Below are 72,089 nucleotides of genomic sequence, written 5' to 3'. Positions count from 1 at the left end.
ACGACTAGTTGGGACAAAAACATCAGACCGAAGACTTTTAACATCCAGTTTTTGGTAGAAAGAAAAAGGGAAAAGAGAAAAAAATTGAAATCTTGAGCTCATTTTGATTCAACATGCAATTAACTGATTTATTGCTCACTGCAACAGACCTACAACATGCTGTTTAAAGGAGAAATGTTAAAAGATTTTTAAGTAAAAGCATAATATGCAGTAGTATTTGATTCAGAGTCTCATCACAAAACCTTTTATTAGGAAGTTATTTGAGCAAGTGCAGATGAACATAAGAAAGAGAGACGTTGCATGGTGCAAATATACTGAGTCAATACAATAAGTAGTTTTCCAAAAGTTTCCTTCATTTCTTAAGAGATAATCCACGAACCAAACATAAGTGATTGTCTGAACACAGCTGTGGTTGATTAAGTAATATGTACCCGTGCTGTATTGATGATCTGTTCGTTGGTGTGTGGGTCACCATTTTATGTTAATTGAACCAAGAAAGACGCACTGAATTTTGCAGCATGACTGCTTGTTAAGGTTGTCAAAGTCAAGTCAGCATAACCAACCTACTTCCCTCCGCCTTTCTTATTTTGAGAAAACTTTTTACTGACCTTGTTTTCTAGTTGTAGAGTTGTGGCGCTGACAATCAGCAGCAAAGCACTGCGCCCCTTTTTCTTTTGAACAACACATTTAATATTTAGTGCGTTAGTTTGCAAACCTGACAGCTAAAGCCAATGGAAGTCACTGCAGTTTTTTGCCCTCCAGCTCCTCCTGAAGGGCAGGATCCTGCATGTCTGGCAAGCTAAAACTTTTCTTTTGTCTATTGAAACTTTCCGTGCTGTTTTATTAATCTTTCCTCACTCTAAGTCGCGCTTTCTTTATTTTCAGACCAAAGGTATTGTTATAAGGGTCACTCAAAATGTTCTCTGGCTGTCAGTAGTTTTAATGGTTCATACTCAGGATGACCCATTAAAAGCTCAACGAGGCAGCAGGGCCTTCCTAGCTCACATTGGTTTTAATGTAGTGTTAATAGGAGTAAAATGAGATGTGTTTAATTGATCTTTACGGAATCAACCTGATTGATTCGGACCAGTTCGGCTTGTAAAGTGACCATCCCGATCTCTATAAATAAGCTGAAATGAAGTGTGTTGCTCCCTTTGTTGGCCCCTTGATGATGATTGCCATCTTGCCCAGATTTACAGCACTTCCTACTCAGTGACTGCCAGGAAAGCCTACATCTCCCATCCATCCACCTGCCCACAGGTCGAAGCAACGATGGAAACTGGCTGAGTGAGAAAGGAGGTCTGCTGGTGAGATTTTGTGACATAAATGAAAGCCCAGTACCTGCAGCTGAGATTGTTTCGTCAGTTCTTGTTTAAGGTCAAGAAAGATCGTTCACGCCTAATATAATGTCAGATTGATTTAATGACTCGTGGCTTGACATTTTTAGCTCGTCACCTCTTACAGCGTAATCCTATTATACTGATTTGGACCTAAAGCAGAAAAATAACTTAAAGTAGAATATCTTCCAACAATTCCATCTAACCCGAGACTGAAAGACCGTTCTGCCATTGCGTCCTAGTTAAAGTCCTCCTTATTTTCTTCTTCACCAGAAAAGCCATTTCGAAATGTAATTTTGGTAGCATTTTCCCGTTTCCCCGCTTCACAGGGTGCAACTCTGCCTGTTCAAGCTCTGCAACGACAGAAACAGTTCAGAGCAGTTGACAGCGCCGCTTGTTTGTCGTTACCCATGATTCTGCAGGTTGTCATGGTAATGTAAGTCTGTGGGAGACCTAGGGGGGATAGAGAAATAAGGATAGGAGCTCATCTAACACGGTGCAAGTGTGATACGTTTAGAGACTGTTGGTCTCATCTTTGCCTTTCTTTGAAGCTTTTTATCTGCCCTTGCTGTCAGAGGATACAGATTGATATGTGAAATGTGGAAAAACAGCTTGGAGTGATTTTTTTTTTTCTTTCTAAATGAGACAAATCCAATCTGATGTTAGTATCCCAGCGCAGGCCCTGCGAGGATTTCCCTGCAGCTCTAAACAATATCAGAAATCCGCCTAATTTATAATGTTTGTTCAATTAAATGTCATTACAATAATCTTGTCTCGTTTTTTGTAATGTTTTTCTTGGATGTTTCTCATACATGCCTGTGTGGATCTTTGGTGTTTTGTTCAGTCAGGTTTCAGTCTGTATGTGTTGCCAGGGGCAGCCTAATCTGCCCAGGGCCTTCAGAATCCACAGAGCAGGCCTTTATTAACTAATCGATAGAGCAGGGGAACGGTTTTCAAATTCTACTCGCAGAACATGCTAGAAGGCCCACGATGTTTTGTCAGAAGTTTCCCGCCCACTGACTGGATGGTTAGAACGACCGTTTCGGCCCTAACGTTGGCTAGCGGAGCACGTCCCCAGCATGCTGTGCTGCTTACATGAGACTTTTATGAGTTTCCAGGCCCACATTAGCTGACAGAAGGAGAAATTTGAGAGCATTCTTGGACTCAAGAATGATTAAAAGTCAGGTTCAAGACGGACTTTTTCCGAAGAGCTGGACATCATAAAGCGAGGCCGGTCTCAGCCGTTGTGTCTGGAGAAGTGTTTAAATTATGAATGGTACCACTGGCTCACCACCTCTGAGTAGCATTGTAAATTATATTGCTGGGAATGTCTGCGATTTGCTTGGGATCAATTTGATGTTTGGAGTCACCGAGGGTAAGTTTTCTGACCAAGACAACGGGGGAAACATCAAGCCCCGGTGGAGATCATGTGGTGCTTTTAAGAACATTGGGAAAAGCCAGTGTTGATGGGTGGGTTTTTTTCTACTTTTGTTTTTTGGTTTTAAAAGTTGTGAATGATTGTCCTGAAGACTAGTAGATATTCTTAAACCAACCAAGCAATCTGGAACAATACGCTAATACTACAGACAAATAAAAGCCCAAAACATTTTTTTATTCCAATATGCAACCTCTCAGCTTTTTCATGACAGCTAAATAGCAATATCTATCTACCAGGAGGAAGCAGGGTGTTCAGTGGAGATGAGACCAAAAACGAACTTTGGGAAACTATAGTGAAAGATTATTTGCACTTATTTTATTAGCATACCACAGCGGGGACAAGAACAAAAAGCTGTATTTTAGGAGGAACAACAGTTAAAAACATAAGTATATTAGCCTACAGTAGCTGTGTTTTGATACAAAATGGGATAAAAATTTTGTGAATATTCCTTTAATTTTGAAAAAACACAATCTCACAATCACTTGAATAAGTTTGTTCACACAACAAGGCTTTAAAAAACATGCCGCTCCACAATCCTCAGACTACTTCTTGTCGTCTTCTTCTTTGACTTTCAAATAAACCAACTTGAATATGCTTTAAAAAAACACCTCATCCTAGTGCCAAAACTTTTTGTCAAAAAACTTGCGTTTTTTTCAAAATTGCAGCATTTCCATTAAACAAATTTATTACAGAAATTTCAAAATGTGAAATTATACGGTCAATGGAAACACATCCAGTGATGCTGACAGGGCTGGTGGCTCTACAAACAGAGACAGTACTACAGGTTAGTATCAACTGAAGTGAGAACAGCTCTTTCGCTTTGTGGAAAATTAAGACGCTGCCTAGTGTAAAACTCTGAAAGCAGAATATATGACTGATTTCTACAATCCATATTTATATCAGCTTTTGAAAGGTATTGATGGCTACAGATACACACAAGCAGTGTACAAAGACAACAAGAAAACAATAGCTTTAACTAAAAAAAAAAGCCCTGCAAGATGACAGAAGTGCAAACATGTGGAAATTAAATATCATTTTGTATTGTGAGTCTTGACTACTGAGAATATATGGTTGCAGAAATTAAGACCAGGCCTGTGTGTAAACTAAAACTTGGAAAGTTTGCAGACATTATGTTTGGTGTTTTAACTTGTGTACTCAAGTTGTAAAAATGCATTGATTGCATTATTGATGTTAGCTGAGAAGCAGTACTTTGGTTATCACCACTAGGGAGCAGAAGCCTGCTGTTCAGGGTCAGATGGTGCGTCATCACATTTGTCGTTCATCTAAATAAAGATGCAGGAAGAAACGGAAAGGATACTTTTGACTGCGTCCCATTCTTCCTTCAAGTTCAGCACGGCTGATGCTGCCATTACTTAGCAATCGTCCATCCATGCAGTGGCCATACTCGCTTTTCAGTGTAGAGGCGCTGTGGGGGTTAGGGGACTGGTGCCTATTTCCAGCAGCCATTAGATGAGAAGCATCATACGCCCTGTACCCTGGAAAGGTCACGAGTTCATCACGACGCAACACAGGGACACGTAACCATGCTCACACACACTCCCCCCTAAGGGCAACTTAGAGAGACCAGTCAGCCATGTTTTTGAACACTGAGACATACCTGAAGAAAACCCACACATGCACAGGAAGAAAATGGAAACTTTACTCAGAAGAACCCAGTGCTGGAATTCAAACCTGGTTTTCTTTAATTAAAACAATAAAATAAAATTTTTACTAATAAATCAAACAATTAAAAATAAATATTTCTCGTGAGAAACATCAGTCTGCACACTGTTGAGGCTCATAGCAAGGTGATTTAAACATTGCAGGTAGCTGATCAAAACAAGACAATATTTTTGAAACTTTAAAAACATGTTTTCGCACTAATCTTGTTGTGCCAAAATTCAAATTGCCAATTCTTCATATATATATTATATATATATATATATATATATATATATATATATATATATATATATATATATATATATATATATATATATATATATATATGTTTAATATCATTAGAAAGCTCCGAATCCACTTATTCAGAAACTGTAAGAAAAACTCAAATGCCCCCAGGAAAATTTGTTCACGATTTATTTTTTTTTTCACATACAACAACCTCTCCATCTATCAAGCACAAGGCTTTAAATTCCCTGATGAAATTACTAATTAGTTTGAGCATTAGACTCAGACTGACTGAAATGTGGAAAGTCTTTTAGACAACATGTCACATCACAAAGTGATGCTGGAGAAACCGAAGTGACAGCAGCAAAATAAGAAAAATGGTAGCCTGAATCAAAACAACCATTATAAAATCACATACACCTTACATCGCTTCCGCCCACACATTTAACACCCAGCGTACGCACTTCCAACACCGCAGGCGTTCAGCAGCTGTCACATGTGAACGCTGTAGTCATGCATTCGGATGCGAGCGAACGCACTCGATTCTTCACACAGTTTCAGATTCTTCACGTCGTTCGCTTCAATGTCTGGAGGTTGCCTACACAAACTCTGGGAAATGAAAGGCTTACATACTAAAGAAGGAGGTTTCATTTCTATTGACAAAGTTGTAGAAACAGACATACTTTCCTACTTCATTGCAGGCCCATAAAACTGAGAAAACTAGTGCCTGACCTTGACTTTCTTCTTCCCCTGTCAATCATTTGAGTTGAACTGCTATCACCTCGTTTGTGCATTAAATTGCTCTCTATCTTTTTAAGTCTGTCTTCATTTTTATCATAAACCCATTTGACGGCATATTTCATAAATATTGACAAGCCATAGTGTAACTCCAAAGTGACACACTGGCACGACTTTCTTCTGACCGGCTCTTTTATTAAACAGCGTGAAAACTACAGAAATAAAAAACAACGCTTTAGACATAGGCACTTTCAAAAAACAGGTGACGCGTGTTTTGACAAACTACCTCATGGCCACCTGCCACTTCAGAGGGCTTTCACAAATCAATTATCACAACTCAATCGTCCACTCTAAATTAAAATAGCAAGTAATTAAAACACTATAATTGATAAATTAAAAAATTACAAACATAATCGGAAAATACCTTATAACCACGAGGCTGCTACCTGTAGCTTTATTCAGGCTTCTGCTCCTTTTTTCTTTTTTTTTCTTTCTTTCCTTTAAGTCTCGCAGTCTCACATACATAAAATCTCGCGCCAACTCCAGGCAAACAGTTCGACACGACATAAAATACAATTATCCCTCACAACTCTCGAACTTGAACCAAACTTAAAATACATCATCCTAATTATCAGAAATAAACAAATCTTTTCAAAACATAAATTATTTCACTGACACACGTAGAATCAAATTTATTATGCGCCCTTTTTTATTTCACCTAAGTTCACTTTTTTTCTTTTTTTGAAACGTTTAAATTGGGGGTAAAATAAATTAATAAAAATAAATTAAGTAGGAAAAATTTAATCAAATTTCCCCATAGATTCATAGGAATTGAGATGTTTTTCAAATCATTTTTTTATCTCAGGAAAAAATGGCACATCCAATTCCATCAAAACACATGTAATTTATTATTTTAACGTGATAGCATGTGGAAAGATTAAATGGGTATATATCACTTTGCAATGCCACGTTAATTTATTCCCTTAAGTTTGACCGTGTTCTATTTCTACACAATTAAAAACTCAGCATATTACAACAACAATCTGTGCTGGCTCCAAAACTCTCTGCCCCTGTAGGTGTGAGTAACTTCATATTAAGCCACAGTTCCTGGGGCAAGAGAACAATCCACATAAAGATGATGAGTTTCTGGAAAATAAAATGTCACTGCTCTCTTTTTAATAATGGTGCAGAGAGGAGGGCAGGCGTTTATGATTGCTCTCTGGATGCCTTAAGATTTAAAGAAGCTCCCAGACACAGTGCATCCCAGTGTGTCTCATTTGTGTGCGTGTTTGTGTGTGTGTGTGCACAGAAAGCATCACCCATTAAAGCAAGATACACATAGTGGCTTCATAGCATAGCTTCACACTTATCTGGGTCATAATGCATGGCTGCTATGTGATAAATTATTTTATTAATAGTTGTCAGAGATGATTGGATGCAATTCTTTTTGGCCTTTAACTATCAGCCTTCTAATTTAGACATCAGTAGATGCGTTTCCATTCCAAATGTGAGCAAAACTTTTTTGATATTCCACTAATGTTGGAAAAGACACCATTTCCATTAAATAAAAAATGGAATTAAAATCAGACTTGAAAAAGTTTGTTCAGGCAATATGTCTTCTTTAAAAACATGCTGTGCCATAATCCACCTACCGCTTCCTGTCATCGTTTCCGCTGGTAGTAACATCCGGATCGCCTAATTTTGGCAAATAAACCGATTTTGATAAATTGGAAAAAGTGTTTTCATTGCAGTTTTGCTAAATAAAGCAGCTTTCATTCAGCTGGAAAACCACCTCATCCTAATGGAAAAAAAACTTTTTTGATCAAAAAACGTGTTGCTGTTGTTTTTTTTTTTGTTTGTTTGTTTTTCAAAGTTGGCATGGTTATGTTCAGTAAAAAACATTAAAAACTGGATGTCAACATTTCCAACTTCCTATCATCTTCTTTGTTTTTTAACCCAGTAGTAACATCCAGTGTTGATCATATGACTACAAAAAAAGTGGATCCATTGCAGTTTTGCGAAATACACAAATTTCAATATGGCCAAAAAAGAAACAGCTCATTCTAGCGCAAAAAAAAAACAACAACTTCCAAATTGGCATATTTCCATTAAACAAATGTATTTTCTTTATCTCAGCTGATTGGCTGGGCAAACGCAGAGAGCTTCGTCTACGTTCTTCCTTCTTGCCTTCCATTCTGTTGAAGCTGCTCTCCAAGCTTCTCAGGCACCAGGAGTGGTATATATATGATACACACATCTCCCAGAAATCTGTCACCAGAGAATGGAGGAAAACAACGAAGGTGCCTGGATGATGAAAGAGAAGACTACTACTACAAAAAAAAAAAAAAAAAAAAATTACAATCTGCCAGCTTCGTCTCATGCTGCCAGGGCTCGAACCGCAGATCTTTGTCTGGAAATGGAAAAACAGACAATGAGCCACTTGCTCTGGAGAGCTAATACGATTTCAATAGTTCCAGTCTCTGATAGGTAATGGGACAGCCAGAGAAATTTCTCCTCTCAGCCCTGAAGAGCATCTCAGAGCAGAGAACAGGAGAGATTGTTAGGTATGTGCAAGGCCGTGTTTTTCGCCACAAAGGTTGTGCTGTCTAAGAAACAGAGGGTAGAGGTAGCAAAACAGGTTAGAGGGGAGAAAAGCATGTAATGAAGGATTTATCCACCTATAATGCCCTCTTATATTTTCCCCCTCATATCAGTGTAGCATCTCAATCCCGCTCTCAAGTTTCTCTCAGAATCCTTCTGCCTTCTCACCTCCCATCCCTTTTTTGCGAGTTTGTCTACTCCTACTTTCAGCACCGCACTGAATTTTTTCCTTGATTTCCAGAGAGGGGTAGTGTAGCAGTAGCTGGAATACAAACTAGCTGACTCAAAACACACCCTCTTGCTCATTCACCCCCAGCCTGCAGGAAGTGGGTGTGCGCAGCCAGGAGATAGCGAGGAACGAGAATAACAAGAAGGAGGGGAAGAATAAATGTTCAGGGGAGGGGAAATGGAGAGGCTGCAAGGCCTCTTCCACAGAGTTTAGGTCGGGATTAGCCCTCTAAACTGCCACGGTGGCAACGTGCAAGTTATGCGTCATCAAACATTAAGCAGCTCATTCATCTTTCACGCGATGAGCGCGAGGTATGAGGTCATATTTGGGAGCCGTCTCATCATTTGGCAATGCAACGTTCCGGCTAATATAGCTGCCTCTCCAAATTCTCGATGCTAAGAACCCAAAACGATTCCCGTATTTGGGATAAGATGCGGCTTACAGTGCAGTCTTAAGGCGTGTTCACACAAATTACCAAAGAACAGAGGAATATTCTGTCATGTCCCTCAAGAGTGTTTACTGTTACAAGTTTAATACCTTATTCAATCTGCTCGATGAACCTAAATAACCTAACCTAACCTTAAGTTGTATATATTGATTTATCCATTGAGGATGTGGAATTTGGGATAAATGTTGTTTGAGAGTAGTAGTGGGAAAGCCTAACAACCAGAATCACTATGTATAAGTATGTACACTAGGTGTAGTTCAATTGGAAGTGAAAGGGGAGGAAAAAAGATTATATGTGTAAAAGTTATAAATTAGAGCACTTTTATTCTGAGGGATCTGTGCTTCATTTGGGAGGAGATTGGATGTTTTTGTCCTAAAGTTTTGAACTCAGATGAATATAATTTCAAGTTCCGACCAGCGTTGCGACTTTGATGCCCTCATCATCTTGCCTGAGTAAATGTGTCACCACAAAACTTTATAGATACCATATAGATGCACAAACTGGACTCACAAAAATCTGCTTAACAGAAACGCGGCAATTTAAAAGAAATAAGTCGTCTTTTTTCCAATAAAAAGTTTTCTGCACTAGGATCAAAATTAGTGCACAACCGGCTGTTTCTTCTAAAAAAAACGAAGAAGACGACAGGAAGTAGGAGGACGTGGTGCGGCATGTTTTTTTTTTTTTTTTAATGACTTTGCGTGGACAAGCTTACTCACAATAGTGTTATTTATTAGAAGCGCAGCAACTGTGAAATTGTGTTTAGCGGAATATCAAGAAAAGTTTTGCGTACATCTGGAATGGAAACGCAGTGATAGCTGATCAAACACGTTATTGTTTGGATTTTGTTAAATACATTATTTTCTTATAACACAAAACACCTTATATTGGCTCCCTCTGTTTATTGCGGCCCTTCAGCTGGCTGTAACAGGCAGAGACTCCTCTATTAGTGTTCTGTCTGGTTTGATGATAAAATTAAGAATGGGCGCCTCTGTTAGCTTTCTGAATGTAATGCGTCTGCGGTTTTGTTTTATTTTTTGTTTGTTTCTTCCGTTAATTCCAGGTTAGGAAGGATACTTTTGGGAATAATGGCAACGGTTGAGTTTTTGAAGGCACCAACTGTGTATTATTGGGTCACTGTTCAAGGAGCAGTCGGTGAAAATTGTTCATTTTCACCTGGATGTTGGCGATAAGAGGCTGAAGGAGGATGTGAGGCAAATTCAAGGAGAATTTTCCTGAATCAGGGGTTCTTAAAACTGAGTAAACTTCAGCAAAAAAAAAAAAAAAAAAAAGTTGCTCAATGAAACCCAGAGTTAACATTTGAGCCATGTGAAAGATTATTGATTCTGGAAATGGAACTGAGGAATCTTGAACATGAGGAGCACAGATTAAGTGTAAGTAGTGCAGTACAGACTTTGCATTCTTGATTTGTGCCTTTGAGAGTTTGTGATGTGTCCACTAACCTTTGTTTGGTTCCTCAGTTTAATAAATTTGATCCCGATACACTTTTTGAGAAGAAAAGTGAGAAGAATGTATCTTGTACCTTTCACAGGTAAAAAGCTCAGGAAGCATATCTTCTCTTTAGTATGTCTCAGTCAACATTTATACGTCTGTTAAATAATGCTCTGCTCAAAGCATTTGAGCAGGTTAAGTATACTGACAGATTTAGAACCTGGGAGAAGTCTAGTAGGTGGATGCATATTTTGTCAGAGACCGGGTGTTTTTCATTAGAGGTTAAAACATTTGAATCTCTGCGTGACCTGATTGTTTTGGAGCAGTCTGAAACTCCCAGTCCCATTGCCACTTACAGTATGTGACTCATTATAATGAAAGAACAGCTGCTGAGGCTGCTCCTCTATGAGATGAATATGTGTTGGTCAAGAAGCGAATAGAAGTTTCTGCTTTGGGAGCCTCTGTCATGGAGTCGTCTTTGAGCCATGAACTTTAGTGAAATCAAACCATGCCTAAATACAACATGATAGACAATGTATTTTTCAGCCCAAAAGAAAGTTATTTTCTTTTCTTTATTATAGCTACTAGATGCAGTTAGTCAGTCAACTATTGCTAACCCGCTTTGTCACAAGATGCGTTTCCGTAACTAATGTATGCAAAACTTTGTCAATATTCTGCTAAAGTTGAAGAAACACAATTTCACAATTGCGGTGTTTCCTTTGTATAAGAAACACAATTAAAACCACGCATGAAGAAGTTTGCTCAAGTCGATTAAAAAACATGTCACGCCATGATCCTTCAACTGATTCCTGTCACCTTCTTCATGGTTTGCACCTCTGGAAACATCTGGTTGTTGATCATGTGACTCGTGTGATGAAAACTGAGTCTCTGGTTGAAGAGTAACTTCACAAACCTTCATGTTAAACCTGTTGCCAGATCTATTTCTACTAAGCCCGACCGTCCATTCTCTCCATGTACTTTCTCCCCTAGCAGATGTGAAGAGTGAAGCTTTCTGTATATCAGTTCCAGATTTGCTGCTTTCCATTTCCACAAGAGATCTGGCAGCTGAGCAGCGAGCTGCTCTGTCACTGAGTAAGCTGTATACCTGCGCATTGTCAGATCATGATGGTAAAAGTGTGGCAAAGGGATATTTGTTGAAAAATGAGTTGGTGAGAAAATGGCTCTCATATGGTGAGCACTGCCTGCAGAACCTTCCTGACTTTGAAAATGGATTTTGACACAAGGTATTCATGGTGAAAGGCCTCAAGAAAATGTTGCTTCCTCTCAACAAAAAAAAAGGAAGAGACTATATGACCATAAGGTTGAAAGCTATCATTTCGCTCTTTTAGAAGAGGTTCTTGTTTGGTCACACAGGAGTGTGTTCACAAATGTGAATGCACTCATGTGAATCCTGGCGAGGACCAAACAACCAGACCCAGACCTACTTTTTGAGGCAACTTCCAAATGAATTCTGGTACGGTTTGCTTCTGTTGTGAACACAGACCAGCCTTGATCTGAAGCAACAACAGAAAATGTGGACTTCACAAGCCACCGTTGCTGGCTGTTACAGTAAAAATTAGCCCTTCGGTCTTGCTCATATTGTTAATGTATGTGCTGAACTTGTGACATAGCAAAACATGTGTTGTATGAGCTGCTCTTTATATTCAAAATGGTGTTGAAGATGTAATAACAACACAAAATGTGCAGATCAAAAATGCAGCAAGCAGGACTTCTAAGGGTTTTTTTTCTCAGTCTGTGATCTGTGCCGTCCCCGACATTTCTGCCGAACGGGAGCATCATTTGTCAACCGATCACCTGCCTTTCCACAATTTGAAAGCAAAAAACACCAAACAAAAAAGACATAAAGTCCACTGTTTGTCCAGACCAAAGGAATTTCCTGGCGAGATTACGCACCAACAAACAGAGAGCACTCTTCTTGGACCTGGTGGGCTACTACCGCAGTCACAAGAATGATGTGTCAAAAATGATGACACACCTTAGCAGCATTGATGTGTCATCATTGCTGTTAAGGTGTGTCATCATTTTTGCCTTTTGATCAAAGCTCTCCTTCACAATTTGAAGACCTAAAAGTGCTTGTTGGCCTGCAGGTTAGGCCCAGAGAGTTGGATCAGAGTATGAAAGTTGGTGGGGATGGCATTGACCGACTCTGAACATATCCATTTTAAAATGCTCAAAGTTTTTTGTATCAATTGGGTTCTCAGTGTAATTAACGCCTTGATCGTCTGCGGCTTAATCTACTAGAGCTAACGGCCACTCTAGTTGAGTTGCAGCATCCTCTTTGAAGGCAAGATTCACATTATTTTACAATCCGGAGGCACAAAAGTGTTTCAAATGATGAGATTATTTAAGAATCTTACTCATGTTTTCTGGAACATCAGGGAAAGTAAGAGTGTCCACTCCATTTAGTCTGTGTTGCCATTTACATATCCAAGGTCTTTTTTGTAATGGAAATAAAATCTGTTTTTTTTGTTTACATAACGCTGTACCAGTCGACTTACAAAAGCCCTTTCTGCAAAAGAACAATGCATTTTGGAACAAGTTTTGGGCCTTGAAAAACAATGACGAAGTTGAGTATCATATGAAACTTTCATACAAGCTTTCCTGGACCCAACATATCATATCCCTCCTTTAATGGAACCGTTTCACTTCAGCACGCTTTTTGGTGGTCCTGTGATTCAGGATTTATCTTTTTCTCTGACTTATGCAAGGAAATTACATGTCAGCCGCTGACATGTTATTGCTGCCTTTCTCAGGCCTGACAAACATCAGCATGAAGACTGTGGCAAATGACTGATAGGTAAGTACCGATAATAACTAGCGCCCTCTTTTCTCCATTTGCATTCTCTGCATGGGCATGTGTGTATGTGCCTTCAACTGTGTTTGTGTGGGTGAGTTGCAACTTGTAACAATAACTTCCTAATTACAGTTCCCCAGTGTTTGTGCAATCTTCCTGAAATGCTAACTAGCCCCCTGCAGGGACGGTGGTACATCATTAATCCGTGTGCTCGCCTGGGCGTGTGCACTCTAGGCTGGAAGGTGTGCATCGGCAGCGCGTGCACGTTTAGGGCGCGTCTCTCTACTCTTGGAAGTGCGTCATTTACATAAATGTCGCTGATGTGTTTTTGTATTTAAGTCGAAGAAATTTCTGGTTTTAAGCTTCTCTGTTGAATCATGTGGTAAAACTTTCCCACATCTTCAAGACACACAAGTTTTATTTTCAAATTTCGCACATGGATCTAAAAACAGTCAGTTCCATTTATTTCTACAGCGCCAATTCACAAAGATTGTCGTCTCGAGGTGTTTACAGAAACTCATTTCAATCCAGACATTCATATACACTACCTGATCCCAGTTATCAAACATATGATCAATTAATTAGTCAAAGAAGTTGAGAAAGTTTCTATCAAGAGTTGTTTTGAAATTGCCGTGTTTTCATTAAGGAAATTTATTTTCGAAATAAACATTTGCACAATTATTCAGTTTATTAAAGATAAAAAGGATCAAATCATCAAACGGGTTTTGTTCAATTAAATACCTGAAATTAAATACCAAAATCGAACACTAACTTATTAGAAAGTATTTGTCAAAAATAAAAATTTACCAACTTAATTTATTTAGTTGGATAAACATAATTTGATTACTTGTGACAAATTAACAAATTTTTTTAAAGGTTGGATCCCATTTTCTTTCTTTTTTTTTTCAGTGTAACAAGTACCAAATCTGACACTTTATTTTTTCAGAATATAGCATTTATATGATACCAAGTTGCTTTTTTTAAATAACCCAAACCTGAGTTAAATATCTTGGACAGTTTCTCAGCAGATGCACTGAATGCTTAAAATATGTCTCCAGATCCAGCCAGCGGAGAGGTGTCACGTTTACTTTGCATGCAGGTTTGCTTCCACAGTTTGGGGCATTCGCTCTCAACAGACATCAACATTATGACATAAGACGCTGTGAATATTCTGCGCTCCAACATGCCTACGAAGAGCAGTTTTCTGTTGAATTAGGGACGTCTACGGCACATAACAACTAATGTGATCTGATGGTGAAATTTAGCAGCTCCGAGCTTCATATTTATGGAAACTGTACTAAGGAGAGATGCAGGGTTTCCACCAATTCAAATTTAAGACTTTTCGAACCATTTTGAATGAAATTTAAGACCTATACAGCATCAGAGCTGTAAAAAAGAAGCAGTCTTAATTCCTTTGGAGTAACAAATTTTCACTTAAACCTTGACAGGGGCAAAAAAGTGAGCTTTTTCTCCGTCCTCCATTTCCATTCCAGGAACCAAAGCCAATGGTTCCTGCTAACGTGACTGCTAATGTACATTTTCTGGCTAGCAAGGTTAACAGATATCAGTAGCCTCAACTGCCTGGAGTCACAGAACGCAATGAAGAAACGACTCAAATGTTAGCATGACAGAAAAGCCTAATGAGAAAAAGAGACTATGTAGAATATACTAGATTAAATAGTCATCCCACCACAAAATTTAATATCTGTGATATTAAATTATTAAAAGCCAATTTTAAATTATTAAAGCCAATATTAAATTATTAAAAGCCAATTTACAACTAAATACAGACATTTTAAGGCTTTGTCTTTAGATAATTAAATTTAAGACTCTACATGGATGTGCGGACACCCTGAGATAGGAACCGATGCACTTCTACTTCAAGCACAACCCCAGGCACAAAGACTGCGCCTCGGGTAAAAGTTAAGATAAGCGAGAAAAAAAAAGTCCTTCAAAACTTCAGGTGAAGGTTAGAGCAGAACTGGAGATTCACATTGATGTGACAGCACCGACGTTAAACCCATCACTGTTCATCCATTTTGTACTTCCAGACATGCCGGCAATTGCTCTCCACTAAAGATGTCACTTTTCATTACAGCTGATTTTTAATGTTTCCTCCTGCCTTATTACCGACGTAACCATCAGAGTTCCACTGCCGTTGACACTTTTGCTGCCAAAGCAGGAATAGAACGGATTTTGTTGTGTAGCTGCATACTGTCCGTGTGTCGGAGTTCTTTATTGAGCAGGATTTGTTAAGGTTTAAGAAGTTGTTGGGTTTTTTTTTCCTTCTTTGCACTATCTGAAGTGCCCCTTTACAACTCGTGTGTCTGCTGCAGCAAGCACTGCAGTACTAATGCAGGATGAAAGCAAGATGAGCAAACCTCAAAGATGGTTATCAATGAATTCCCAGAAATAGTGACTGCTTCCCAGTGACAGGGGATGTCTGGCCCCAAAACGAGCCAGTCAATCATTTCTCAATCCCCAAAACCATAATATGCGAAAAACGAGTGAATGAAGCCGTTATACTGGAGCCACATCATGTCTATTTATAATGATCAGAGTTCCCTTGCCCTTTTCATTTAATCTTTTTGCCTTCATTTTTTTCTTTTTTCTCTTCTTCTCTTTCTTTCTCTCTCTATCTGTGGCACTCAGCCAACAATTGGAGTCAGTCAGTGGGAAAACTCTGTTAGTAGTCCATGCCCTGTGGGACGAAGTGGCAACAACATCCGTTACAAAAGATAGTGGGGCAGCCAACGTTTAACTGGTTGAGTGACTTTGCTCCTCACGGATCATCCAGTGAGCGTCTGTGTTTTGAACTGCTCAAACACAGGCGTGGAGGTAGGTGCTTGCACATCTCTGTCTGAGTCGGGGCGTGCATGCTCGGTTGGAGCTTCTGAACTTCTGAAGCTCTTATGAGAGCTTTGCTGCTCTTTGTCATGTTCAGTGTGAATTCCTACTGGATGGATAAATGCCACTCTTCCGTTAAATGTTTGCTTTCTTGACGCTTTCGTCATGGCAGTAAGCAATGCCTACATGCTTTGGTGCCGCACTCAAAACACTGAATGTTCTTAAGCACCCACGTTGAAGTGAATAAATTAGCAACATGCTACATTGTTGTTGGAACATGTTGATAATTGATATGACTTTCAACAATACTGCAGAATTCAGGTAAGATGACTGAACAATAAGAGTCAACGCAAAAGGGGCAGTATTATATAAAATTGGCCTTTCAAGGTTTACATTGTGCTACAATGTTATTCACATACCACGACTGTGGCTTTGATTCTTTCATGGATATTTGAGAAATCCTTTAATCCCCAGGGCAACCATTCAGCTATCTAAAACGCCTGGGTGGATCCAGCCCCCCCTTTGAGACGCAGCTCCTCCTTGGAACTGCAGTTTCCAAACCTCTCCCCTCCCCCACTCAACTCCTTCAGACTAGCCAGCAGCAATTAGCAAATACCTGGTGGATCCGAACATCTGCTGAGCTCATTTTACGAGCTACTTTTCAGCGCAAAGCTGGAATAACGTTGAGAAAGGGTTAATGTTCTGACGGTGCCATGTTCTGACGACTTCCCAAAGGCAGACTTTCAAAAAGAGCAGGAGTTTTTTAAAGAGACAGAGACCCAATTTCAAGGCAATAAATTATAAACTCAATGTTCGTGAAAGCCATATTTGATTATATATAGCATTCTTATAACATAGATACCTGATAGAGCTATAAAACTTTAGCTTTAATAACATAAATATACATAATTTTTAAAGATTAACCAGTAATAGTTTTTATAACTAATTTATGTGAGATCATGTTTTCTTGGTTAATGTCAAATTGTCATAACAAAGAGATTTTGAATCATGTCAAATTTGTATTAAAAGTGTCTTGATTTACCGAATGACACTTTATGACAACAGTAATAAATACTCATGAATACTTACTCATGTTTATGACGGCGTTATGACAGTCTTATTCACAACCCGTCAAAAAAAGTGTTACACTTTATTCACACAATGTTGTAATGTTTTTTTTTTCTGTTGTGAGTTCACCATGACTTTATTTGTTTTAATTAAACTCACACTTCACAGAAATACAGTTTGCTGTGACAATTTGAAAAACAGCAATATTGGCGCACATAAGGTTTTCATGACAATGGTTTAGACACAGATGTTTCACATTAGATCAAGTAAAACAGGTTGAAAAATGTTACGCATTGGCATTTGTGTGGGAAATGTAAAGAAAATATGTAAAGACTACAAAAAAACAAAGATTACAAAACTTTCACTATATTGAAGCTTTCATAGAAACTCTAAAACATCTGAATATGTATGCAATAACGCAGTAACTCATTTAATCCTTTCTTCATATGTAAGGTTTCTGCAATAATAATGTGTAATAAAATGTAATAAAACAACAACCAAGGAATCTTTTCTTTCTTTGGGAGATAAAAATGTTTAAAAGTAAGCGATCAGTGGTAAAATTGACATGTTTCTGCTTTTAATCTAAATTGTTGTTGAACGTTCATCTGCAGAGACAATGCACTGAAAATAAGAGATTCGTTTGACATCAGAGATGAAGATCTGTTGTTATCACACAAGATACATGTCTGCTAGTCAGCAAAATTCACAATTTAACCTTAACTACTGCACTCTCCTACAGAGAGAGGACCTCATGGCGGCACCTCTGCCATGAGGTCCTGCAATAAAATTCTAAATATTGCAATAAAATTCTAAATCCACATCGCCAACCCGTACCGGCAGTGCACAGCAACAGGTGGGGGACGATACAGTCAACATTATTTTATGTATCCATAAGCTGAAAAATAAACATCTGTCACTCTAACTGATATTTCAATAAAGTAACTTAACCTCTATGGGACAGCATAACCAAACATCTAAATGGGTTACAACTGCACTTGTTTAGAACCAGGTTTTAGTGAAACCAGGAGGCACGAGTCCATTGGGACCTAATAGGTTGCTGCTTCATGACATCTTGCGTCCTGTGAGCACTGACTGAGGTGCACTGAAGTTTAGAATCCCAAAATGCTTCAAAATCTGTCAATTGAGAGCCATAGTTCAGCATGCCTCATGTTGGACAGGGACTGCCTCGACTCCCGTCCCGGACTGCAGCACGGATTCCAGGACTCCGGCACTGCAGCCCGTCCTGGGACGTGATTAATGCCAAGCGACCGGCTAATTAGTGCCAGGCTCATCAATAAATACCCATGATAAGACTCTGGCCGAATTTGCACAATTCAGACTGAATCCACTGTACACGTTCAGACAGAGAGATGGTCATTTAAATCTGGATCAGCGCCCGCCTCACCCACCTTCTCTCCGGCTCCCCTCACCAATCCCCATTATCAGCGCGCACAAGGGCTTGGAGATAAGATGATCGGGCCAATCATTGAATTCCTTCCATTCGTCACCAACATGCGCGCACACACACACACGCGCTCGCGCACGCACACTCCAACAGAGAGGTAGCAATGGGCTGATTTCAGAACCGCAGGAACGCCATATAGATGTTGACATATTTCAAAGTTGCCCATGAGCCGTTCGGTTCCGGTCCTCCTCAGAAAGCAGACAGCGTCCAGGAACCGAAACACTCTATACATTGGATGCTGGCGGTTAATGGGGTCTGCTTTAAAAAAAAATTTTTTTTAAAGGAAGAAGAAGAAGACGCGAGTCTAACCTGATCTGGATCCAGATGTGGCAGCACGCGGGCAGACGGCGCTCCTCCAGCACGGCGGGTCCGCGCGCGCTGGCTGCCTCTGGCGGTGTTGTGTACGTGCCGTGTTGTTGTTTTCTGTTATCGGGCTGTTTCACCCTCCGGCTCGCGTCCTGTGTGACTTCGCGCGGTCTCCGAGAGCAGCTGTGACCGGGAAGAGGGCTCCGCCGGCTCCTGACGGGGTGATTGAGATTTTTTCGGATGCAAAGCAGCGGCTGATATAATGCCGCTCTGCCTCCCTCTCTCTCTCTCTCTCTCTCTCTCTCTCTCTCTCTCTCTCTTTCTCTCTCCACCCCAGCGCTTCTTCGTCTCTCTCCTCTGTTTCTGCTTCTCACACTGCGTCAGGCGCCACTTCCCCTCCTCCTCCTCCTCTTCCTCCTCCTTTCCTTTCCATCTCTCTCTCTTCTCTCCTCTGTTTGACTGCTTTGACTCTATCTCCCTCTCGCACAGGAACAGACGGTGATTAATTCGCTGGAATTCAGTTTCTCTCTCTCTTTCTCTCCGCCTCTTTTCTTCCTATAGCGCTCGCGCTTCAATCACCTCCATCCCGCCGCTTTTTCCTCTGAACTGAAGCGAACAACAGCCAGCTGTTTCGGCGCAGGAGAGGAGTCTTCGCGCCGCACTTGATGCAGTGAGATGGTGCTTGTTCTCCGCGTGGAGAGCAAGATAGAGCCCCCCACCCCCACGCCTCCCTCCTCCCTTCAAAGTCAATCCGGGGAAACTTTTTGATGAAATCATATGAAATCCAGGCGAGTGGGAGTTCCTTGGGAGAGTGAAATAGGCACGCAGATGGGAAATGGTCTTGCTGTAATTTTCCAAGAGTTATTGGTCTGTTTTATTATTATTTTTTCCCCCTCCTCCTGTATTAAGTCAGAAACCCTTCCAGATTGAGCATTCGGTGCTATTTGAAGCTGGCTGCTTGCCTAAATGCACTATAGGGCGATGTAATGTCCTGCCAGCATTCATGTGGTCAGATTAACTTTTGCAGGCAAACAGGCACATCAGATACAGACACTGCTGGCACTCTGGTAGGGATGTGCAAAAAGCCATAAAATACATTATTACTGTGTCATAATCTAACTCTGAAAATGATTAGAAATAAAACAACTTTGCCGTTAGAACCCCTGCTGTTAAATCTGGACTGTAAATTTAGTTGAAAGAATTATTGTAATTATTCAAAAAAAATGCTTCTACCGGAAACAAACAGCTCCCGGTCAAAAACAACCAATTAGAGCCAGGAGGAATGTCTTAGCGCTGTCAATCACATCATGTATTTGCTACTACATGTGCTAATGGCAGATAAACAATTTACCATTTCAGGGAAGCTGTAATGGTAAATGGTGGCCATGCTAACTAAACTTATGCATCTTTGAAAAGCAGAAGTGGGACCTCCTGCACAATTAAAAGAATACAGCACGCGATTTCTGTATGGTAAGTCGACAACGGAACACTTTTCTAGCAGTCATTGCACAGAGCATACAGTGGTAAAACCAAATGCGTGCTGGAGCTCCACTTGCTAGGTCACAGCACAGTGAGGTTTTTGAAATGGCTCAGACACCAAAAGTTTAAGCACTAAAGACTTAAACTGAAGTATAAAATCTTTCAAAAAGTGAATTTGCGAGTGTGTAAGCAGTGAGCTGGGGGGCATGGCCAGGAGCGGCTTATTTGGATTTAAAGTGACAAGAGGCCCGAAAACGAAACTGAAAATAGGCAGAAATGAGAAGACTTCAAACTGATTTAAGAAAGATGTAAAAAATTAACAAACATGTTTTGTGTAGCCCATAAACCTATCCTAACCTGCACAATGAAGCATAATAAGCCACCTTTAAATGACAAACACAATAATAATAGTAATAATTTCAAACATTAGCTTATTCTCGTCTTTGATTTAATTGTCTCACATAGACATGAGGTTGATTTCTGATACTGTTTCAGTTCTGATTATGGTTTGTTCAGTAGATGTTGACAGCAACATCCAACTTCCACAGCACAAAAAATTTAACAAAAAAAGGGGAGAAAATGTGTCATAACTATGAGCCAATGTGACTATTACAGCCTGTTAGCGATGTTTGTGTTCCCCCTGGAGAATCACATTGAGCTGAGCAGTGCGGTCTGTAAACACAAATCATCTGGACCAATCACAGCTGTTGAAGTATGTCGTGCTGGTTATTCATGTGACGCAGCATCTCTATTCGAAATCTCAGGCCATAAAAAGCTACCATCTGGTCACCTAACTTGAACATTCAGTCTGTTCAACTGTTCAAGTTCCTCACAGCTGCACTCATTTCCTGATGAGTGCAGGAAATGTCTTATATTCTGAAGAAAGTTTTAAATAAACCTGTAGTACTGAAATTAAGTCGACACATTTGCATTAAGGGAAGATAAATCAACAATAAAGAGGCAGTATTATGGAAAATAGAATTCTGTGAGCTTTACTTCATGTTATAATGTCATTCCCTCATCAATAACATACTTGGAGAGTTGACTCGAGAATTTTATGTTTGAGAAATCCTTTAATCTCCCGTGGCAACCATTCAGCTGTACAAAAACGCCTGGGTGGACGTAGCTTCGCCTTCGATGAGAAAACTCCTCCTCAGAGCTGCAGCTTCCAAGCTTCCACTCACAGAACACTGTTCCACTAAGCTCCTTCAAACTAGCCAGCAGCAATTAGCAAACACCTAGTAAAACTGCACATCTGCTGAGTTCATATGAGCTATTTCTCAGAGCAAGCCGACTGAAGCAACTCACACCGGGGTTTCAGTGGTACGTTTGGTAAACTCTTTGGAGACATGCGGTTCTTGCATAATGAGCAGCAAGAACTGAAGTTGAGAGATTGATTGTCGATTGAATGTTTGGCAGCAGGGGCTGATGCTCGTCTTCAACGGGGTCTTTATTTTTCAGGCATTTAAGGAGCTTAAACACTAGATCACTTAGAGAGGTTTTGCTCTGTGAAGATAATGCTCTTCAACGGTACTCATAGTGAAAATTTCTGACATATAGGCTCAATTTTATCAGATAAAGTTTAAGGTTTTTGCTCTTTTCACCAACAGAATGAAGGTAAATAGTGCAACTAAGGTAAATAAAAAAAGATTTAAGCAGGAAGTCATTAAACTGACACACCGAATGATTTTTTACACAAACTGCCTGGGAAGGCTTCCAGAAGAAACAGCTGGACACATACTTAGTGAGAATGGATGAAGCACCTGGATCCCCATCTATCACAGGCAAGCTAGTCAGATTAGCAAAGCTACACGACAGAGGTTAGTGAGGAACTATTATTGCTGCCAGCTTTGAAACATCCATTCATTTCGAAATATAAACCGCATGATTCTGAGAAGCTCAATTGGAAGTCTGAGAATTTATCACCATCTTACAAAATCACATTACAAAAATTTCAGACGCAAACATTTTCCCACGAGAATGCGGTTGAACAAGTCAGAAACATATTTGTTTTCACTTTGAAAAATCAGGCCTGATGTAAAAGCCCAAAAGCCACATGTGATATTTGCCAGCTAAGTTCATCACAGTGAAATGAGTCATTTTGTTAATTTTGTGAGTCTGTGATACACCATCTCAACCTGATACCTAGTTTTGGTGAAACAGCCACCAGTCAACATTCTTCTTTTTCAACAGTAATCAAAAAACTGATTAATCCAATATAATTCCTGTTTCGTAAAAAGTCTCATTATAAATTCTGATTGTAAAACTATGCCCTGTGAGGTAAAAGAATAAACAGTTGTGGAAAAATCTTACATTCAGTTCTTCTGTTTTTTTGGGTTTTTTTTACTGTATTTATTGCCACTTTGACATAATGCTTCCCTTAAAATGGCAATTTTTTCCACTTACAAAGTATGGAGATGTCTTTAATTTCCATGTGAAGTACACCTCATCTTTGAGAAACAGAATCAAACATAAAAAAAATAATAATAATATAAAAATACCCCACTAATTTAAAGTTTACAGTTTGTTTGTTTGTTATATATTGAGACCCAAAGTATGTTAAGCATGTTTTGGCTTTTTGAAATATGGGGGGAAACGAGTACATGAACATAGTCTCCATGAAAGTGAAGATTAAGTACAAGACAGGCGAGAATCAATCCAAAAGTAGAGCCAAGTGTCTTTGGTAGCTGGATAATAATTAAGTTAAAAACCCTGAAAATAACGAAACCCTTCAGAAGAGTCAACGTTTGTTATCCCATGTTTTCTACCGACTGAGTGAGACAATCATATGCAGTTACAGCTGAGTGATGCGATACCAGGCTGGTGATTATATGCGCTTTCCCTATTTTTGCCTTTCTGAGTGCAACATGCGGGCAAACATTTGCCAACATTCACAATCCTGCAGTCAGAACTGTCATGCCAGAGGAGACCAGCAGAAACAGACTGACGCGTTGACAAAGCTGGCAGACAGACACACAGACAGCCAGGCAGAGGGGAACGGCGACAGATGGAGAGTTGCAGATGAATGACACCGGGAGAGCAGAGGAGGATGGAGCGGAAATGGAAGTCAATCACGAATTGTCGGTTTTTCCTTTTCACCCATGTCACCGCACAGCTGCTGGGAATGTCAAACCCACGTCTGCAGAAAATCTGGCAAACTGTTTTTGATCGCGAAAGTAATTACGGTCTCAAAAAAATAATTGCTAACATAAACACTTAAACTGAGAGTTCAACAGATTTCAACTCCAGAAATCCGTTTTTCATAGGTTTGACAACAGGTGTCCCATTGTAGACGTCAGTAGGATTGTAGCGACAGAGCTACATACTCTGAAACACTAACAGCTGCACCATATTCTGCTGTACACAGGGAATATTTACATCTATTATCAGATGACATGTCTTGCTCTTACTAGGGGAACATCATGTCCCCTTTGGCTCTGGATTTTGTTTCCACTGTCAGCCCTGCAAATATGATTTTCTTCTGTATCAGAAATCTAAACTAAAAAGTAGATTCACTCTTTTTGTGTAAACAGGAATCCTGACTGTCTCCCTGATAAATATTAAAACAAGATAATACATTTTCCAACAGAAAATAGGTTTATTTTAAAGGGTCAGTATTATGGTTTTTCTAGCCACATAAGTTTCATTTCATAACACAGTCAAGTTATTATAAAAATCCTGTATATATCAAACAATTTGACTGAAAACAATTTGACTTAGTAATCTAATGCCTTGAAATTGGATCTCTATCTCTGTAAGAAACTCCTGCTCTTTCTGAAACTCCACCTTAATCACAACATGGCTCCTCTATTAACCCTTTAGCAACGTTTATACCAGCGTTGTACTGAGAAGCAGCTCACATAATGAGCTCAGCAGACCCACCAGGTGCTTGCTTATTGCTGCTGGCTAGTCTGAAGGAGCAGAGCCGAGGAGTCGCAGGCAGAGGGCTGTTCTGTGAGGCTGAAGCTCAGAAACTTCAGTCTCTCCAGGTGTTTTGTACAGCTGCATGGTTGCCACAGGAGATTAAAGGATTTCTCAAACATGCATGAAAGAATCCAGGCAACACTCCAGGTGTGTTTTTGATGAGAAGATAACATTGCAACATGATGTAAAGCTACAAAAAATAGTTTATATAATACTATCCCTTTAATTACAAATGTCCATGTGAACATAGAGAGAAGATGTGATTTCAAAATAACCTTCCTGATACCTAATGAAAGCCCAATGTTGGACTAACTAGCTTAGACGAGAAAGAAAACATGAAAGCAGCAGCTTTAATTATTGTTAATACTCAGGCCTGAGGAGAGATCTGGTGATGCACCGTCTCTCTGCTGTTACAAAAGAGAATAAGAATTTCAATTTACCTTGGCATCTTTACATAAAGAAAAAAAAACACTGAACAAATACATCAAATGCACATGTGCAGTCTGATAGAAGAGAGAAGGAAGTAGTTTTTCAGAAAAAAAAATGTTTTGCTTGAAATGTTCTAAAGGCAGTATTTATAATTACTCTGTAATTAAGTCCAATACTTTAGGGTGGGATTGGACATCCAGCATCTCACCACCTCCGTAACACACACACACGCACACACACACACGCAGTCATGTATGTGAACTCATTAATCTCAGTGTAGTAACAAGACTAATGATATCCCATGGGTGCCTCAAAGTACAAAGTGGGTCTGAAGAAGGACAGTGGGAAAACGAAAGAGTGGGATAGTTAGCCTCTTTGTAGCCTGCCTGGTCTCATCTCTGTTGGCAGGAATGCCATTTGCGAGTCTGTATGATGTTTAAATAGACTCCAACAACATGTGCTTGGGAAGGCTCGCGCACAGACTCAAAGATGAGTGCGTGTGTCAGTGTGTGTGTGCTGACTGGAAGACGGACGGACGGAGAAGAAAAGAGGATTTAAGCGACACTCGCAGCTTTCACCAGTGTTTTTAGGTCAATGACAAGAAGCCTATTCAACAGTCGCATGCAGATTCACGAACTGAAAAGTGCGCCGACGCTTGTAGTGCTCTGCACACGGACGCAACTCCTCCACACATGCAAGTTTGAGTAAAATGTGTACTTGGCTCCATTTACCATCACCCTTCTACAAAGGCTCCCAGTGGGAGAAACTTGCTTCTTATTGTTTTAACTTCTGTCTCTGTCTTCTCTGTGCTTGTACAAATCTCACCAGGAGGAAGTTGATCCAGTTTTCTGAGTGGACTTGCTCCATCTTATTTCCAGTTTGGACGCTCTGAAGCCACAGACTTGGCCGTGGTTCAAAGGGATAATGCGTGAGTGCGTGTGCGTGCGCGGGTGTGTTTATGATGATGGGAGATTGAGGGAGCAGCAATTCAGATCAAAGATGGTTGAGAACAGTCTGTCATCCCCCAGGAAGGATCAAACCCCATACATAATAACAGTAGTATTTGTGCGAGGCCATGTTCATGTGTCTGAACACGACGTATGGAATATTCAGCTAGCCAATAAAAGCTAGCAATACCAACCTATAGGTCTGAATAAGGCTGTGTTCACACCCTAAGCTGCAGTATCTAACTTTTATAAGACATACATTTTTATATTTGTTGAAAACGTCACTATATGTCACAACTGTTTGGTACGAAAAGGACAATCTGTGAGAAAAATCAACCTCCTCTACATTCTCCCAGTGCTAACTAGAAGCGACCAATCAGAGGCAGGAGGAGGGTCTTAGCGCTGTCAATCCTCCTGAATGTGGTGCAGCTCAATCCCCCTAGTTAGCACGGCCATCTATGTTGGCGGTTTTTGAGCTCTTACGTACAAACGCTCAAAGTCTGAAAACGTGCAGCACCGACACACAAAACTGTTCAAGATCCAAGACTTCATAACGTGCCCTAGATGAGTTCTGGAGGTTTTTTTTTTCTGGTCTTGAAGATATTGTTTTATTGCTAATTTTCTATTTAAAAAAACAAACTCCAAGGCCATCATAAGACTGCTAATTTATGATGAGATTCAACTTTTTATTTATTTTTTAGCTGGACTACTTTTGAAAGAAAGTGTCATTGCAGTGAATTTTATTTTGGTGTGAAAAGTGAATACCTAAACATGCCGCATTTAAAATGGTGTAACTATAAAAACATTGAAAACCAAATGCCATGTTCCAACACTTTGTGTTGGTTTATTACATAAAAATTCCCCCAGAATACAGTGAAGGTTTGGATAGAAATGGAACAAAATGTTGAAGGACTTTTGTCATGTTTTGTAACAGCAGTAATTAGTATCTGAAATCTCTCATTCAGAGATTATATTTACATAATCACTACAACCTCTAACAAGCAGAAGACAGTAGATACTGTGAATGATCGAACTTGTGACAGAATCTTGGAAAAACTTAGGGGAGAAACATAAAAGCAAATTAAAGTTCACACACAGAGACTGTGTCAATACTTAATGACCATCTGGAAGAGAAAATAGTAAAGCCTCGGCTATTTTCATATCGTTTGTGTTCCTCGGGGCAAATAGAATATCCAGTAAAGCGGGGAGGAAAAGTTGAGGGTGAAATTCGAGCAGAAAAAGGTGAAGATTAAAAAAAAAAAATCAATCATGGCCTCTCTGGGGATCAGCCCAGGGTTGAGCCGCACATGGTCGCCGGAGTAGAAAATCCAGCTGGTGCTGCATACAAAACTGGAACTCACTTTCTTCCTGTTAGACCTTCTCCTTAATTGTATTTTTGGATTTCTTTATATTGTTTAAAGTCCTACACTATCAAATCTGATAAAAAATAAAATAAAATAAAACAATCTGAGATCTGACAGTAAGGCTCTTTTGGACAATGCAGGACAACAAACAAGAGTGGGTTTTTCTTTGTGCTTTTCAACAAGATCAATGAAAACTATAGATGTTCAGAAGAAGTGGAGCTATTAATAGCTGTGGGATTAATTATTAGATTTGAATTAAAAATGGCGGCTACTCCTTTGTACCAAAGTAATTCTTTTGCTGCATTTCATGAGACACAACAGTCTCATTATCACTAATCAAATCACAAACTAGTAACGTCTTTGAAGGCAGAGATCTTATCCTCAATAAACCATATTTAAGTTGTATTTGTTTGTATGAGAATTTTCCGATTTGCTCTTTTCAGGCTCATTTTTATTCCATTTGATTTTGGCCATGGGCGAGACGCCGGCCTGGTCTAGCTGTTTCCTTCATATGCCTGTTGGCTGTGGTATTATCATTACAGTTCATTTTATGGGGGGGATGTAAAGCCAACCCTTTTCAAAGATTTTAAAGATAACTTTAAACTAGTACATCTAAAAAAAAAACCAAAAAAAACCTGAATATTGTGTAAAAGTGCAACTTTCATCTCACTCATCTCAAACAGTGAAACTCGCATGTTTTATCCAGAATTGTCTCACATTGATAAATCCCAAAACCCAAAATTTAGTCCATCCATCCATCCATTTCTTTGTGCCTCGTGGGGTCGGGAGGTGCTGGTGTTTGTCTCCAGCTAACGTTCCGGGCGAGAGGCGGGGTCACCCTGGACAGGTCGCCAGTCTGTCGCAGCCCAAAATTCAGAGTCTCAGAAAATTAGAATTAACTTCAAAAGTTAGTTTTTTGTTTTATTTCATGTGTACTAAGATATTTGCAATGGAAACTGGACCAAAATACTTGGTAAGATTTTGTGTTTTTGCAGTGTAGGAGCTTGTTTTCAGTTAAGAATTCCTCACACTGATATAACTTTAAGTGTGATAAATATTCTCTCTTTGTGAGAAAATGTTGCATTTTTATGCAATATTGACATTTTTTTAGAAGCACTAGCAGGGGAAATGAATCATTGTAAAAAAACTTTACATATTGTAAAGTTATTAAAGTTTAAACAGCACTACAGTTGTTCAATTTACAACTTACATCCTTTACATTTTTCCACGTTTTTGCTCACCACAACCACAAATTTGAACGGTTTGACTGGGATTTTGCTAGACCAACACTGAATAGCGCATGAGAGTGATGTGGAAGGAACTAAAAGTGAATGTTTTCCAACTTTTGAAATTGAAAACTAAAAAGTGTAAGATCCATTTATCTCCAGCCCCCCTGGAAACAACGCCTTGCAGAATCGTATTTTATTGAAATTATTACACCATCAGTCTTTCAGGTGTACCAGCTTTGCACATCTAGAAAAATGAAGATTTGCTGATTCTCTTTGGCAAAATAGTTCTGGAAAAGTCGGTACATGATTTCGTTACGTTAGAAAGCCATTTGTTACGAGATCATTAGCTGTATGTTTTGAGGCTCTTATTTAAGCCTGTTTGTTTACAGAGTTTAGACTGACATCCGTGTTGTGAAAGCAGTGGATACGTGGTCTGCAGTCTGGGCCGGTCCTGACTGCAGGACTCTTAGCAGATTTTCATTTGGGGTCCCCCTGATACCAACATGTCAACACATCATTCCTGCATGTGTAACATGATTAATATCATTAGCGTCATTCGTAATTAGCTTACATCAGAGTTGTGATGGTTGCTGATTTCAACCATACAGGAGTAGCAAACAAAAAAAAAAAAGGATTTTGAAACGCAAGTGGTGTTTAAATGTGCTATGCTGTTATTTGAAATGATCAGCTTATATACATTAAACTTACAGTAAACAAGTAAACCAGTTTGAAATCTTACATTTTCCCAACAATAGTATTCAGTGTTATTTTGAATAGATAGATAGATAGATAGATAGATAGACACACAGACAGACAGACAGACAGACAGACAGACAGACACAGACAGACAGACAGACAGACAGACAGACAGACAGACAGACAGACAGACAGACAGACAGACAGACAGACAGACAGACAGACAGACAGACAGACAGATGATAGATAGATAGATAGATAGATAGATAGATAGATAGATAGATAGATAGATAGATAGATAGATAGATAGATAGATAGATAGATAGATAGATAGATAGATAGATAGATAGATAGATAGATAGATAGATAGATAGATAGATAGATAGATAGATAGATAGATAGATAGATAGATAGATAGATAGATAGATAGATAGATAGATAGATAGATAGATAGATAGATAGATAGATATTTGTGTTTTTTTTTAGCTTGATGCTCTTGGGGCCTCCAAGCAGCCAGTTAACTTGCACATGCCTTGGGCTGGCTCTGTGTTTAGTGGGTGTTTTTATAAGAACAGAACTGCAAGTCTTGGATTTGGTGTTGTTCCAAAAGAGCAACACAAAGTGTGCTCACAGTTCAGGCTCTTTCTTGCAGAGCCTCCATGACGGAACAGCTGCATTTCATTGGGGCAGCTTGACTGGGATTCTCTTAAGAAACTTCTTATCTTGCACGTTCACGCCAGCAAACAGCAATACTTGATAACGTTTTTTTTCTTCTTCTTCTTCTTCTTCTTATCTCTGAATTCCAAGTGAGTAAACAAACTTTAAGACAGCTTTTTACAGATTCGGAAGTTCTTAGCTCCATCTGTAACATCTGTCAACGATCGCATGTTTTATTGAGCGCATGATGTTCCGAGGTGACAAACTGCCCTCCTCGTTATCAAAGGCACTCAGCTCATGTTGCTGTTTTTTATGTTTTACTCATTCTAGCATTTAGTAGCAAACAACTCGTCTGGCGGAGGCAGAGGATCTGCAGATTTCACAGCTTCCACTGCTCACCGTAAACACTGATTATGGTGACAAATGGACCGTATCAGTCGCTGCAACAGCAACCAACAAGCAAGGAACACTTCATGTGAAAACCTAATGGCTGCTATAACTCTGCTGCACATCGACACTTTGGTTTGAGACTCCGGATTTCCATGTTTGTGCATGTAAGCCTGTGTCTCATTGATTTGCCTGCTGTCTGTCAGACAGCAATGCAAATGAGTCGATCTAACGGTGCGCCGCTTTAGCAAGTTTAGTGTAGTCCTGAAGAGAGAAGGATATCGTTAAAAAAGGTACTTTATTGTTTCCACTGATTGAACTTAAAAGTCAAACTCATAACTAAAGACAGAGATTCATTGCCTGGACTGACATGTTTCAAAGGGTTTTTTTGTTTTTGGTGAAAGAAAAACAAAATTCAGTTTATCTGAAATTTTTTGTAGAGCAATGAAAAAAAAAAGAAAAAAAAAAGATAATATTTTAGGAAAGTGATGTTACAATAAAACATTTATGGGCTAATATGTCTTTAATATTAGTATTTTATTTTTTAGTATTTTATTTTTTTTTAAATCTCACTATAAAACATTTTCACAAAATGAAAAATTTTTAGAAAAGTTTCGTCTTCTCTGACCTCTTTTTGATGACCTTTGTCAGAATTGTGCCGTGAGGAAACAGGCTGCTTAACTTTGAGTTTGTGCGTCTGCGTCTCTGTCTTCGTCCACATGTCTTCACAGACATGCGCATGTCTCAAGGACAGCAGTTGCTTCTCTTTCTTAACAGGGCTTTGGGCGAATCCCCGTGCAACCTGTCCAAGCGCTCGCTCGCTCGCTCCCGGAGGGGACAGCCAGGGAGCGGCCGCTCCTCGTCCTCAACGCAGCCTTCCCGAAGGCCCGCCACGCAATTTGGAAATCTCCACTGCTCAGAATTTCTGTTTGGATCACTTCAGCGCCCGTAGCCTCAGAACTGATAAATCTAATTTCGTCTTTGCCTTGCATCACTCTCTGAAGTGAAAATCTTTTCTTTCTTTTTTTTCTCAGATGCTCCCTTTAGGGGTCGCCACAGCAGTTCATCTGCTTCTATCTGAGCCTCTCTGTGGCAGTCCTCTTTCCTTCCATATTTAAAATCCTTTGTTCAATAAATCATCGCAGCCTGACAGACTGAACTCTCCATTTGATATGTTTATTCCTGACATTGTTCATTTTGGGAGACACCCAATGAAAATAGAAAAATCTGTCCTTTGACCCTTGAAGGAGTTTCCGTAACCCTTTTCATAGTTTCAAACGAGAGCTCTCTCATTGGATCCCTGTTTCCTGTCACTCAGCCAGGTAAAACAGATAAGGTGTGAAAGCAGCTTTTTATAAGTGCAGTGGAAAAATAAAGGCAAAATTAGATTGGCTTTACAAATACAGATTACCCGGGGTCCTGGTACAGAAGCTCTCAAGCAGAGTGGAGATAAGATAAGCATCGTCTGCCTTGATCCTGCACGGGGTAAATAAACTGCGTTTCCACTGACCATGTAATTGAGTAGTTTGACATCTCGAAAATAAATTTGCTTAGTTTCAGAAATCTCCCGTTTTTTGATCAAACGTTTTGATGCCAGGATGAGGTTTTTTTTTTTTTTTTGTCCATTTCAAAATTGGTTTATTTCGCAAAACTGCAATGGAACAACAACCGAACGGCACTGACAAAACCACGAAGAAGAAAGCAACAGGAAGCGGTTGGAGGATGACGGCTCGGCGTGTTTTTAAATGACTTTCCACGTGAGCAAACTTGTTTTGTTTTCTCTTTCAATTTTTGCTCTTCTGAATTGCAGGGCATTCAGGCAAAAAAAAAAGAGAGAGGAAAAAAAAACACTAAACACCAAACTGAAATCATCAAGCTGTTAGAAACTTTCTGTGCACACGGTTGCATTTGATTGGCCCCACACTTGAAGCAATTCCGACGTTTAACCATGCACAGAGAAACGACCTCTGCAGGACTTACCTACCGGCTTGATTGGAGAAGTTTCATCCTTTCCTTTCTCTAAAACGTTCTTCAGTTCAGCAGAACAATGAGCTCTAAAGGCCACAATAGCTTTGTTACCACTGACCTTAAAGTTACATTACGCCACAACTCTACCTGTTTGTAATGTATTTTTAAATGGAGACTCTAAGGTTCAGGTTACTTGAACAGATAACTCAAGAAATATTGAAAGGCCGAAGTCACATTTAAACCCCAAAATGCAATTAAAATAATCAGCTTAGTTACATGGCATTAGTGAGGTTTTTAACTTACTGTTGCTTGGCTGCTTTCATGCCTGAAAGTAAACTCTGATAAAAACCTTCACTGAGAAGAAAGAAGAGTGTTTGCCACATATGTGACCTCTGCATTTAACCTAAGTGAAGCTTAGCAGCTTCACTACACCAACTATTTTATTCATTGTTACATAACATTAACAAGAATTTATAGGTGTACATTGGCAAGGAGTTGGTAATTGTTCTGATGCTTTGTGTCCCGTTGTTACTTAAATTGTCATTGTTACTATTATTATTATTGTTATCTGTAGATTTTGGTGTCTGGTTAGTTTCTGACCATTTTGTTTATGTAACATAATTTATGTATTTGGCTCTTCAGTCTAATCTATTGAACAGACACGTGAATATTAAAACGTGGCTTTGATTACAATTTTTTCCATTATTATTGAGTCAGTAAGTAATTTCATTAAATTGAGATAAGAGGTAGGATTAAATAAGTGGTAGTGGTAATCATATTATTTGGTTCTTGGTTGTGTACGCACATGTTTTTCCCTGTTCCACTGATTTCCTGTTTTCTTGTTTTTGAAAGTCTGAAATAAACCAAATCAAATATGCAGGCCAGCCTGAGGGCAACTGGTGCTGACCAGGAGGCGTCAGAAAAAAGAGGAAAAAGATTTATTTATTTATTTGTTTGTTTGTTTATTAAAGCAAAAGGTGATAATATAATTCCTAAATATTACAAATCCTGCATTAATTTACCTGCACAATATATATATATATATATATAGTTCTGCTACATCAGATACACATAAAAGCAAAACTGCTTTTCATTTACCTCAAACTACCTTTTGTACCCAATGGAAACAGAAAACAACTGAGACTGCAGTGGTATAAAAATGTTTCTTCCTTTAATAAAATCCATAAAGAATAATAAGAAAAAAATATTTATGTTTTTAACACACCGGTTTCCTGGAAGTTTAAATATATTTACACTCTGCATCAAACAGTTTTATAAATTAGAGTTAAGTTTCACAAACTTTTTTTTCTTGTGGAGAAAGAAAAAAAAAAACTGTGATTTCGGCATGAGGAAGGACTCTGGAGTTCATGAAACTTGAAGAGCAACAATGAGTTATTTACGGAGGGAATTTTTTTTATCGAAACGCTTTTCTGAATCCAGCCTCTCCACTTTCCCATCGCCTCTGTCAGCCTGTTGTCACTCTTACTCAAACGGTCGGTTTGTTGCTCCATTTAGTAGTTCGCACTTGTTGTTTTTTTTTTTTAGGGTAAGCCAAGATTTTCTCCTGTTCTTCCTTTTGCGTTTCGGCGTCAGCTCTTCCAGAATCACAAGTCAACTTTTTATTCAGACTGAACAGTCGGCTCACAAAACATGTGCCTGAATTCTTCATCTATCGACATTTGGCCGCATTGATCTGCGGGTGTTTTATACATCAAACTCAGTCTGGCACACAGGTTCCTTAAACGTTGCTTTATCATCTTTCAGCAACTCCCCGCTTCCTTTCTGCTTTCCATTCCCTCTGTGTGCCTCGGGTTACAAATGATTTCCTATTTAACCTGTCCGCCTTGGCGATGTGTGTATGCAGAATATAAAACACAACTCCACTAGTCTCTGCTCACTGGAGATATTTGAGCCCCATGGGTAGGCCAGATTCATGGCTGCTATTAATTATTCAGTTGCACTATAAATCCCTGAAATTACAGCAATAAAGAAAGAAAATTATATGACATTTTCGATATTTGAGAGTATATATTCGGAGCGTGGGAGAAACTCAAAAACGCCGTCCAGTCATTTTTGTTGTGGTGGCTCTTCGTCCGGATGAAGAAGTGAAGTGGTATTTTCATTTCTGATCAGAAAGTATCTACGTCCTAAAGACCAACTTCAACTTTTAATTATGATGTGGAAACTTCAACTCGCAACTTTTGCTGTCGTTTTGCTTTGCTTGAACGGGGCATAATAATGAAATCATAAATAACAGCTCAACAACAACAAAAATCAATACCAATTTTAAGTTAAGTTAGGAAAAACTTGATCGCAGATTGGTTGTTCTGTGAAAAGATATACATTCAACCCAGGAGGAAATGTGTTTAATTGAATAAAATAGCATCACCTGGACAGGTCATCAGTCTGTCACAGGGAAACACAGAGTGTGTGTGTGTATATATATATACACACACACACACACTCCAGCCTTAAAGCCTGGATTCTTCCACACTTTCTAGTGTGAGAGTTTGCTACAACTATAAAAACTTTTCAAAACACAACTCCAGGTGTCCTACAAAGCTTTATCGGTGGTAGTGGTTAGCTGTAGCGGTTCAACTGAATCCTGAGGGGAAGGATGTGCAATCCAGTGATGTTTTTTGAAGGTCAATGGGAGGAACACAACAAACAGACCTCTATTAAACTTGTGAAACAACCACATAGCTCTCCTTGCGCTGGTAACTGTGCGAGTGGAATTAGTGCTTCACTCTGTGTGTGTGTGTGTGTGTGTGTGTGGGGGGGGGGGGGGGGGGGGGGGGGGGGGGGGGGGGGGGGGGGGGGGGGGGGGGGGGGGGGGGGGGGTGTGTGTGTGTGTGTGTGTGCGTGCGTGCGTGCGTGCGTGCGTGCGTGCGTGCGTGCGTGTGTGTGTGTGTGTGTATTCGGCTCAGCCGCTCTTCACAGGCATGAGTGGTGTAATAATAAACAGAGGCCTGGCCCTTGAGCAGCGGTCAGCATGTCTGTTACTGCTTCAAGCTGTTAGTTATGTCAATGCCAATGGTCTATTAGAATTAGCAATGATTTAATCAACAGGGGCACAACTGGTCATTCAGTTTTCCCTCAAATCATTCATTCCCACAGGCAATTTCCAAGATTAGATTTTAGAAGGTCTTTTGGAGACTAATGTCTGGATTTTGCAATTTAATAAGTTGGTCAAAATGAGTATTTATATGTTTTCTGAGTAAAAGCATGGCAAAAACAAATTAGGCATTTCATTTCCGGGATCACAAACTGTTTAAATAACCTTCTTTGTCCAACACGGGTAAAATGAAGCTTAATCCTGGTTGGTGCAAACTTTTCAAATATAGTCTCTCTTTTTCATCGTAACATAATATCTTTGGCCTTTGTTCCATCTTCCTTAGTGGTCTGAAGTAATGGTTTCTGGATTAATCCTCACAATTTCACTCCGACCAACATAATTTCAACAGCATTAAATGTTAAAGTTTTATTCACTCATATTTAATTAAATGTAATTTTGACAAAGTGGTCCGTCTCAAACATTGGAATTTAAGCACCAACATTTTTATTCGTTGAATTTCTTGTGCAGCTTCAATTAAGTATTCAGTTCTGCTCCTTCAAAAAGTGGAAATGAATTCTCCCAGGCTCCAATCGACAGAGAAGTACGGATATTGTAGATAAAGAAACAGAAGAAATATATGCCAGCAATTTCAAGATTAATCTCAAAAGGTTTGAAAAGTAGAAATTTCCAAGTTTTTTCTAGTGTACCTTCTGAGATTAATCAGAAAATTTCAGAGTGTTTTTTTCTGGGAAATCTCTGTAATTTGAAAAATAAAAAAAATTCAGATTAATTTCAGACTTTTTCTGACAAAAAAACATGAACATTTCTGAGTTTGTGAAGTCAAAAGTGACTTTCCCTTTAATTTTTGAAAACAATCTCAATGTTTTTTTATGGCAAATGTTTGACTTTTGAAACCTTTCTAGAAAGTTTGAGATTTATCTCAAAAATGTAAGTGGAGAAAAGACAAAATTCTGTTCATATAAACTATCATATTTTGAGTTAACCGTTGACATGTTGCTAAAACATGGTTTCCAGCAAATTTGTAACTTTTCAAACACGGAGATTTCCTTGATTTTCCTAGTAGTTTCTGAGTCTTTGGGTGGAAATGTTCTCCTCCAAAGCTTCAATAATGTAGTGAATATTGAACAATATTTACAAAGAGCAGAAAAGGAGCAAGTGCCAAAGAATTATCTAAGTAAAGCAAAGAAGGAAACGATTACTTTCATAGGATGTTTGTCCTCAAAATTAAAAACATTCTAGAACATTTTTTTTCAGCATTTTGTCACTTATAAGCTGAATTCTTCACATTCATTTGAGATCCTTCAATATTTGTGTCCCATGTGCCATTGCAGGAATGTCTTTTTTTATTGTGAATTTGCTTTTGTTTGTATAGATTCACTTTTTTTTTTTACAGTGAAATAGCATCTGTTGTGTTCATTTGGTCCATGAACTGCGGATAATCTTTATCGACTCAGAATTACTCAGCAACACCTCTGGAGACAAGAGAAATCCTTTCTAAGCTGCAAACCTTTTGAGACTGGAGAAATCCTCTCCAAGGCTGGGATATCGTTTAAATAACTGTATTCGGCTCTTTCTAAACAGTTTCCTGCAACGCGTTCTCTCACTTTCTATACCATTGCTTGCATTTTCTAAACTATTTGCTAAACCCGACTTTACATTTCTGCTGTAAACGGTTCGATTTCCAGTGTTCCCCAAGGCATGCTTCGCTTCCATTTCTCCTGACATTAGCAATATAAACCTTGTGGCATCTGGGCAGAATGGGCTACTTTGTGTTATTTGTGTCATATAAATCTGAACACACAAAAGCACATGTGGGGCTCTTATCTTGGCGTATAGTTATTTGACATCTCTGTAATCACTCTCATACAGACACAACATACAACATGTCTTACCGTGCAAACACAGACCACACATAACCTCATATTTCTGAGTATAAATTAACGAATGCATGAGTCACCGTGTTTATTTTTGTCTTATTTTATGTAGAAAGTAAAATAAGGGTAGAACTCAACTTGACTCAGTAAAAGTGTTCCCGCTTCAGTTTTGGGAAATAAACCAATTTCAGTAAGGCCAAGAACAATGTGTCAAAACCTTTTGTAAACAGATGAGAGCTTTGTCTAAATTGTCATGGTTATTTGTGAAATATCAAATTGTGTAATAATATATTCAACGGGAATACAGCTTCTGAGGCTAAAAACCAGAGTGTTCAAATGCTCCAATCATCAACTCAGACCTGGGTTCCAATACAGAAACATAGACAGTAGCTGCGCTTCCATTACAAATGTGTGCAAATCTTTGTGTATATTCAGCTGCACATTGTCTGAAAAATAAAAATAAAAACAAAGCATCATCCTGCTACTACTTCTTGTCATTTTTACCCTTTTCTGCCAGTAGTAACCTCTGGCTGTTGATCACGTAACTCCGTTGGAGTTTTGCAAAAAAAAAATAAAAAATCTATTTTGATCGGGCTGAAAAAAACACACACCTCATCCCAGTGCAAAAACTTTGTTTTTTTCAGGAATTGCCATGTTTCCATTAAATAAATTTACTTTTGTCATTTCAATTTGGGCGATTTCATAGTTAATGGAGCCAGTGGCTCGTTTTCCTCATTCTCTCTAGTTTTGACTTCAGGCTGTGCTCACCGCTCCTCTATTCACTCTGTTATCAGACGTCTTCTTCTTGCGCCAAAGCTTTCCGAGTGAATCATGATCAATAGAGTCCTAATGGGAAAGCACCTTATTTTCCTGGTGGGTGAAAAGTATCATCATTCTCTCACTGCAGCAGTTTGTGAACTCAGTGCTCTCCTTTTCTAGATCCTCAGCTTCTTGCGTCCATGTCCTCTTGCTTCATGAGCTTCTACTGAGCATCCACTACCTGAGAAGAAGAGTTCTGGTCAGCTTCAACAAAAAAATAAAAGAAAAACAAACGAAAAAAAGAAGAGGATTTGTGTATGTTGATAAATGAATATAGAATATTATCAGGTGTGTATTTACAAAGCGATAGCTGAAAACCCCTGGGATTGTAAGGCATGCTTTTGGGCTTTGTGTAGCCTGGCAACAACTGAGCTGATGATGTCATATGAGACATTAGAAGAGTCTGAAGGTAACACAGATACACAGATATAACATAATCTTGCAACTAACACCTTTTGTCAGTTCTCATCACTGTATTTTGGTGTTTTATTTCATGCATCTTTATTTTCTTGCTGTTGCAAAAACAGTTTTAGCACAATCTCAAGCAAATCCTCACAATTTCTTTCAACCTCACCAATATCTGAACTGCTGAGTTTCCTCCCAAAGTTTCAGATTTTTTTTCTATCAAATTTTCAGTTTGAAGTCAAAAGTTTTCAACTTTTCAAACATAGAAATGTTTATTTTCTTTATTATTATTATTATTATTATTATTGTTTTCAATCATTTCTAGTTCTCTTAAGGCAAAATTTTGACCTTTCAAACTCAGAAGTTTTGCAAGTTAGATTAATCAGAAAAATTAAGTCCGAAAATATTATTTTTACGCCAGCACTTAACTGCGGGTGTGTTGACAATCTTTGCTACCTCATCAGATTTTTCCGCCGTAGGGCGTCTGGTTTCTGTCTGCGCTAACGTTTGAAAACTGCCTTCTTCATGTCTGAAAAACCATTGGTGTTAGTGTTAAAGGGACAGTGCTCTGTTTGGACAGCAGTCTTTTCAGGAAGAAGACTAAGAACCATGTCATGACCTCTGTGCCTTTTCTCACTTTGGTTTGGTACCACCAATCAAGGCCAACAGGAATGTCCGCCGGGCGGCTCCTTTCACGTGGCTGACCTCGGTTCAGCTCTGCCGCCGTCGCCGGCAGATTGAGGAGCTGCAGCACGACAACAAACCCACAGAGGTACTGCAGATACCAGAGGAATGACACGCAGACAGGATTTACATTTTACCAGCCTTACCGCAGAAAAGTGTCTCACCTGAAAACATCAACTCTTGATTTTATTTCTTTCTGTTTTGTATTCCTGATTCATTCTGTCAGGTTAGCATATTGCTCTAGACTTAATTATTAAAAACCACAAAATTGCACACTTGTATGCCAGAAAAAGAAAAATCACTTCTCATAAAAACAGAAATCTTTTTTTTTTTTTTTTTTAGCTTTTACCAAGTACTAGAAACAGTATGTAAATTTGACTTTTTAATTTGATGCAGTAATCAAGGAGGGCAGATTTAGCAACTAGTTCTACTGCTTAACAGACATGAGAATAATATATTCCACAAAGATGATCATATTAAATTATCAGAGGCGCTACTCCTGGGATTGAAGTGCAGCCTGTTTGTGTTTTATTACTCTGTGATTCAAATGATTCTTCTTGTCCTCTGATTTCGAAACCAACGGTGGCTCATAAGTGAGGATGTTATCTCTCCAGTCAGAGGAAACTGATTGAAAATGAAATGCAACCAACAGATGTTAAAACAATTCAGCTCATTTAAATGATAATGTATTTCGTTCAAGTCTCTTTCTTAATTGACTCGTTAAAACTTAATCAAAGGTTGGCATTTCAACTCTGTTCAGAGATCCATGGCTGACTGAAACAAAAAGTCAGATTTGGCTATTTTAATTTCTGCAGGTGTTTTATAAGTTTAGCATCAGTGAAAATAGCATCAATTAAAATTCACCCGTCAGTAGAAGATTCAGTTCCACCCAAAGCCAATTTTTTCATCAAATGCACTGACACCATGCTCTTTCTTTCTGCATTCCTGTAGAAATATGAAGAAAATTCATCACTAGAAGAGAGTCAAACAGTTGTAGTTTTAATCAAACATTGTGTTTGAAGCCATTTTAAAAAACCTTTCAGTTGAGTCCTAGCTGCAGGTACGATGCATCTGAAACCTGCACAGCCGGAGACACTCTCAACCTTGTGAAGATATGAATTATTAATTTAATAATGGGTCAACTGTAGCTGCTTAGCACTGTCTCCTGACAGGAGAAACGAACCAGGGTTGAATCTCAGCTGTGCAGAGCTCTCAGGTTGTATTTCTCACCATACTGGCTTCAATTTCTTCTTGGTATTCCAGTTTTTGGCAAACTGGTTCTCTGGCTTCCTTGTATAGTCCATAAACATGTCTGTGACATTAACTGGTTAGTTGAAATTGCCTTAAAAGGATCAATGATTAGTTGTAATTTGTGAAGATAACAATCACGTCCTCAAGCCTTCGTCAGTTTTGCTCGAACAAAACTGATGAAGTTTTCCTCATCAGTGTTGTGTTGAAATCTGACCTCAACATTTCTCTCCACAAGACAGAAATGGTGAGGTCACAGTTAGGTCCTTTGGAAGTTATGTTCAGCTCTCTGCCACTGCACTCTACTTGTTTTTTTCATGTAGGAAGCAATCCAGACTCACTTCACTGTTTCCTGAGGCTGATAGGAAGTGTGGATGAGAATTTCCTTGACTTTAAAATGCGCAGCATTACGTATTTTCTAGGCACATAGTGCCATCTTATAGCACAATCAAATAACTGTTGCTTTCAGTTATTATAAAAATTATGTGTATGTCAAAGACGACTTAAAAAAATTGTGACTGTTAGTTGTTAATTAAGGTTGATTGACAGCGCTAAGACCCTCCTCTTGGCTCTGATTGGTTGATTTTGGCCTTGACCGAAGCATTTCTTCTGAGTGCAATAGTAACACTGCAGAGATTATCGGTGTGATATTATTCTGTAACAAATATGTAAAACGCATATTTTTGTAAAAGTTACATACTGTAGCTTTTAGTTCATAAGTTGGTGTTTAACTTCAGTTTTCAACTCACTGAATTGGGTTTTATGGACTGTTGGTGCATAAATCACATCAGTCTAGACATTTGTGACCCAGCATCACCTTCTTTTAAATTACAAAGAGGACTCCAGCAACTCCTGAAGTAATAATAAAACAACCTTGTTGCCAGTTGCTGGTATCGCTGGGGACAAATGGATGTTCACTGCAACAACTTTGTAGTAGTATCAGAAAATTTTATAAAAACTGTGAAGGCCATCATAAGACATCCTCCATAGGAATTACATGCTTTGCTAGGTCTCTTTCTTGTCATTCCTGTAAAGGAGAGACATGAAGCAGACAAGTTTTAGCTGAACAGCATCTTGACAGCAGCTCTTGTTCTTGGAGAAAAAAATCTTTTTGAAAGAGTACAAAAAAATATCTGGCAACGATTCCAGACTTTTCCACAGGACTTGATCGCACTCACCTTCTGTAGGAATCAGTCAGACTCAGCAACGTTCAACAAGTTTTTAAGCAGTGCATGAAACGTCCATTTTACTTCGGTACTTACGTACAAGCAGAGCTCTACGATTCAGTCGTCAAGAAGAACACAATCAGAGTGTGTTGTTGCAGAGAGCCATTAGCTGTAGGTCTTGATAAGTATTACCGCATGGTTAGCTTCCAAAGATAGCTTGCTGGTTTTAAACTTTGTCTTGACATTGCAGTTACATTTTCCTCTGGCCATGTTATGTCACTTTGAATTTTGCTCCTGCTGATGTCTCGTTCTAGATGATGATCCAGTGAAACTCCTCCTTGCTCCTCCTCAGAGACATTCTTTAAGACACTCGCTGAGTTCTGGGACTGAAGGACCTTTGGTTTCTTTAACCACAAAACACAATGTTGGTGTTTTTTGTGTTTGGCTGCCTCACAACCAGGAACTGGTTTCTTATTTGATGAAAACACCATGATTGTGACATTTTTCAACTGTTGCAGACTGCAAGTTCCCTGTAAAAAACAGGGAGTACCAGCGATACCAGTACAAGTACAACTACCCTCTCAGTATTATGTATGTATTCATAAAGTAACAAGTAAAAAATCTGTAGTTACCCTGTGAATATGGGAAATTGGGGTATCCATAGATACCATCAGAGCCTCTAGCTGCTCAGTAATTACAGATACTTGGTGTGCATGCATGCAGTGATAGTAGCTCGGTGTGAGGACTCATCTCTAATGACAGTCTGATAAGAAGCCTGTAGTTACCCTATATGTACCATCGTCACACTAGGTAAGCATCATAGATATCCCTGCATATGTGCCTAAGGCAACCCTGCTGGCCCTTTGGACACTTGACTGCATTGCTACACAAAGCTGCAACATACGTGTACATGAAAAATCTGATTTATATCAGAAAATCATTTGCTTTGGGTTTGGCGGTGGTCATCGTTTGCAGAGTGATCTTGACTATGTGTCACATATACATATTCATAGTGCACTCGGGGATTTTCTCACCCATTGACTTCTGGATAATTGACTGAACCCACCAGAAACCCCGGAAAGGACAGACTGAGAGAACGGACAGAGTTCACTCTGAAGGAGCCCAGGCAAATCCCATTTTTTGACAGAGTTTATGCATTTTAATGAATGTAACAAAGTTCATTACTGGCCCATTTTGATTGCACTATTCTGGCAGCAAAAATGTTTTAGGACGGAAAATTGAACCCCTTCAAAGTGGGTTCTGTAACTGCTACAAAAATATATATATTTCTCATTTGTTAAAATTGTCACATGTAAACAAGCTCCTCTGCCATTTCCAAGTACTAACTACAGAAATACACTGATGGGTCAGAAACAACCAATCAGGAGGGGGCGTCTTAAAAGCAGAGCCTGTCATGAATGCTAATATTAGTTATCATGAACAGCAACAGGGATCCTGTAACAATGACTTGTTTCTTCACCATTAGCACATTTAGGAGCGATTACATGAGCTTGGTTGACAGCAGCAAGACCCTCGTCTTGACTCTGATTGGTTGTTTTCTTCATCAATAATAGCTCAGGGACAAGGAGCAGCTCAGTCTTTTCACAGCTTATCTGTCTCATGTTGTCCTGCCAGGACATGGTAACAGTTTTAACAAATGCAGAAAACAACATTTATTCTGTGTAACTTACAACCAGCAGCTTTAACTATCATAAAGACATAGATGTCAGAATTTTGAGGGTGACAGTTAACGGGATAAATATATTTTAAAAATAATAACAAAACAAAGCTTATTATCCAATCAAGTTCACATTTACATTTAAATGACCAGATAATGTGCTTGTTGTTTGGTTGGACTTTTTTTTTTTTTCATAAGAGCAGCTACAGAGAAGTAATGGTGGTGTAAAAATATTACAAGTGTAGTTTCAAGTCTATTGTGTTGTATATTTGGTTTTTTTTTTGTTTCCTTTGTGACATGCAGAGTTGTGTGTGTGTGTGGGGGGGGTGTCTGTGTGTGTGTGTGTGTGTGTGTGTGTGTGTGTGTGGAGAAAGAGGGGATTAGTGGGTGCTGAGGGAGCGAGGACATGTAGATTGCTGACACAACAGAGGAGCACGCCACCAACAACAGGGAAATGACTAATCTGTTACATTAACAATTGCAGCCAAGAGAATAAATAAATGATAGCATTAATGTGCAGCAGCATTGCAAATGAGATCATGTCCAGGCTCCCCTAAGAGGGCGGCAGATTCACAGCTGAGGCCCGGCAAACTTCTTCCTTTCATCCGAATCAAGCACCCAACATTTTTTTTAACAAGTTCTTTTGAGGTGAAGAGACAACCAGTTAGCCAAGCCCATTCCTCCAAATTGCCACAAATTCACTCTTTGTTCAAGTTTATTTACGTTGCTTCCACAACTGAGGAGGACGTTTATCGCCTCCTCAGCTCTGGCTCCTCGCTTCTCCCCTGACAATTAGACTAGACTGAGCTCTCCAAATCAGCTTGTTTTCACTGGGAGAGCAATTGAAACAGTCACCGCGTTTCCGTTATCAAATGTGTTTAAGTCTTTGTCGATATTCTACTGATATTTAAAAAAGAAGGTATCAAATTTCATCTGTTTATATTTAAACAAAAATAGGTTTGTCCATAAAATTCTGTAACTTAAATTATCAGCATTAGGTTAGCTTAGCTGACTGCCTTGTCGGAAATTATATATATATATATCCAAAGAGTTACTCAAAATATATACATCAGGTGAGATGGGTTTCTAACGTGATGTGCCGTAAACTTGTGAATTGGCGAGACAAAGAAATACAAATTAAAATGTGTTTTTAATTCGATTTTTGAGCATTTCGAATCGGTTCTGAACCCCCAGGATGAGGACGATTCTCTGTACCTTTACCATGCCGGACATGTCACCATCAGCTTTTTGCTTGTGTGTTAATCTCACGCCTGATTAACAGAGCAATAACACAGCTGTCCGGGCTTGTTAGGAAACCGTGGGCTTCCGCGTTACGCTGCGGCTAAACGTGTGTCTATACCTTCATGTGAATGACAACCAGGAAAATATTTACTGAATTCTTGAACTGTTGCATTTTGATCAGACAGTTTCTGTGTTTTACATCTCCTCATAGCTCCACTTCAGTTTGTTCTCTCAGGAAAGGTTGATTGCTGCGGTGCTCACTGGTAAACAATGGACACGCTCACCTGACAGTTACTAATTGCATGCTCTCTTCTTAAAAGGGTAATTCTGGATTTTTGAAGTCTGAAGTCTCCTCTGCCTTCAGCCGACCCCTGCACAGACTGATATTACACAACTAAATGCTGTTTAAATGCTGAAATGAAACACTATTCATTATTATTTTTAATTAACTGTTTAGTTAACAATGTCTCTTGCACTGAAACCCAAATTCCCACCTACGACTCCCAAACTCAACTCCTCCAGACTAGCGGCAGCAGCAATTTAGCAAACACCTGGTGGAATTGTGAATTTGCTGCAACTTCTCAGAGTAGCACTTTACCAAGTGCTGCTTCTGGTAAAAATGTTGTCAAAAGGTTAAAAGAGGAGCCATGTTGTGATGACTTTCTGAAGGCGGAGTTTCACAAAGCGCTGAAGCTTTTAAAGAGACAGAGGCCCAATTTTAAGGGGATGAAAAATAATGAAGTCAAATTTCTTTCATGTCATAGTTGGCATATGTAGCTTTTTTTTTCACATTGCAACTGAACGTAACATGGTTATAGTTAGATAGTGCTACAAATAGCACTATGTGACTGAAAAACATAATTTAAACCCATTTAAAGGATTTCTTAAACATGCCTGAAAGAATGAACACAACACACCAGGTACTTTGAGGAGGGAATTACATTATGGCATCATGTAAAGCTAAACAACTTGACTTTACTTAATACTATTAATATTCAACCTCTCTGGGTTTCTCCATAACGTCTCATCTTCTCATCTCTCCAGCTGTCTCTGTCCACTGTCTTTGTTGTAGTGTTCATTTTTGCTTTGCTGCAATAATGTCACATAATGCATAAAGATCTGTAGATCTGCGATCTGTGTGTCAGAAACTGCCCAACAGGAAGGCAACATATCGATGTTGCTTCTATTTGTAAACCAACAGCACCTCCATGTGGTAGTCTTTCATGTTGCAACACATTTTGGCCAATTATATGCCATGCAATGTTGCCACAAGTTAGAAATATGATTCAGGACTGAACACCCTTCTGGTTTTTAGATTGGAGTTTAAATTAAAAGGCACTTAGTTCATGAAAACGATTACAATATTGGAGAGATGAAATATTAGTTGGAGAGTTGATCTGCAAGAAAATGTCTTTAAGTAAGATCATGCATCAAAGCTGGAAGTGGCTAATTTAAAAATTTCTCTGTTCTTGGGTCGTGTGAATGACCTCAAGCTCAACCTTTCAACACATATCAGGTTGGATCAGCGCAACAGTGAGCCCACCTCATTTTCTTGTATTTTCTTAATAATAATAATGGCATCTTAATACAACAATATTACTAACTCCAATTATTCTTATCAAATATTTAGGATAATAAAAAGATGAAAATTAAACACAAAACAGAAAAATGGAAACAAAAATAATAATTTGATGTGTCACTTTTATACCTTTTTCTTTAAGAGTCCGAAAGAATAAATTTCTTATTAAAGTGATCGCAGGACATAACTCCGGCACAAAATACTACAGTAAGCGAGTCATTGTGGGTAGAGATTGTGTGTTTTTCCAGGAACATGAACGCATCATAAAATCACGAAAAATACAAAAAAGATAAATAAAAAAAAATCAACAATAACAGCAAAACGTGGCAAAAACAAAATAAAAAGCATAAAAAAACATCATAATATATTTAGTTTTTAGGTCTTAAATGATTCAAATTTTATGTTTTATCTACATGTCAGCAAAGGGATCCACAGTTCCCACGGTTGATTTGCAGTGCAGGAACGACCAGCGACAGCAGATGGCGCTGTTTCATTCCCAGTTCAGTGGGATTTAATGGGGGGTGTATTTTAGCTTCAGTTCCAGTGGAGTTTATCCAAAGTTTTAAAACTTTGATATAGTTTTATAACCTAACTCTCCTTTAACAATCTCCTAAACTTTTTTCAAGGCGCTGTTTGTTTGACAGTCAGTCAGTCGGAGCCTTTCACACAAAAGCTGGGGTTTTATGGCAATGATTCTATAGTTTTTATGGACAAATGAGGACTTCATTTATTAATGAGGTGATCATTTGGTTGAGTTGTAATGAACTTTGTTTAAAAAATATATCTTTATATGTATAACTAAATAGCTCAATAATTTTATTCCCCTCCCTTTCCTCTTCTATGTGCTTCTAGGTCTATCATAAAATTGCAGTTTCTGGTTTAAAATGTGACAAAAATGTGTAAAAGTAAAAGCAGTAGAAATACCCTCAATGAACAAGACGCTAAACCAGCAAATGAGTTAATCATATTTAATATATGACATCAGCAGATTAAAATACATGTTTATTATGTACATATATGCAACAAGGGTGTTTGATAAAGTGCCAAATACATTTTTTGTCTTTTTCTTTCTCTTTTTTTTTATATTATTTTAATTTTTTTTTACAAAAAACAAAAACATACATTTGTGGAAGACCATCACACCCGTTGGCCTGGTCCCACAGATTCATTGCTTCGTGATCAGTAGCCGTCCTCTCCGGAAGCTGCGTTGCTCAGTGCTGGTTGTGGGACGTTTTGGCACAACTCAGGTGACAATGTCACAATGGCATAAACACTCGGTGCGATTATTTATTTGTAATCTCCACACGACTGAACATCGACGACATACAATACACCAGCCTGGTAGGTTTTCCACTGTGACGAGGACAGTCTGGGGTCAGAAAACCAGTTTCATTGCTGGAAGTGAGGAGTTCTGGCTGATTCTGTGTGTGAAACAATCTGCTCACAGGTGGAAAACGGGTTCGTATTCAATAAATGATGGCAAGTTACACCTTCCTGGTGGTGTTTTTATAATCTCTTTTCTGAATTTATTTTACACAACGGCGTATTAGGGTTATTGTAGGTACTCCTTTTTGTCTATCTACAATGGCCCTAATATGGTGTTGTATTTTTAAGATCTGCTTTAGAGTTATTATGGTCTATGCGTGTGCGTGCGTGCGTACGTGCGTGTGTGTGTGTGTGTGTGTGTGTGTGTGTGTGTGTGTGTGTGTGTGTGTGTGTGTGTGTGTGTGTGTGTGTGTGTGTGTGTGTGTGTGTGTGTGTGTGTGTGTGTGTGTTATGGTCCTCATCAATGGGACATTAGACGGTGACCAAGAAACAACGCGTGACAGTCTATAACAACCGAAAAACAGGCACACACTTATTTGCATGTACATTATTTCAGCATATATTTTTTTCCTTTAAATTATTCCCAAGAGCTACAAAACGGTTGATTAAACCTCCCCCGGCCCCTAACACTCAGTCTTGTTACTAATTTGTCCCCATTTATCCCAAACGGCAGTGATAGATGCACCGACAGGATTGGAAGACCCCAGTTTCTGTCACTACCTGATGATCTGCTTCCTGCAATGACTTGGCTGCTTAGAAAAATCCAAAGTTTCCTCGCCTCTGATGCCTCACCGTTGGTGCAAAAAATATTGCTCTAAAGAAAAGTCCAATCTGACTTTCAGATAGTAAAGCAGTTAGAGTGCGTTCTCTGGAAAGACGGCTCTTTTTCACACTCGTTCGCGGTCGCTCTGGGATCCTGATTATTCCCCCTTTGGCAGTTTCCTCATTGGTACTTTCTTCAGCTAACTCTCCTCTTCCTTTTGTTCATCATCTTCTTCAACCTCCTGAGGTGCTTCTTCTTCCTCTTCTGCATTGTCCTCTGCCTCCTCGTCTTTACTGTCCATTTCTGTCCCGTCCTCTTTATCGTCTTCTGTGCTGCCTTCAGCTTCATTCTCCTCTGTTTCCTCCTTTACCCCTGCATTCTCTTCCTCCTCTTGGTTTTCCTCCACTTCAGCTTCCTCAATTTCAACCTCATCCTTGTTCACCTCTTCTTTATCATCCTCTTCTTTTTTTTCTTCATCTTGCACACCATTGACTTCTTCTCCTCCTTGCTCTTCTTGAACTTCTTCTAGCTCCTCTTCGGCTTCCTCCCCTTCATTTCCGTCAGCACGTCCCTCTTCTTCCTCCTGTATTCCGTTCTGTTCGCCATTGTGGTTCTCCTCATCCTCTTCTTCATCATCAGCCTGTTTCTGATCCTCCTCTTCAGGGTCGTCTTGCGTTCTCTCCCTGTTGCTGTCATCACTCGTGGCTTTCCGGCTGTTCTTGCCGCTCCTTCGGTACATGTTGTTGTGATTGTTGTGATTGTTGTGCTCCAGCTCCTCGAGTGTGAGTTCAAACTGGAAGCGGTCATGCTGGAGGTGTCTGTCAGGGGGAGGCGAAGGCGACTGAGGCATGGTGCTGAGGTACCAGTCCCTGTTCTCCTCTAAGGTGTCCAGGATCTCCTGGGCGTCTGGGTGCACCAGGTCGGCCCAAGTCTCCCACAAAGGGTGAACAATGTAGTCAATGAAGCCGACCTTGAAAGGAGACAACAGCAAGGGAAAAAAAAATTTTACCCACTATTTTAAGACATGTAAGGAAAGTAGGGCTAAGTATGGAAAAAGTACATCTTGGTGTTGGTATGTGGAGGTTTCATCCTAACTTTCAGATTTCCACCAGAGGGCGCAATAGGACTAAGGCTGTCTTTACTAGAGGGTGGAGATGGACAGGTGCTTTTTCCACACACCTGCAAACAATCCAACCAAGTTCCCACTGTTGAGGACTGCGTGCTAAACCTGGTAGTAAGTGTTAAGTGTTAAACCAAGTGTTACCCCGTTTCTCTACTTTAGAATCAAAAATCTAAATGCACTTTATTGCTCCCCAGGGAGAAATTGCGTATTTGCTGACAAGCTACTCCCATCCAGTGTTAAATATTAGCAAGTAAATATAACAATAGAAATATAAAATATAGAATATGAGTGTGCCATGACAACTAATTTAAATATGACCTAAATATAAAGTAAATTAAATAAAGTATTTACAAGTGTGTACATGGAAATATGTGATTCTCCGCAATGACCAACATGGCGACGCTGATCAAATAAGACGATGCTGTTAACATTTTGTTCTCGTTTAGTCTGATTTTTCTGTAAGATGTGAGAGGAGAGCTGCTGCCTCCTACTGGTGCAAAGCATCAAAATTCAAGCAAATCGTAATGTGCAAAAAGTGCTGGAATCAGAAGCCTTCACATCAGACAAATCTGGCAACACATTCCAGTGAGGAAGTTCAAATTGAGAGGAACCAGCTGTGTGTCAACAGATGAAACTATGATAGATCACATGCGGTGGAAGATTGAGTCTGCATTTGTCAATATCAATATCATCCGATAGAATATTCTAAGATGCTCCGATAGAATATTCTAAGATGCTCACATGAACAATCTCACCATCAACCAAACGATTTCAGATTTTCTCTTCTGGTAAGCCCAGAAGAGAGTGGAAGAGAATTTTTTGAGTGAGCTGATCTTACGTCGTTAGCGCTAGTGTTAACCCAGGTGAAGTTTTACCTGACTCTTCTCCACAGAGGCAGTGTGTTTGTCGCACATGGCGCTGATCTCCATCCCCCTCTCTCGCTCTTTGTCGCCCTGTCGGAAGAACTCCTCCATAATCCTCTCCGTCCACTGCCTGTACAACGGTAGCGGTTTTGTTGGGTTGCTCAGGTCGGCACAGTGGACTATGTTCTTCAGCACCTGCGAGACAAAAAAACAAACAAACATTGAAAGTACTTTTTTCATCTGTTTTCATTACATTTCCTTTAGATGAATGCACTGACACAGCCGAAGGTTAAAGGCATTTCAGGCATCAAAACTGGCATGAAGAACATTTTCATGCCACCCTACCTGTATCCTCTCTGTGTAGTGATCCAGCAGCAAAACACCTGAACTCGTCACCTTCTTGGTTTCCACCATGGTCTTCAGATCACCCAGTAGTGTCATGTGTTTAGACATGTCTGTGGCCAACACCTGCACACCGACAGTCAGTTAAATCTTACTCCTCTTTTCATTGTTTGGTTATTTGTGTAATATGAGACAGATAATCTTTGAAAGGAGCAAGCTCCTCCACCTCCTCCCTGAGCTACTATTGGAGTCCAAGGAAATGCACTGGTCCCAGTCAAAACCAACCAATCAAATCCAGAAGGAAGGTCTTAGCGCTGTCAGTCAACTTTGTGTACACGCTGCTAAATGTGCTAAAGGAGGAGAAACAACTTTGCGTTCCAATAAAACTGTTTACCTGCTGTCATTGGTGGCCATGCTAACTAGCTTTAGCATTTGTGGCAGATTTAATGTAGCAAAGAGCAGGTGAGAGGATGTGAGCAGCGCATATGCGATGGTGACTGACAGCACTCAGAGACTCCTCCTGATTCTACTTGGTTGCAATAACTAACTTTGCTGTCCTCAAAACTATTGCAATAAATGATAATTGTTTTTAAGACAGTTTTCAAGCAATATTTTGATAACGGCATAATAATGCAAGTTTGCCTTCTCAAAGATCAATAGACTTTAATTTTGCCCAGATCACTCCACACTGGAACTGAAAAACATTTCAAACATAGAAAATAAAACTTGAGGACCAAAAATAATAAATAAAATGGAAATAAGAACCACACACAACCAAAACCCGAATTAAAGTGGATTAAGAAGTGTCTGTAATATGTCCCTTGAAAAAATATTGATCATCAAAATGGTATAGATCGAGTTCATTTTAATTTACCATGCCATTAGGTGGTTAATTGCTTACTGGGACAGGCTTGTTTATGTATAGTACTTCACAAAATCTAATTTGAACAAAGTGGCATCACCAAAGAGTTCATTTCATAGATCAGTGTGAAATGATCAGTGTGAGATGACATAGATCAGTGTGAAACTTAAACACAGAAAACCAACACATGTAACCTGAAAGCGTCCAAAGACAAGTTGGATTCCTGTAGCATTGTAAGGAAAGACAGAGAGTGTCTGTGTTGTTGGGTGTGTGTTGGGTGTGTGCTGGTTTTTTAATCGAGGCCCTGACCATATCGATGACGAGTTTGCGCAGGCTCTGCCGCTGCCTCTTGGTGAGGTTCTGGAAAATGTCGCAGTTCTCCTGATGCAGGAGCTTGAAGCCCACAGCCAGGTGGTGGTTCTCCAGGACCGACTCGTCGTTGTACATCAGCGCCAACTCTGAGTCTGATTGGGAAGAGGAGGAGGAGCTGGGCGTGAACACCAACGGAACAACATATGAGGCACTATGCTGCGGTGCGCTCACTGGTGTTGATGAGGAACTGGTTGGAAACTCCGGGGTGGTCGACATCGTGGATGGCTGCGGCGAACAGAGCGGCGAGGATCTCCAGGTCGGTGAAGGCGGCCTGGCGGGATAAAGAAAGAGAAGAATACAGAATGAGCTTCGCCAGCTGCATTTTTAATTCAGCTGCTGCACAACTGATTCTGCTGTTGCCATTTTGCAAACTGGCATGAGAACCACCAAGTGGAGGATGGAGTGACGAAATTTGCCGATGTAAACTGTTTATATGCGGGGTAAAAAATCCATTTCACATCAGTTTGAAAGGCTAATAAATAGGTTAATAAACTGAGTAAATTTCAAATCGGTTTGGGCCGATTAACCTACATCCAGAGCCGGCGTGGAGAGGAGCACATGTGTGGACTGGGCAACATCTGCAGCATGGAGGCTGTTGTGGTAAGCTACGTTTCCATGGTAATGGTCCTCCAGGGTCATCAAGTATGTGACAAAAGTGTCAACAGGGATTCGAAATGTTTTCAGGAGCTCACGTTCCTGGTGAGGTAAGCAAAGAAGGAGATAGAGCCTCAAAAATGAAACAAAATAAAACAAAGTTTTAAACATCACAAAGACAGAGACATTTCGGAGACTCTGCTGCTTTTTACCTGGAAAATGGCGTACATGATACAGCTGAGTGGCCTGTTGTTGGAGAACTCTGCTACTTTGAATATATTGAAACTCCACTTGTTTAGATCCTCCAGTTCCTGTTCCAAACATGACAAAGTCACAAAAAATGATTTTATCATCTGGTCTTAAAACTCTAAAAAAATAAATAAATAGAAAGTGTAGCATCTTAGAAGTTCTGGTTTTTCAGACCAGATATATGTGAACTTGAATCCTATGACGTTTGTGCAATAATGTGGCTCAGACCAGTGTCTCTTAAAGTGGAGATCAACAGGGAGCGCTGAGAGGGCCTCAGGAATTTGGAGGGAAGATGAGAAAAAAAATTAATCACATACATTTTTTTTTTATCTTAAGCTTTTCATCATATATATATATATATATATTAATAACAGTTAAAATAATTGGTTTAAGTGTTATTTTCTGACTGGTTGCCAGTCAAATTCGACAAGCTGCCAACAAATGGAAAAGTGGAGGACACTGCTGCAAAAACATCATAAGAACTGTGGGAATAAAATAAATCACATGTTTAATAGAAAACATTACATATTTCCTCATAATCAAAAGAGGAAATTTTGATGAAAAATTTTATTATCTGGTAATAAAGTCCTAATATTTTATAGGATAAAAAAATCCCACCGCAGAACTCATGGCTATCTAAAATCCAACACTATGAGGCAGAATTTAAATGTAATAATTGCTGAATAAGGAATTTAAAAACGCACACTAAAGGTTGACGTTTCTTTACATATTACGACGAAAGGCACCTTGGCGAGCTCGTCCTCGTGGTCTGTGTTGACCCCAAAGCGAGGCATGGAGGCACTGGAGAGGCTGGAGCTGTGGGACAGTTTCCTCACTCCACTGATGTGACTCATGGATTTGTCTTTGAGCGTTGGAGATGGGATTTCCACCTCGTTCTGCTTGTCTGCAGGGGGACAAAAAGAAACGGATTCGTAGCTAAAGAAACCACAGCAACTATGGAGCTCCTTTAATTTCAACCAGTCGTAAACATGGCGACAGACATTTGGAATCGTGATCCGGCTCACCCAGAAAAGTGCTGGAGATGTATTCTGACACCTGGTTCCCAGAGCGACTCATCTCTGACAAGTGAGACAGTTCCCTGTTCAGCATCCTCTTAAACTGCAGCAGAATAAGAGCAGAACAAAGGGCAGTCTTGGTCAAAATGGTACTTTTATATCTTATAAAATGCATGTTGCGTTTTGATTTTTATGGGGCAAATTGAGAATTGGGCAATATGAAATAGAAGCTATCAAGGATTTTGATAGTAGCAGATATGGGTTGTGCAATAATGTTTGTTGTGTATAATCTCCATTTAAAAAATGCATATACCAAAGAATTTATGACAGTAAAACCAAATATTTACATACCCTGTACAGACAAAACCTTAACCGTTTTTTGTCAGCTTCATCAAACCTATACCAGAAGCTCAAGTTTCTTTTCTTTTTCTTTCCGTTTCCTGTATGATTTGGGTCAAAATCTCTGTTGCCTTCCAGTAGTTCCTCACAGTAATTTGCTCTAATTGTGGCCCTTTCCTTCTGACAGAATGTTTTGACTACATGTGTTGTCATACATGATAATCCAGTAGTTCAATTAGGGAATTAAGTTGCAATTTTCGCTACATTTTCAGCTGCTGCGATTTTTAAGAGTCCAGTGAAAAACCTTTTCACCTCCTTGCCTGTGGTGGCGCTGCACCAAGAACTACTGAAGGAAGCTACAAAAACCTCAGAAGAAAAAATGAACGCAACTTCCTTCTTTAGACAATGTTAAGTAAAATGGAATAGCATCACATTTTAGTGGTTGTCGCTGGTAAAGGACCATGAGCCATTTCTCCCACTAAGAATAGACTCACATGTTTGTGTAAGTTGTAGTTACCCAGATTGCATTGCGCAATGCAGTCTACTTCCGGCGTTAGGAGCAGTCTCCAGTCAGCTTGCATCCACATGTACATTTGAGCCACACCAAAGTTCACTTCAACCAAACATAGGTTTGTAGCAGTGACGTGTGGTGAGGTTCATAGCTGGTGAGGCACTGACTTCATCATAATCAGATTTACAAATGTAGACCTCCTGCATGTTATTTTTTGCATAAGGAAATTTCACATGCGGAAATCAGTTCGTACATTAAATGTTTTTTAGCCATTTTATTGGCGACGTACAAACAGGAGGAACATGCTCCCATAGAATGGCAGCCAGTGCAGTTGGCCAGAGGTTGATCAATCCCAGGACAGGCTCAACTCACTGCTGCCTCACCAGCTTCACATTTGAATGATAAATTAAGAAAATTCAGCGATTTTGAAGAAAGAATATAGTAAGAATTAGTTAAGCTAAATGAAAAATAGTTACTTCATATTACAATCTATAGGGTGAAAAAAGCAATATAAATTATTTTATCATTATATTTTATTTTTCTATGATGACAGGTGAGGCTTTGCCTCAACTGCCTCCTCTGACCACAGGTCACCGGTTTGTAGGAGGACCAGAGTTCATGTTTTTGTTCAGAGTTTGATTACACCTCCCCAAATAAACCCGACTTTCTAAGCAGACAAATAGAGTTGGATTAAAACAGACTCAACATGGCCGGAGTGAGGCTAGTAGGAAACCTTGCTTGCACGCACCATTTCATTAAGCTCTAAATACTTTTCATTCCAAACATAGCCCTACATTGACAGTAAAAGTCATCCTGTGGATGTGTGGTCTACAGGGTCAGAGACATTTCCCTACCTTGTTGGAAGCCATTTCGCTGACGGAGCGGTGCGTCTGAATGGTCTCTAGCTGGTCCAAACACCAGTCCAGCTCCTCCAGTGTGTCCAGGGCCAGCTGTTGGTACTGCTGGTCTGAGAGTGTCCCCCTGGGGCTGACACACACTCCCCCTAAAGGAGACCTCCTGGAAACACAGAGAGATGATCAGATCAGAGAGAAGACTGCAGACTGGACTAATTACTGGGAGATTTTCCACAACCTACTTCAGTTGTGTATTGAAATACATGCACTGGCCAGATAGAATAGCATTAAAAATCAGTTTTAGTCATATACTGCAATGTTTTTACATGTTAAATGTATCGCTATGACATGACATTACATTAGGCAGATAATCTTTGAAAACATCAAGCTCCTCTGCCTTCTCCCTATGGACTTATTGTTATCTGAACTAATACATCACTCACTCAGAAACAACCAATCTGAGCCAGGAGGAGCTCCGATTGGCAGGCAATCAAGCTCATGTACGCGCCGCTCACAATGTCTCCTTTTCTCTCTGATACTGCTAAAGCTAGGCAGCGTGGCGACCGATAACTGTGAATAGTTTTCCTGAAACAGTAAATAGTTTTTTTCGCCATTAACATATTTAGCAGCACATACACAAGATTGATTGGTGCACTAAGAGCTTCCTCCTGGCTCTGATTGGTTGTTTTTGACCGGTAAAGATACCTTTCTTCAGACAGCAATTGTAGCTCTAGCAGAACTACAATCTTTTCATAGATTATCTGTTTGATATTATTATGGCAAGACATTGAGACATTTTGAACAAATATACAAAAAGAAAATACTTCAAAATTATATACTGCAGTTTTAAATTATGTTGAAAAAATAATTAAAAATATATATGTAAGAAATTGTAGTAAAACTTCTTACTTGTACTCAAACAAAAACAACACTTTCTGCTGATTAGCTGAAGAATAGCAGAGCGCCGTTCTACACTAGAAGTAATTTCTACAAGCTTGGAAAGACGCTCTGTCCCTTTATGTCATACATCAACGTCAAACCCAAAGGAAGCCTATTTGTCAAATCTCTATGAATCATGAGGATAATTCTGAGCTTTTGCTCGATAGGCCCTTTGGTGTCATGACTCACTCAGAGTAGGTCACTCCTAAAACAGATACAAATACATAGCTTTCAGAAAGTCCCGCTACAATTTGGAAGCAATAATATTCACCGATGTAAACCCTGACTTTTCACACAAATCAAATGGACCAGTTCACCTGCTGCTAGATGATCATTTCTCATCAAGCTGTAGCTGAATGAGGGATTTCTACTTTTAATTAGTCTGTCGGATGAGATGTGATTCATATACTGAAAGATAAGAAAAGTCAAATACCAACATATTTTATCGCCGAGGTCTGCTTTTGGTTTGTAACAACAACCATAGAACAAAATGTTGCCAGTTCCAATAGTGCTTGTTTCCAAGTGGCGCTTGCATGCAACAGTTGCTTTTATTAATATTGCAGAGTTTTTACTCCATTTATTAACCTTAAAGGTGCAGTATTATGTGTTTTCCAGTGACATAATGCCAGTTTCACACAACATGGCTCCTCTATTTACCCTTTAACAACAATTTTACCAGCGTTGTAGTGAGAAGTATAGCTAACATAATGAGCTCAGCAGATGTTCAGTTCTACCAGCTGTTTGCTAATTGCTCCTGGCTAGTCTGAAGGAGCTGAGTGCGAGAGCTGCACTTTGAATGGAAGCTTGGAAAGTTGAGCTCAGAGGAGGAGCTGCACCTTGAAGGCGGAGCTAGGTCCACCCAGACATTTTGCACAGATGAATGGTTGCCAAGGGAGATCAAAGGATTTGTCAAACATCAAGGCAAAACCCCAAGAATATTTTTGATGAGGCAATAACGATGTAAAGCTCGTAAAAGCCACTTTTCCATAATACTGTCCACTTAAAGGTATGTTTTAGTGATAAGAAGCGCTCAGAACAACAATCCAAATTTACACAAAAGGAAAATATCATAAGACATCTCCCAGAGCATTTATATTTCACAATTTTTAATTGTGTGAGCTGATAATTTAAGAGAAGTTTGGTTCCTACTTGACTATTGGTGTGGAGACATTGGCGAGGATGGTAAAGTTGCTCCGTACTGATCGCAGACTGGCCAGTACCTAAAATCATCAGACAACATCACAGTATCATTCATTCTGAAAAGTAAAATAAAATGCCTTGCAGCATTGGATTTTCACAACCAGTCATATTTTGTCAAACTCACTTGAGCAAAAGGTGTGACAATGAAGTCTTCTGCTGTGTGCCTAAAAGGAGGAGGGACAGTTGGAAAAAAATGACAAAGACAACAGAACTGATGGGAACACAGTACAATCTCTACTGTGTTTGTTTTTTTTAAGCCCACCCTTCGCTGGCGAGGGAAGAATTACGGGAGACGGCCTTAGGGGACATGTCGTAGTCCGAGTCAGATCTGTAGAGGAAGGACTCTCTTCTCTGGCCCTGAGGCAGTGAGGTGTTCAATGTGCGGCTCGGACTCTGGGAGCCCAGAGGAGTGTGAGCGGGAGACACTCCATTCTCTGCTTCATTACTGAAGTAAAAAGAAAATATCAAGTCAAGCTTGGGAAAAAAAAGTATCAAGAAGCTGTTTCTTGGGGGCCTGGCGGTTAAAGTATGCGGTACCTGTCCGTATCTGCTTGTGTGATGGAGATGCGAGGAGGAATGCGGAGAGGAAGCGTTGTGGGACGTGACATATTGCTCAGGATGTCGGGGGAACGGGTGCGATCTCGAGGGCGGAGCCAGCAGGGCACCTGACGAGACATTGATGGAAGCATTGTGACTAAAAGATGGCAAGAAAGTTGAGATTCTGAGGGCGTGGAGTGAAGCCATTATGCTGTTTTATTCTTGCTCGAAACTACACCGGGTTTGACATCAACAATTACACAGTCCACCATTTAGCTCCCAAATTTCTAACTTTTCTTGCTTTATAGAGATGATCAGAAAATGAACTTAATGAAATATTTACGTTTTCGCTCTGTTTTAGAAACTTAACATGCTAAAATGAAAAGTTGCATTATCTATCGATATCCATTGAAAGTTAGGTCTGGGCGATATTGGCTGAAAAAAGTATCACAATATAAGAGTTTCATATGAGTCAATATCAAATGCTACCAATAATGATAATTATTGATTAGTTTTTGTTTTGGGTATCTGAAATATTGCCAAACTGGTGTCGTGATCTTTGTTTTATCCAGTTTTCTCTCCACGTTATTGTTTTTAAATCTTTGAGCAGATATTAGGCACGATGGCAAAACCTGAAACTGATGCTGCACAACAGGTTGTTGCTAGGTGACCAAAGAGTGAGTTAGTTGATGCCACCAACCTTGCTTAAGTTGAGTAGGTAAAGTTGTTGCTCTGCCTACATCTCCCACAGTGCTGTGTGGTTCTGGATCTATTTATTTTCTGAAATATTTATCATAATAGATATTGTAATTGATTAATAGATATTGTTATTGTCCAGCCCAAGCTAAAAGAGAGCTAAACCTAAGTTGTTAGCTGAGGTTTGGCTCTATTTTACCTGAAGCTTCAACTAAAATAATCTAAGCTATTTTAGATATAAAATATGTATTGTTTTGGAGCCCAAGTCGCAGAAACTTTGACCGTGGCTTCAATTGAGTGATCCTGACTCATCTCATCGACTGAGATGCAGATTCTACATGTTGGTATTTAAACGGTCAAAATGTGTGTTTGTGTGCTCCCCCAGTCACTTCACTTCATCACACTTTAAGACATGGCGTCTAAATAAATTTAAAATGATAGCTGTCAGAGGGTGAACAGGATGGGCTGGGTTGGCGGTCGGTAGTGCTTCACGGTTCCTTTAAGCTCCATGCCCTCCAGGCACGTTAATGTGACCGCTCCGGTCTCCCTGTACCTGGAGACTGGGAGACAGTCTTCTAGTCCGTCCTCTGCGCAGCTCAGACCCCAGCGTGGCCCCGGACGTGTAGGATCGGCTGTAGCGAGACGACTCCGCCTTCTCCACAGCATCTGTTACATCTAATTCATTCCCCTGTGAGACAAGAGGGACGTGAGGTGAGGAGGGAAGCGAGGCAGATCGTTGTGCAGCACAAACTGAAAGCCATGAGAAATTCATTTGTTGCAAATATGAGCTGATTTGCTTAAAAGTGGATACAACTTCAATGGTAATGCATAAATTAGCAATGAATGCGTGTGTGAGTGAGAGAGTGACTGTGCATGTGTGAGGCCACGTATGTGTGTGTGTGTATGTGCGCGTGTGTGTGTGGGTGTGTGTGTGTGTGTGTGTGTGTGTGTGTGTGTGTGTGTGTGTGTGTGTGTGTGTGTGTGTGTGTGTGTGTGTGTGAGAGAGAGAGAGAGAGAAAGCCCCTCAACAGACTCAGCTCTAAGAGGCTGATCTGCACTGCAGCACCGTAGCAACAAAACACTAGGGGAATGGTAGCAGTTGCTAGGCAACAGTGCCGTGTTGCGTTTGATGTCGTCCAGACCCAGATGTGGATAGATGCTCTCAGCCACCCGCATGTACAGTGCGTGCAAACACACACACACACACACGCACAGACTCAGAAACATATGGTCACCTCATTAGCATAATCAATGACTGAGCATTTGAATAATGCATGATTTAAAGTCACCTTTGAATAGAAGAAGGCTGATTAACACTCATTTAGCAGATGCTCATTTATACAAGGGTGCGGGATAATAATTGTACTCCCCCTTGTGGTGAGGGATTGACAGAGCAACCAAATTCAACAGTAACGTCATCCAAGCAGCGGCATCTACAAAAATTACTCTTATAATTAGATACTAAATTTCCACTTCTTGTTTTGTTTATGTGTAAGGCAGAGTTATTACTGCAGCACAGCTAGCTGCTAAAAGAGTCTAGAATAGGCTTGACAAGAACTGTTTCTTCGAAGAGAGTTTTTATTTCTTCAAAAGCTCGTAAGCAAGAATATGATACAAATGGTTATTTGAGAAATGATATGTAGATATGTAAATTGTAGTCATTTTTAATTGAACTTCCATTGGGCTCCAGAAATGAAGACTGAAAAAAAAAGTACAAAGCATAACACTTTTAAAATTATTAACAAATTCTGTGTGGGATGCAAAACACACTTTATGTGCTTCTCTCTGATCCACCTACTTAAATTTCACGTTAGTAACAACTTTCTGATTTTAATCTTCTGAGCTCAAAAGTCAGAATTATTTTGTTTTTTCCAGTGGCCCTAGTCAGTAATGTAAAATTATTGTTTATTTTATGGTGGGGATTTTTCTAAGTCAACATATTATGAAAAATTTAGCCCTTTTTTTACGGAAACCCTCTTGATACAAGAAAATTAGAAAACAGACATTCATCAATTAATTGTTAGTTGACCGGCAAGATCAGTCAACTTTAGATTAAGTCATTAATCGATAACTTGAATCCCTGGTGCGCAACTAATAATTTTACAACATTTGTCATTGTAAATTGATTAGTATTCACATTACTTTAAGTTTCTGCCAAATAAACATAATCAGACAAAATACACGTTAAAAATGAATGCTTTTTGAAATCAACATACCTTGTCTCGGAGGGGCTGCCATGAAAGTTTATCATTGCTTTGTGAAATACAAACCCCCATACTGAATCACGAATAGGATGCTCATGGTTGTCTGTAACTTTCTTGGTTTTATGTAAATCCTTCTTTGCATCATCATCTCCAGAGGTTCCTCTGTAGCAACCAGGTCAGAACTAGAACAGAATCAGCCTTTTTCCTCAGGTTGTTGAGCCTTTTTAAGTTCCAGGCTCTGATGCTGTTGCCCCAACAGATGTGGGCAGCTTTACTGTGCACACGAAGGTATTTAAACTCCTCCACCACCTTTACTTTTTCTCACATGATGGAAGTAATGTCAGACCTAATTGTTCCTCTCAAAATCTACTGTCATCTCTATTTTCTTCACATTCAAGATGAGATGACTGTTCCTGCACTATGTCTCTCTGCACTCAGAGAGGCATAGTGCAGAGAGACACACTCTGAAGTGTCGTCACACCTGGTGTGACGACACCTAACGACTACAGAGTCATCTGAGTATTTCTGTGGGTGGCAGGGCTCTGACTTGTGCTGGAGTCAGAGTGAAAAGGTCTGGTGAGAGTACAGATCCCTGTGGTACGCCTGCGTTGCTAAACACCTGGCAACACACATGACCCAGCAATCTCACAAATGCTGATAAGTCTGAAACAATTGTCCATAAAAGTAATTTCTCTAGCAGAAAAAGAGGAATCAGACTTTAAGAAAAGAGAGAACTTATACCAGCATTTAAGGAACAGAGCTTTTCCAACAAAGCAGTGCTATTCTAGAACGTATATATGATCTTATGTTATCTTTTTATTTAATTATTAGTGTAAAAGATTTCTGGGTGTTTTTTTGTTAAACTAAAATGCTTTTTATAGTTAATAACAATTGCATTGTAGCTTTCTCAATTGCAACTGAATCAAATAGCCTGTCACTGACAGCTGGGATTATAGGCAACGAGTGACTTAAAGAGGCAGTGTTATGATTTTGTCCAGGCATACCATGACATTTTATAGCACAATCAAGTAAATATGTTGAGTTGTTACAGAAATGTTACATATAAAATGTTATATATTGAATATGACTGATAGGAAATTTGACTTCATAATATGATGCCTTGAAATTGGGCCTCTGCCTCTTTAACAACTCCAACTCTTTCTCAGTGCACTTCCAGGAAGCCATCACATCACTCCTTTATTAAAGATTTGACCAGCGATGCACTGAGAAGTTGCTTGTAAATTGAACTCGTGCAGTTCTTCCAGGTGTTTGCTAATTGCTACTGGCTAGTCTGAAGGAACTGAGTGGAGCAGGGCTCCTCAGTGAGGCGGAAGCTCTGAAGCTTGGAAACTCCAGCTCCGGGGAAGAAGGTGTGCCTCAAAGGCGGTGCTAAGTCCAACCAGGTGTTTTGCACAGCTGAATGGTTGCCAAGAAAACAGCCTGCATTTTTACAAGCCATTTTATCAAGTTAGATAAAATGCTGACTTGGACTTTACACAACATTCAGTCATTGACCCATTCACACAGTATTTTATAGCCACAACTAGACTGATAGAAGCCAGGCTCTCACAAAATCAGCAACACAGAACCTTCTTACCAACACAAGCGGGAAACGTGGGTGAAATGTCTCGCCCAAGCACACAACAACTCGATGGAAAACCAGGGGAAGGAACCGGCAACCCACCTGAGGCAAAAACTACAAAGAGCTCAACACATTTCTTCCACCCTATTTCCTTGTTATTGGTTTTTCTTAAATACTTATGATTTTTTTAGGATAACACAATGAAACTGTTATAACGATGTTACTGTGATAAGCCTAATTTCACCTCACTATGAACTCGGCTCTTTTCTTATTTATGACTCTTTTCTAGTTAAATACTTTGCAGTCATGTATTACAGTTTCCAATATATAAGATGATACTTTACAGAGCAAATGAGAGAGGTAACTAATTGTAGTATTTAAATAATGTTGATTCATGAAATCATTATCATTACAGAATGCCTACAAATCAATGTGTTCTATTGTTGCTCTATTGTTGACCCGATGAATATCCAGGACAGATGGAAACGGTGTACATGAATAAATTCTCCCACTGTAAAGAACCTCGCTCTGCTTTTATCCTTTAGTTAAGAACATTTGAAGGTCGACAATGTCAATTGTAGATGTGACTCCTGATTACATACACAACAGAATCTTCACTGTTGTGCAGCTTGCTGATACAGGAAGGTAGTTTTTCTTGCCACATAACTTTTTACTAAATATAAATAAAAGTTACACAATTTGAGCGCTAAATATTCACAACCCAGCTGTTCTGGCAGCCAGAATCTCCGAACAATACATTTTTTAAAATTATTGTTTATGTTACCTGTCTCACCTCCTCTCCAGTCACCGACAGCACGCTGCGGCTCTTCTTCATTCTGATTGGCTCGTTCTGGGCCCCAGGGCGGAGCGTTCCGGAACCCAGGCAGCAGAGCAGGTGGAGAGCCAGGACCGGAGAGATCAGAGGTCACCGCAAAGCTCGAACCGGGGTCAGACCGGGTCAAAACCGGCCCCCATTGGAGCTGAGTCAGCCCAGCTAACAGCAGCGCCTGCACTGTCTCCACAGTCCAACTCTTTAGATGGACCAAATCAGGTGTATTTCTGCTGTAAAACAGTAAAGGGGCATTTATCTACCCCTCAGAGGCTCCAAGGTGCAAAAAATGTGGGCTTTTTACCCCAAAGCCAAAATCAGAGGCAAAGGAGTTAAAAACAATTGTCATCCCGTTAGATGAGCCTGTGGAACATCCAGATAAAAATACCAGACGACGCCACCAAAGGTACCATCATCTCCTCAGATTCTTCTTGGCACGTATCCGGCTCGAAGAGTGGATCACATGATGGCTACGGTAAATGAATCCTGCCAGCCAGTCGTTTTCCAAACCATCCAGAATCCAGGAGAAGCTTAAAAACTCTGCAGCAGGTCTGTAACGTCGCTCAGGTTGGCTTTCCGTAAGAGGACCGGTCACTTGGATCCAATCTCGGCTGGGCAAGTCTCTCTGGATATTGCTGCCTCATCTGGGACATCAAATTCCAAACTCCTGATTTGATTTGGCGAAAGACATCCTTGAGTCTTCTCCTTAGGCATAGCAAAACAAAACAAAAAAATAGGAGTTAGCATAGAAATAGAGCTAATAAACCGGTTTTATCTTTGTGTTTTTATTAATCAATAGTGTAGCTACTCTTCTGCTTTCATACAGTAAAATATTTTCTGTAACATATTACAAGATAAAGCTTCTCTCCACTCAACTCGTACAGCATCAAGATTTAAATTATTGTTTTTGTTCAATTAAAGTGTTTGAAGGAAAGGCAGCAGGACGTCCTTCGTTTCCCTTCAACCTCTCTTTACAAGATCAGTTTCAGTTTCTCATATGGATCAATTTCATGATCCAGAAATTCAGAACGCTGCTGCTGGTGTTCTCATTAAAACCAGAAAGATAGAGCACATCTCTCCCAGTTCTAAAGTCCTTACGCTGTCACTCAGAGACTAGACTTTAAAATATATCTGTTAGGTTATAAATTACTGTACGGCTTAGTACCAAAATACATTAAAGGTCTGCTGATGTTTTGACTAGAGCTTTTGACAAAATGTAATGGTTATTGCTTGTTCCATAATTTGTTGCTGAACTATGTTTTAACTACCTTTTAACAACTTTGGTGCTGAAATAAGCTACACAATCTTAACTTCATCAAATGCTACATTTTGAAACATCCGTCAGTTCTTATAAATTGGTTGTTTCATTATAGGTCAAAATTTTGACTTTATTATTTCTTAAACCTTTTGCCCTGGTCTTATCTTCATCGAAAAAGGAAGGAAGTCCAATTGCATTCACCTCAAGTACTTGTGATTATTTAAAAAATATTAGGATTTTTCCTCTAGGCTGTTGGTCATATTAAGAATAATCTGTGGACATTTTCATTTCTGCACTAAATTTTAAAGAAACACAGCGACAAGTCCCTTATTTGCTTGGTGAAGGTAGATGCATTTCCACTACAAATGTGTGAAAAATAAAGTCAATATTTGTTAATGTCCAAAAAAAAACACAATTTAGTAATTTCCATTAAATAAGGAATGCAATTTAAATCACACATGAATAAATGTCTTCATGCCATAAGTTATTTAAAAGTATAGTGTGCCATTATCCTCCTCCCACTTCCTGTTTTCTTCTTTGTGGTTTGAACCAGTGGCAACATCTGGTTGTTGAATAGGTGCAAAAAAAAAAAGTGTTTCCATTGCAGTTATATAAAACAAACATAAATTGATACGGCCAATAAAATCACACCTTAGAGCTTAAACGGGGTTTCGAAGAAGGCGTGTTTCCATTGAGCAAATATCTTGTTTTTGTTTTTTTAATGCCAAATTGGGCGATGATACTGCTGTGTTTCCACTATAAATGTGTTCAAAACTTTGTCAATATTCGCTAATGTCGAAAAAGACCACAATTTCGCAATTGCGGTGTTTCCATTAAATTAAACAACGCTATTAAAATTACACGTGAGTAGGTTTGTCCAAGAAACGTCTTAAAACATGCTGCGCCATCCCCCTCCTACCACTTCCTGTCTCCATCGGATTACTCCGGTGGCAACATCCGGTTATTGACAATGTGGGGGTGGGGGGGAAGTGTTTCCAATGCAGTTATCAATTTCTATACAACCAACAAAAACGAGTTCGATTTCTCTTTCTTCCTTTTTTAATTGTTTCCATTAAGTGAATTAACTTTCGAAATGTGAAATGGCGCAATGGAAACTGCGCTCACTCTGAACTTGGGGAAATGTTCTGGACTGTGGTGGGATTTTCAGAGCTGATTCTGGGGAGATACTGCAACACCAGAGTTCTCTGATGTTATATTATTACTCCGAGCAATCCGCGTTGACCTAATTCCATTGGATGGGACAGATTCAGCATATCACATATCAGCATAAAATACACATAGTGGTAGAAGCGACTTTTACCAGGGTCACAGAGAACACACCCTCCCAGGGAAAAAATTAATTAATAAATAAATGGGGGTAGATTTGGGGGTGGGGGGATCTTCACAGCAGAGTCAGTGGAGATGCACAGAGCGATAACAGGTCTGAGGAGAAATCAACAAATGCATAGTGACACAGTGACATATATATGGACAGACAACAAGGAAAACGAGCACATACTGGCAGGCACACACTTCCATCTCCAGCGGCTTACAAAACCAAGCGGCGCTGCAGCAACATGCATCTCGACCACCAACCTGCTGTTCTGTTACCAAACACTCAAAACGTGAATGAGGAGCAAATAAATAAATAAAAATGGACCGTGCATACATGAGAGGGAGGGTGGGGGGAGTGGGAAGGGGGCGGCTGTCCTGCTTTCATGTCTGCACACATACAGCAACAACAAGAGATGCGTGTGTGTGTCAGCAAAGCCACACGTGCACACATACAACCCCACACACGCGCAGGATGCAGGAATAATAATAATGGTGGGGGGTGGGGGGGAAGACACTCACCTTGATCGCCTGAAGATCAATGGGAAGAAGGGCTGGGCCTTGTCTTGCTTTTACTTGTCTCCTTCAGTCTCTGTCTCCTGTTCGTCCGCCTGTCTGTCTGCAGACATTGCAGTGTATCACCACGGAGAAAGAGAGGGAGAGAAAGAGAGAGAGAAACCACTCTCCGTTCTCATGAATATCCGCGGCTTCACCAGCTTCCCTCCTCCCTCCCGATCTCCCTCTACTCTCCCCTGCCACAGTGGTCTCCCCCAGCCGCCCCCCTCCCACCACCACCGGCTCCGTGGAGAAGCCCATCCACATCCACCCTCCACCCTCCCGCACAGTGTTGTCCATTAATCCCACACAACAGTCTCCGCTCCTCCTCTCTCCATCGTTATACCCTGCTGTTTTCCCCCCACGTCCCACCCCCCTTCTTCTTTTAAAAGACAGAACATGTTTTTCTCTTTCCATCAGCAGCCGTCCTATCTGGATAACCAGTCACCTTCCGTCACACTCACACAAAGAGCAGGTTTTTATTGACACACTACCCATATATAGAAGAAGAAGAAAAACAATAAGCATCCATGTCTCCTGGCAGCCCATTCTGTCCTGTTTCTATGTCCTTTCAGAGCCATTCAAGGACATGCGGTGGCTCGCTCTAAAGCCCCAACTTACAAGAATCCCAGTCTTCCTTTTGTTTGACCATTTTGGAGGAAAAACGGATGTGGAATTTAAGGTGTGAGATGAAATACAGAACAGGATGATTTAAACAAAAATGCTCGCAGCTCCCCAATGACAAGCCCTTTATTTCTGCGTGCAAAATTAGGAGTGGGCGTTTATTGTATTATTTATCGTTTTGTCGTGACAGAATTACTTATCGTGATAAGAATTGTTGGCTTCTTTTTCACGATAAATACCAATTAATGATGTTTAGCTGAAAAGCTGATCCATACTGTCGGGATTGTTAGTTTGACTATTTTCTGCACTTTGATAAAAGCGTCAATAAATACCAACACATTTGAAAATTGCAATACAAGTCACAATCCTTGAAGAAACTCGCTGCGTCCTAAAGAAGCACATTTCTAACGGGAACGTTTTTCAAGGGGAGTATTTGTACTTGTGGGACAGTGATTGTTGTGAAACACCGTCACAGTCCAACCTAAAAAAAAGACAAGTAACAAGCAGTTCTTATAGACATTTTTATTTGTTATCGCAATAGTACCGCAAAATATCGTGATAAAGCTATTGTGAATTTCAGCCGCCCATATTTTATTCCTGTTACATATGAGGACATTGTGATAACAAACACTTCTATATTTTAATGGTAAAATAAATAAGCGTGCATTAAAATCAAGGATCAGAAAGCTGGACCTTAACAAAAGTATTTATTTATTTTGAACAATTTATTATTTATTTTGATCAATACAAAAAAATACACTAAAAAGAATAGGCCTACCCCTAAACAAATACACACAATAAAAACAACGTTTTGCAACAGAAGTCTCAGTCATTTTAGCCATTTGTCAGAAAAGGAGCAATAACTTTACACTTTTTTTAAAATTCCCTTACCCTTATATTCAACTGATTCTTCTCACAATATCTCATATTATTATCTTTATACCCTTCTTCACCTTCCACATAATTACTTAGAAACATATTTTATACCTTTTATTGGACATATTTATACTTGCACGTTGCTTTAGTTCTATTTCATACTGCTTGACTATTCATGTTTTGTCAGTTCACTGTGCAGGGAATAGACAGAAACATAACAGGACATCATTGTGAAGTGGCTTAAGGAGGGGAATGTGTTTTACTTTACACATTACTTCAAGCTATTGTTTTTGACTATTAAGTTTATTGTTCACCATTCTTGTTTTCTTGTGTTTACTGTGAACCTGTTTCTAATTTAAAATCAAACATAGTCATTTAGATAAGTCCTTATTTCATGCGATCAAATACAAATTCATTGTCATCAACGGGATTTTTCAGGATTTTTTAAACCAGATTCAAATAGTTGAGGTTCCAAAGTGGAAATATCAGTCCGGATATATTTCTATGATGAAAGCCTGAAGGAAGCAGATGGGAAACTTGAACATATATGGTCCCTCCAGCGAGTGCCGGCTCTTTCCTGGGTCTGAAGTCGCAAACACGTATTGCCACGTATTAATGAAAAGAACAAGACAACCTACCTTAGAGTGCACATAATGTTTTTAATTCAATAGTCTGACAGAGTGAATAGAAAAACAAACCAATCCACACGTGTCCATATTTCCAGATCTACATTAAAATTTGTAATATTGAAATTTGTTTTAAATTAGATTTTTGATTAAAAACATTGCGATATATTAATCAAAGGAAAGTACATAGTGTAATTTCCTCATCTTTAAGACACACTAAAAACATAGACTTAACGATGACCGAGTTCGGTTTTCATTTTCTAATCTTCTTCCTCCTTTAAGTCAGGCACCCACAGGCCTGAGTCAATGCATCTCTGCAGGTGGTACCTTCCCTCCTGTTAAACAAGGTCAAAAATTACAGGGGGAAACAGTTTAGTTAATGAAAATAATTATTTCTTAAAGAGGCACCAGCTCACCTCAGGGTTCAGCTTGTTCATCACATACTGCAGCATCTCTGTGTTTTTCTCATCAAAACTCCTCTGCATTTCCTGCAAGACATGAGACGCCAAAGTACTGAGGAAGCAAGACGCCTCACACGGAGAGAAAACTTTATCCATGTATACGGACCGCTGAAATTCTTACAATGCTACGTTTAAAATCTCAGAATGCGATCAAATAAATAAGCTCTTCAGTTTTCTTCGTTTTGGAGGAGGCCGCACTTCGGCGCGCAAGAGCTTGATGTATAAACGTTTTGAAACGCATCATTCAGGACCATGAAATCATTACAAATAATGGCCCTGCAACTAATGATATAAGGGCTGTTGTAAGCAAATATTTTAGTAGTCGAGTAATCTATCAATTATTCTTATGACTAATCGAGTATTAAATATTGGTAAATCCAACATAACAGAAACACCACTATCATATATCGATATTGGTCCAGTTTTTCACATAATTATAAACTAGCTTTTTTTTTATCTTAAATGAAAAATGTGTATATTTTTTGTACAGTTTTGTCTTACAGCTCTAATTATGTTCTTTCAAGAAAAGGCCTTTTTGAGTCTGTACACTCCAATCACTGAATTAGTTGACAATTATTTCAGTAACTGATTATTCAGGATGGACCCGATTAATCGCTCATTAAGTTAGTTGGTGATTATTTCACTAATTGATTAATCAGTTCTGTAATATGGAAGCTTGTTTTTGATGAGGTAATAACATTGTAGCATGATATAAACCTCAAAGAAGTCAATTTTACATAATAATGCACCTTTACATAAATGCTCTGGGTGTTCCTATTCCTCTTTTCAGTCACATAATTTAAACATGGTTTCTGAATTAAAAATGATTTCTCAATTGAATCATGACCCTAAAAATTGGGACCGAATCCCTACACACTGAAAGATTTGTATCTCTATCTACCAAAAACTAAAGAAGGAAAACCATGAAAACAATGTCTGTGGTCCCCAAACTTTTTCAGGTTTTCAGTCATGCCAACTTTAATATATCTAGCCTGAATAAAAGATGTCTACCAGAAGAACAAAATACAGCTATAATAAAATTAACAATAATTCAATCAAAAAACACAAAGTAGTTTTAAAGCTCCAAAATGATTTTCACCCCTTTCTGACATTTCAGCTTCAGAATAGCAATAAATGAATTTATGTAACTCCTTCAGAATTTGTGTGGAATAAATAAACTGCAGACAGTGAGATCCTTTCCCCTTCTTTACCTTGCTAAAACCTTCGCTGCAGATGGTGTCTACGTTCCAGGGAAGTTTCTTCTCATCACGCCGATGTTCCTCCAGGAGTCCCAGAAAGAACTTTTCATCCTTCTCAAGTTTCTTTAACTCAGCCTGGATTTTCTTCAGCTCAGCCTCTCGTTCCTCATCTTCCTCTTCCCGCTTCACCTGCTCTTCCAAGGATCCGAGTTGTCGCTGGGCTTCCTGAAGCAGCCTTCGGCATTCCACAAAGCTGCTTTCCAGATCTTCACCCCTCTGCTGAAATTTGGCCGTCTTATCCAGCCTGGCCTTTGGCACATACAGATGAAAGTGAGACATATGGAAAAGTGGTGATATAGAGGTAATACAACATAGTTAGATTAAGCAAAAATGGAACATATAAACATAAAACTAAAAGACCTTGCAAAGAGTAAAAGAAGCATTTTACAAATGGTGGATTTTATTCAAAATGAAACCATAAAAAAATGCAGGATTTCAGCAAAATCTATGAGAAAATAATTAGAAATTGGAAGGTATTTAACAGACTATGTTTATGAAGAAAACTTAAATTTACAAATTTAAATGCTCCTTAGTTCTGTGAACAGAGAAATCTTCCTCTAGTGTTGTCTGGACTTTCCCACATGTAGGAAAGTTTTTAAATAAACTGCAGACAGTGAGATCCTTTAACATCAAACATTCCAAAACCTGAGGAGCAACAAAGACGGGGAACGTCAGGGGAATACTAGAGGTGTGCTTTCTCTTTCACTTACAAGTCATGTGACAACAAGATTACATCAACAACTTAAGCTATGTAGATCCAGAGCTGATAAAAGAAGCATGATCACTACTGTTGCTATTCTCAACCTTACAGTCATAAATGTGTTTCACACCTATTTCATCGTTTAGTTGCTATTTTTAGGTTTTAATCTAAATTTTTCCACTCACTTTCATGAGCTCCTAATTTTGCGCAATTTAAAATAAAAAATTCTAAATATTTGTGCAAAATCTGTCTTAGAAAGAAAGAAAGGAAAAATCAGTCCATTTGCCATGCATGTCAGATTTTACATGGCACTGGAATATTATTTGCTTAATTATTGTAATAGAGGACTGAAATGCACAGCTAATCTAAATTTAAGAAAATTCTAATCAGAAGTTTGTACAAATTACAAAACCTTACAAAAAAGGTTTTGTAATCCGTACTGTTATTCTTAGGCTAAAATGTTAAGCTTTATGCATGACCTAGAACACACATTTTCTAAACTGCATCTTCTTGTAAGTTGCTAAGAAAGCACTCATGAAAATAATAATATATTTTATTTGTATAGAGTTTACAACTAGTAAGTAAAGTTACAAACAGAACACCAAATACAGCAAACAAAATCAAAAAATAAGAAAAAGAGAAAGCTATGGCCACTAGAAAACATTTCAAGCCTAGTTCAGCTCTGTTTGGCTGAGAATAATTCAAATTTGGAGACATATTTGATCAACTAATAGTTAGATCAATTTCTATCTTATTGTGGGGGATTATGCTGGAAAAGTTCTATTTCTAAGTACTAATAATGCATCTTTATTCTGTTTAAACACTAGTTTAATTTGTCAACATTTACATATCACTATAAAAAAAATTAAAGAATGCAATTAATAGTTGTTTTTTGAGTTGTTTTTATTGTTTTCTCCCCCCCCCCCCCCCCCCTCGCCCCCAACATTTAAACCCCTTTACATGATATAAAGCAGTGCTCCTGTCGAAAGGCATTTAGCCTCATCTAAACGGCTTACAGATCTCCGCACAACACCTTTTCACCAAACACGCGCGACTCTTCCTTTGCTACGTGTAACATCTAGTGAAGACTAACCAATACTGGGACTCCAACCTTCACCGCTAGAACAACTGTCTCTGCTGACCCGGCGTCTCATTCTGACCAAGCTCGGCGTGTCCACGAACGGACGAGTGAGGACGAGGACGGAGATGCGGTCCCACACGCCGTAGTCGAGGCTCATATTCCACCTTTCTGTTTCAGACTATAAACTCTGGGGGATGGAAACACAAAACCGCTACCGCAGTGAAACGGGCACGTGCGTCTGAACAGATAGAGCAGAAACAGTTAGCTTAATCCGCTTATACGCTCGCGCACAGAGTCGGTTAAATCGGGCGAACACATCAAAGCGGTTCAACAGAATCCTATTTAAAGTAGCGACCGCGAGGCTCTTCTTCTTCTCCTTATTTAAAGTGGAGCACAACAATATCAGGTCAAGGTGCATAACGCCATCTAGGTTAGATCTATGGCAAAATCTAATCCTTATCCACTTGAAGCTAAATGAAATACAAATAAATCCAATATAGCAATTATGTTCCAACTTAAGATTCAGAATCATCAATAATATATTTTTAAATAAATGTAATTTTATGTTTTAAATTATTTCGGAATGAGGTGGATCTTCATTCCATCCTAATCATTT

The 72,089-nt window shown here is 39.4% G+C and overlaps 3 protein-coding genes across 8 annotated transcripts in view; all 3 read right to left on the bottom strand.

Moving 5' to 3' along the window:
• The window catches only part of LOC129376931 (protein ELFN1-like), a 112,727-nt gene extending 93,430 nt beyond the window's left edge, over positions 1–19,297 (bottom strand). The window contains exon 1 of the mRNA XM_055056620.1: positions 18,653–19,297. The gene's annotated coding sequence lies outside the window, so the exon portion shown is untranslated. The remainder of the gene's footprint in view (positions 1–18,652) is intronic.
• Positions 19,298–46,454: 27,157 nt separating this feature from the next.
• On the bottom strand, positions 46,455–66,025 carry LOC129376918 (cAMP-specific 3',5'-cyclic phosphodiesterase 4B-like). Of its 4 annotated transcripts, none has more exons than XM_055056600.1 (17): positions 65,814–66,025; positions 62,657–63,406; positions 58,640–58,774; positions 57,391–57,518; positions 57,116–57,298; positions 56,978–57,017; positions 56,803–56,873; positions 54,715–54,877; positions 53,020–53,113; positions 52,699–52,898; positions 51,958–52,056; positions 51,683–51,847; positions 51,323–51,422; positions 51,089–51,243; positions 49,921–50,043; positions 49,588–49,770; positions 46,455–48,559 (listed from the first exon to the last, which is right to left on the bottom strand). In XM_055056600.1, exons 2-17 carry the CDS (start codon positions 62,705–62,707, stop codon positions 47,789–47,791), a joined length of 2,661 nt encoding a protein of 886 aa, XP_054912575.1. In that variant the 5' UTR covers positions 62,708–63,406; positions 65,814–66,025; the 3' UTR covers positions 46,455–47,788. The 4 variants fall into 4 exon arrangements, with proteins under 4 accessions (XP_054912575.1, XP_054912577.1, XP_054912578.1 ...); XM_055056602.1 differs by having other exon boundaries at positions 52,741–52,898; XM_055056603.1 differs by having other exon boundaries at positions 52,741–52,898; positions 62,666–63,406.
• Positions 66,026–67,057: 1,032 nt separating this feature from the next.
• On the bottom strand, positions 67,058–71,825 carry cdc37 (cell division cycle 37 homolog (S. cerevisiae)). 3 transcript variants are annotated; one of them, XM_055056372.1, is made up of 4 exons: positions 71,535–71,825; positions 69,645–69,941; positions 68,389–68,460; positions 67,058–68,307 (listed from the first exon to the last, which is right to left on the bottom strand). In XM_055056372.1, the coding sequence occupies exons 1-4, from the start codon at positions 71,628–71,630 to the stop codon at positions 68,233–68,235; spliced, it is 540 nt and encodes a 179-aa protein (XP_054912347.1). In that variant the 5' UTR covers positions 71,631–71,825; the 3' UTR covers positions 67,058–68,232. The 3 variants fall into 3 exon arrangements, 2 of the variants coding, with proteins under 2 accessions (XP_054912347.1, XP_054912348.1); XM_055056373.1 differs by having other exon boundaries at positions 71,553–71,825; XR_008607828.1 differs by lacking the exons at positions 67,058–68,307; positions 68,389–68,460 and having other exon boundaries at positions 69,829–69,941; positions 71,486–71,644.
• Positions 71,826–72,089: the final 264 nt, after the last annotated feature.

The sequence above is a fragment of the Poeciliopsis prolifica genome, unplaced genomic scaffold (assembly GCF_027474105.1).
Source record: "Poeciliopsis prolifica strain line A6 unplaced genomic scaffold, Auburn_PproV2 SCAFFOLD045, whole genome shotgun sequence".
Taxonomy (NCBI): domain Eukaryota; kingdom Metazoa; phylum Chordata; class Actinopteri; order Cyprinodontiformes; family Poeciliidae; genus Poeciliopsis; species Poeciliopsis prolifica.
The sequence above is the reverse complement of the archived record's forward strand: the minus strand, read 5'-3'. Positions and strand labels throughout refer to the sequence as shown.

Coding starts and splice junctions, on each gene's coding strand:
- LOC129376918 (XM_055056600.1), bottom strand. CDS start 62,707: ATGAAGAAGAGCCGCAGCGTGCTGTCGGTGACTGGAGAGGAGGTGAGA. Junction 56,874..56,977: donor TTGTCACACCTTTTGCTCAA/GTGAGTTTGACA, acceptor TGATGATTTTAG/GTACTGGCCAGTCTGCGATC. Junction 51,244..51,322: donor CCAGTTCCTCATCAACACCA/GTGAGCGCACCG, acceptor CTTCCCAATCAG/ACTCAGAGTTGGCGCTGATG.
- cdc37 (XM_055056372.1), bottom strand. CDS start 71,630: ATGAGCCTCGACTACGGCGTGTGGGACCGCATCTCCGTCCTCGTCCTC. Junction 68,461..69,644: donor GCAGCGAAGGTTTTAGCAAG/GTAAAGAAGGGG, acceptor CATGTCTTGCAG/GAAATGCAGAGGAGTTTTGA. Junction 68,308..68,388: donor TGAACAAGCTGAACCCTGAG/GTGAGCTGGTGC, acceptor CTTGTTTAACAG/GAGGGAAGGTACCACCTGCA.